General features: G+C 39.6%; 4 protein-coding genes and 1 pseudogene across 14 annotated transcripts; 2 read left to right on the forward strand and 3 right to left on the reverse strand.

The window, feature by feature from the left end:
• Positions 1-4,334: 4,334 nt before the first annotated feature.
• Positions 4,335-20,616, forward strand: LOC115684541 (probable RNA-dependent RNA polymerase 5). Of its 2 annotated transcripts, none has more exons than XM_030609287.2 (18): positions 4,335-4,947; positions 5,632-5,794; positions 5,875-6,004; positions 7,728-7,802; positions 8,621-8,813; positions 9,969-10,143; positions 10,225-10,312; positions 10,418-10,561; positions 11,581-11,652; positions 12,399-12,505; positions 13,504-13,652; positions 13,922-14,144; positions 15,323-15,548; positions 16,997-17,142; positions 18,546-18,708; positions 19,143-19,281; positions 19,703-19,869; positions 20,060-20,616. In XM_030609287.2, the coding sequence occupies exons 1-18, from the start codon at positions 4,584-4,586 to the stop codon at positions 20,294-20,296; spliced, it is 2,961 nt and encodes a 986-aa protein (XP_030465147.1). In that variant the 5' UTR covers positions 4,335-4,583; the 3' UTR covers positions 20,297-20,616. The 2 variants fall into 2 exon arrangements, with proteins under 2 accessions (XP_030465147.1, XP_056166679.1); XM_056310704.1 differs by having other exon boundaries at positions 4,335-4,908.
• A 385-nt stretch (positions 20,617-21,001) lies between these two features.
• LOC115684524 (NADP-dependent malic enzyme-like) lies at positions 21,002-25,079 on the forward strand (annotated as a pseudogene).
• Positions 25,080-28,514: 3,435 nt separating this feature from the next.
• On the reverse strand, positions 28,515-33,888 carry LOC130138024 (2-oxoglutarate-Fe(II) type oxidoreductase hxnY-like). 4 transcript variants are annotated; one of them, XM_056310915.1, is made up of 11 exons: positions 33,720-33,880; positions 33,401-33,596; positions 32,964-33,062; positions 32,821-32,872; positions 32,111-32,232; positions 31,929-32,029; positions 31,789-31,847; positions 30,959-31,015; positions 29,792-29,837; positions 29,217-29,296; positions 28,515-28,722 (listed from the first exon to the last, which is right to left on the reverse strand). In XM_056310915.1, exons 1-11 carry the CDS (start codon positions 33,828-33,830, stop codon positions 28,632-28,634), a joined length of 1,014 nt encoding a protein of 337 aa, XP_056166890.1. In that variant the 5' UTR covers positions 33,831-33,880; the 3' UTR covers positions 28,515-28,631. The 4 variants fall into 4 exon arrangements, with proteins under 4 accessions (XP_056166890.1, XP_056166892.1, XP_056166889.1 ...); XM_056310914.1 differs by lacking the exon at positions 28,515-28,722 and adding an exon at positions 28,729-29,079 and having other exon boundaries at positions 33,720-33,886; XM_056310917.1 differs by lacking the exon at positions 29,792-29,837 and having other exon boundaries at positions 33,720-33,883.
• Positions 33,889-37,707: 3,819 nt separating this feature from the next.
• On the reverse strand, positions 37,708-63,807 carry LOC130134669 (2-oxoglutarate-Fe(II) type oxidoreductase hxnY-like). Of its 7 annotated transcripts, none has more exons than XM_056310602.1 (11): positions 42,842-43,116; positions 42,524-42,719; positions 42,070-42,168; positions 41,927-41,978; positions 41,253-41,374; positions 41,071-41,171; positions 40,931-40,989; positions 40,119-40,175; positions 39,558-39,603; positions 38,991-39,070; positions 37,708-38,412 (listed from the first exon to the last, which is right to left on the reverse strand). In XM_056310602.1, the coding sequence occupies exons 1-11, from the start codon at positions 42,953-42,955 to the stop codon at positions 38,322-38,324; spliced, it is 1,017 nt and encodes a 338-aa protein (XP_056166577.1). In that variant the 5' UTR covers positions 42,956-43,116; the 3' UTR covers positions 37,708-38,321. The 7 variants fall into 7 exon arrangements, 6 of the variants coding, with proteins under 6 accessions (XP_056166577.1, XP_056166580.1, XP_056166582.1 ...); XM_056310604.1 differs by lacking the exons at positions 42,070-42,168; positions 42,524-42,719; positions 42,842-43,116 and adding exons at positions 62,835-62,933; positions 63,227-63,422; positions 63,524-63,807 and having other exon boundaries at positions 37,914-38,412; XM_056310603.1 differs by lacking the exons at positions 37,708-38,412; positions 38,991-39,070; positions 39,558-39,603; ... (6 more) ...; positions 42,524-42,719; positions 42,842-43,116 and adding exons at positions 58,986-59,388; positions 59,914-59,993; positions 60,449-60,494; ... (6 more) ...; positions 63,227-63,422; positions 63,524-63,783.
• LOC115684545 (2-oxoglutarate-Fe(II) type oxidoreductase hxnY-like) lies at positions 49,801-54,898 on the reverse strand. The gene is made up of 11 exons (XM_056310608.1): positions 54,681-54,898; positions 54,372-54,567; positions 53,963-54,061; positions 53,818-53,869; positions 53,128-53,249; positions 52,950-53,050; positions 52,811-52,869; positions 52,003-52,059; positions 51,334-51,379; positions 50,753-50,832; positions 49,801-50,223 (listed from the first exon to the last, which is right to left on the reverse strand). The coding sequence occupies exons 1-11, from the start codon at positions 54,789-54,791 to the stop codon at positions 50,133-50,135; spliced, it is 1,014 nt and encodes a 337-aa protein (XP_056166583.1). The 5' UTR covers positions 54,792-54,898; the 3' UTR covers positions 49,801-50,132.
• Positions 63,808-70,635: the final 6,828 nt, after the last annotated feature.

Below are 70,635 nucleotides of genomic sequence, written 5' to 3' on the forward strand. Positions count from 1 at the left end.
ATGTATCAAAAGTTCAGAGATTATATTGAATAAATTTAAAAAATTGAGGGACGATATTGCACATTGACTAAAATTCATGGATCACATTAAATAAATTAAGAGTTCAATGATCATATTACATGTTTAGTCAAAATTCAAATATCATTTACGCCTTTTTCCCCATAAAAACTTCTCTTGGAAGCATGCATACTTCTCGGAGAAGTTATCTTTGTTTTGTCCGGTATTGATTAGTGCCGTTCCTAGCTTTTTGCCTCTTTTTTTTCGAGCCCTTCTATAATATCATTATACTTCGGTCCTAGGTAAGTCCTCAAAAGGCTTTATCTAAGACTTTGTCCGAGTTTCGAAATTCCCTAGATGTAAAGTAATCTGAGGATATTGCCACCTCCAAGGGAAGAAAAAGATACGTGGGAAAGTGAGAGATATAAGACGCGTGAGTCTCGACACGTTAAAATAAAGTGTACATATGTGGAGCCCTTCTATAACATTATTGTACCATATAATCCCTTTTTCCGAGATCTACGGTTGAGGACTCTCATTAGAGAATCTTAGATTTTCGCTTTTATTAAGTTGCACATTTTGGTTTTTGTTTAATTCAACGTACTCAGAATTTCTTCAAAAATTGCATGTAATCTTCTTTACTAGTTTTTTTTTTTTTTGGTAAAGATCTTCTTTACTAGTTTTTGTAACATGAAATTGACAAAAAGTATTAATGGAAGTTAAAGTAAAGCCAATCGTGCTCATGTGATACAGTACAAACAACTATATCTCTTCTTCATAGAGATTTTTATGACATATCGTAATCGTACTTATAAATTGTTTTCGTGCTAGCACGAGACGTCATAATTTCGCTTCCATTCGTGTGAGATATGTGGAGTGGGTTGAACCGGCCATGGCATGCTCATCGAGAGAGAGAGAGAGAGCGCTTCTCTTTCTCGTGAAAATTTCATGCATGATTGGTTATGAATCGGTGAAAAAATAATTGACAATGATACTGCCAAATTTTAAGAAGAGACGGAGGCAAGATTATAATTAAGAACACAATTGAATTCGACACTTTAGTGGGATTTTTAGTGTGATTTTTATTTTAAATCTATTTTGAGTTTGTAGCTTGTCCACTTTAATTTTTGTTAAATACATTTAATAGTCTTTGAGAATAAGATGACCGCAGCTATATAAATTAAAAGCATATGCTACTAACTTATCTAGTGGCTGGATGATATTTACACTTTCGAAAAGCGAGAGAAGAAGGGGTTATAAATAAATAGTTGGGTCGCTGCTCAATAAATAGATAATGTAAATTGCAAGATTAATTTTCCAAAGCAAAACCAACTTTTGCATATTACGATTTGTTCGGATAGATTTTTTTTAATTGTTTTATTTAATTTTAAATCTCACCGTAAATGCAGTTTGATTTCTTCATAAATCAAAACATTTGTAACTTTCATAATATATAAATTTCGACACATAAATTCATATTTAATTTTTCATAATTTTTAAAATTGTAAATAAATTTTCAAATTTTGAAGGATGTTTTCAACTTTTGAAATGAAAAAGGGATAATGAACTTTTGCCAAATGTGTAATTTGATCCCCGAAACATTAAAAATTCAGGGACCATATTAAATAAATTAAAAACTCATGGACCACATTGAACATTAGGTTAAATTTTAAATCTCACCATAAAACTGCCAATTATTCAGAAAAGGCCACATGTCTCCGTAACATTTCTAAAATTAATTTCGACAGTCCCGTCTAATGTGTGACCGTCCGGCACTACAAACTACAAAGGAGACATAGCATTCCTATGTGGGTATGGCAAAGACCAAACCCCGGAACTCCAAACAATCGGTACCGACCGTCGTCATTTTCTATCCGGAAGGCTATGTCATTTACAACCCCGTCGTATTTGGAGTCTTGATCATCTGAGGAAGATTACGACATTATGGATAATTACTAGTGACAATATTTAGAAGTCGAGAAATGTAAGGTAATTGACGATTATTGACCGTCAGTTAGTAATGATAAGTTTCGTCTCTTGCAATAATCTAAGATAAATTACTATTTCAAGGCGATTGACTCGTGCTATGAACTCTAATAACTAAATTACTACATGAAAAGGGAAATTAATTATTGTCCGTGCAATCTAGATAATGACAAGATTGGTTAAATTACAATTGTTCGGGTTATATCCACTAAGTACATGAACTACAAAGTATGACTTTTAATGCAAAATTACAATATTGTTAGAAGGAGTAAACATCTCTTATGACGAAGTTATTTACCTTATAGGAAGTAATATGATGTACTTTGAAGGGAGTAATTTAGCCTGAAATTAAGGTTCACATATTAGCTTGTCGGATCGTAGATGTAAAATAAAGTCCATGGATTATGTTTTATATTAGCAAAGTAAGTTTCGGTGTTGTAAATCACCTTCCAATCCATAAACTTCTGTAAATATAACAATTATCTTATAAGTCCCAAATCACCGTTTTCAATAAATTGCCTTCGTACATCGTAATATTCCATAATTTGTTGTGCCATAACATGTCATTGTGACTTTAAAAACTTTGGATGATTACATAAATGGTCCTTTCAACTTTAGCCCAATGTGCAATGTCGTATCTGAACTTTTAATTTGTTCAATGAGGTCCATGAACTTATGTGCAATATTGTCCCTATACTTTTAAATTATTTAATATGGCTCCTAAACTTTGGATAAACATTCAATTTAGTCCTTAAATTATATGAAAATATCCAATATAATTTTTCCATTAAATCAAGTCCAGGGACAACATCAAGGACTAAATCGAACATGTACTAAAAGTTCAGAGATCACATTGAATAAATTACAAGTTCAGAAATGACGTTACATATTAGATAAAAGTTCAAGAATCACATCATATTACACATTTAAATTAAATTAGGGACCATTTACGCCGTTTTAACTTCTCTCGGAAGCATGCAAACTTCTCGGAGAAGTAAGCTTTGTTTTGTCTTTTGTTTCTTTTCCAAGGGAAAGTACTTAATTGATTATTGGCCAGAAAATAGTGTAGCAGGTAATTGATTAACGCAATAGTGCTTGGTTAAGGTAGAGGATTCCCTTTTGAACAAAAAAAGAAAGTAGAGGATTCCCTGCGCTTTTCCTTTTAGCCCCCGTTTCTTTTGTCCTCTGTCCGTTCCTAGCTTTTTGCCCCTTTTGCGATTCCTTCTGTGATATATACTTCGATCCTAAGTAAGATATCTTCATCCGGATCTCGTCCAAACCTCGGAATTTTCTTGATGTAAAATAGTCATAGGATATTCCCTCCTCTTAGGGAAAAAAAAAAAATATAGAGAAATGAGGGATGCGAGGTGTGCGGCCCTTGATATATTAAAATAAGGCGTACATCCGTAAAGTCTTTATATAACATTATTGTACCTTAGAATTTCCTTTTTCGAGATCTACAGTTCATGACTTTCATTAGAAAATCTTTAGATTTTCGCTTTTATTATCCTTTGTAGTTTTCACATTTTAGTTTATTATTTAATTTAGAGTACTCAGAATTTCTTGGAAAATCGCATGTAATCTTTTTTACTAGTTTTTGTAATGTGAAATTGACAAAAAAGTATTAATGAAAGTTAAAGTTAAGCCAACGGTGCTCATGTGAAACCGTACAAACAACTATCTCTCTTCTTCATAGAGACTTTTAGGATTGTTTGCTTATATCAAATGTCGTATTCGTGCTTATAAATTGTTTTGGTGCTAACATGAGACATCATAATTTCAATTCCATTCGTGTGGGGTATGTGGAGTGGGTTAAACTGGCCATATTACACTCACCGAGAGAGAGAGAGCTTCTTTTTCTCGTGAAAATTTCATGCATGGTTGGATCTGATTCGGTGAAAAAAACAAGTGAGAATGATACTACCAAAATTTAACAAGAGACGGATGCAAGATTATTATAATTAAGAACACAATCGGTTTTTAACTCTTACATATTGTAAATTGCAAGATCAGTTCTCCAATGTAAGAAGAATTATTGCATAATTTGGTTTGTCCAGAAAGATTTCATTTTTTTAACTTTTCGTTTAATTTAAATCTTGCTATACATACAGTTTGATTTCTCCACGAATCGAATCACTCGTAACTTTTATGATATATAAATTTCGACGCGAAGAATTCATATTTAATTTTTTCGTAATTTTTTAAATTGTAAATAAAATTTGAATTTTAAAGGATGTTTTCAACTTTTGGAATGAAAAAAAATCTGTACAAAGTTTTCGCTTTTCGAGCGAAATTAGACAAGTGCAACTTATATATCTGCTCCTGGTTCGGACAGGACACCCTGGACATGACCAAACCCAACCGGCAAACGCTGCAGCATTCCCAGTTTCGCGCTCTTCTCTGCACGTTTCTCTTCCCGTGCCGAGAAAACCCGAGAAAATAAAAGAAGAGGGAGTCGTCATTTTCTATTTCGATTTCAGATTTTCCCGGAAAATCCAAGTACCGCCAAAACAAACAGTGCAGTACAGCACACAGCCGCTCCGCTCGTTCGCCTTCCTCTCCGCCGTACTTCTTCAGCCTCTCCGTCGTGGTCGATCGCCATGAACGTTCATCCTTCTCCTCCTCCTTCTTCTTCTTGCTCTTCTTCCCCTTCGGCTTCGCAGTCCGTGCCGCTTCCCCGCTCCGTCGAGGACGCGATCCGCGGAATCTGCATTGATCAGAGCCAGCCTCCCCCGAACGAGTCGACCCGGAGGAAGCTCGCGTCGCTTGGCGAAGAGGCGGCGCTTCGGGTCCTGAGGTCGACCGCCGCGACGAAAATCAAGTGGTCCATCGACGGTTTCATCTCCTGCATCATCGAAAAGGGCACCGGCGCCGGCTCTTGTCCCTCGCCGTCTCCGACGAAGATCGCTCGCACGTCGTTGGATGGTAAAAGTCCGGCCCGTTCGCCTGTGAAGAATTCGCGCGGTCAGTGATGTTCTTTCACGTGAAGTTTTCATTTTTTTTTTGTGGGGTGGAGGTCGTGCTTGTGACTTCTGTGCTTGTAATTCGGAGAAATTAGAGCAAAAGGGGACGGTCCATCATCGCAAATTTGGAACTTGCGTAGTCATCACCGTTTGCGGTGTCAACATCTTGTTTAGATTATCCGATTCGATTTGTTTTGGAGGAGTGAGATGTTTGGAGAGACGATAGTGACTGGTGAGCATAGACATAAGTGTTGCATGAGGTGACGCAGCCTCTTGTTTTTATATGATAGTTTTTCCATTTTTGTAATGAGAGCGACTGAACTATATATATTTATTGTGCTTTTTTTTTTGGGGGGGGTCAAATTTTATTGTACTTTGTTTGCTAGTGTTTATTGTTACGAAATGTGAAACTTGCTTCCTACATGTCCTGTTTTGTCTTCCTGTGTATAATGATGAACGTGGATTTTGTTCAAAGTATGCTCAATGTAAGCGTAAAAGAATCTGCCGATACGGTGGTTTTCCTTGTTTTGTGTTCATTGTCCTGTTTTTTGTGGTGAGGGTGACTGAATCGTGTAAAATAATGCTCAAAACTGTATCTTCTTTTCATCTTCTGGTGCTATTTGTCTGGCAAGATAGTTTGTTCAAAGTTTGTACAGAAAATTTGAGCTGGGTATTTTTTGGCTAGACAATGGATTTGCAAGCTCTCTTGTGCGAGATCAGCAGATTGGAAGTCTGAGACTTCTTCCCAGTTTGCAAAATGGGAATGGACAGGCAGTTAGCCCCCACCTGAAGGCGCTGAGCGAATTGGAGTTTAGAAAAGCATTTCTCATTCTAAACTACACTGGGGAGTAAGTTCTCTTTTCGGTTGCTTTGTCTGAATGTTGTCAGCTCTGCATATTTAGAGTATTTGGGCTGCTATTTTATGCAGAGGAAATCTTGAAGATGCCATAGACAGCGATAGGATTCGACTGCTGAAAGATCTCAGTATGATAGAATTTGAGGAAGCGGTCTGGAATGCCATTGGACAGTTTCGTGTCAAGAAAGATGACCGATGTAAGGTAACCTTTAGGAAGCGATTCATTTGTGCATAGTTTCCAAAACTAGTCCCTTCTTATCATATTTTAAATACGCGCGAACGCACAAATTGCAAATTTAAAATATGTTAATATGGAGAGAGAGAGAGAGAGAGAGAGAGAGAGAGAGAGAGAGAGAGAGAGAGAGAGAGAGCATAATATGTAGTATGCCATTGTATTGTCTCTTACGTCTTGTGATGGACGATGGGATGTAAAAACCGGTGTTCTGATGTGCCTAGATGCAAATAATCTCTTAATGCGATAATCTTGGAATTTTTTTTTTACCATCTGATCTGTGAACATGATGGCAATGCTGCTTGGTTGGGATGATTGTACCTTGTATATTGGAGAAAATTGTATCAATAGAGCTTAAGGTTTGTTGGATTTTGTAGTTTGTTCCCTCAATATTAAATTAAGCAATTCTATTCATAATGTTTGTACATCACACTGCTCACAACACCATTCCTTGGAAATTTTTGCATTAAGGACAAAAGAATGACTTGATATTAGCATCTCCATGTCGCTAGGGTTTTCTTTTATCGAAAAGTTCTTAAATGCAATGTTATCCATTATTAATTTCCCCTGAAAATTCACATAATTGACAAAAATGATTGCATCTTTCTGTATTGCGATTTAAGTCACAATGCGTGTTTGGCAAAGACGAAGCTTTTTCGTGAGATTTGTGGCTGTTGAACTTAGCATTAATGTGTAATTGGTTGCCTAGCATGTGGCATTTAACAACTAGAATAATCACTTTCATCACTACTCAAAGGTTCTTTTGCTCGCACCACCCGCCTGGGAAGCGCTGCTGGAGCGCGCACTCTTCCTCTCGCAAAAGGTTGAGTGTTCGAATCCCGAGCGCCGCAGGGTGACTTAACCGGTGGCATGTGTGTGGTGGCTAGCACGTGTCGCCCCTAGGGTTTACTCCCCGGCTGTCGGCCGTGCGGGGGTTCCCTGGGTTATCAAAAAAAAAAAAAAAAAAGGTTCTTTTGCTCGCATGCATGGATGTGGTGTGGACCCTTTAAAGCTGCGTATTGTCTCTCTTTGTCAGCTCTCATGGTGGTGTCTCCACTCTTCTCGTAATGGAGTCCGTCTTTTGTTGTCTCCACAAACTCTTCATGTTTATTATCTTAGTATGGTGAAGAAGTCAGCCATTTTCTTCATCTTTTTTCACATTTTGGATTTCTTTGTTTGACTAAACAAGTGAAATCTTTCCAGAAATTTTTAAAGAGAATGAAAGACCTAACCTCTTTTCACTTTACAATGCCAATATCAAAACAAATAATAAAAAAAATTCATTAAATCCATCACATCTCTCATGTTAGGTGCCAGTAGAATAAACATGATGACGTTTTGGTAGAAACTGATCTCATGAATTAATTAGCGTGAAATTTTATATCTCATGTAAACTTAATTCTGAACTTTTTATCAAGCAAATGTCAGGAATTAACTGCGGTAGTTCCTTTAATTCTAGAGATGCTTGAGCTTAGGAATACATAGTTCTGGATCAAATTATTTATGTTTATTTATATATATTTTTATTATGTCGTTTTTTTTTGGTCAGAAATTTTTTTATTATGACGTTGAAAGGGATAAAATGTGTAAACTTTTTAAAGATTATTTTAGGTTTTTATCCTAATATTCTTTATAATTAAGATCTATATGTCACCTGAAACTTTTTATTCGTTTATGTTGTTTCTGCTTTCAGCATGTTGACTGGGATTCTAGAGAGACACATGTCTACCATTGCAACATTTCACCTCAAGGGTGTTATCGTTTCAAAGTAAGTTTCTTGGCTTTATCATGTATGTATACAATAAGACTTGATTCTGATTTTAGCTTATATCAGCAATGGCTCTTTTTTCCCAAATAAGTTGTGGAAATGATTTTTCCACAGTGGAGGAATAGGGCATCACTTAAGTCATTTTTCCCCGTTTCGAATTCACACCGTATATTGCAGTTGTCAGCATGCATCCTGTACATGGAATAATTTGAGTCCAATTCAAGAGATATAGCAAATGGGTGATCTGTTAATTGAAAATATTGTAACTGACATCGGTTGGTGCACCTTGGCAGAATGCCGACCTGCATCTTTATCACTGTAATATCGCTGCTTGGCTCTTGCTGCATTGGACTTGTCTAACATCGCCTTGGTTATCTGATTTATTAATCCTGATATGATCGAGTCATTTAGAGGGGAAAAATGGAAAAAGAAATTTGTGCTTTGAGTGGTTGGCTGTTGGATAGGAGCCGGATACTCCCATTAATATTTCTGCATATCTGATGCTTTTACTACCATAAAGAATGTGTCTTCCGTGCCATCTATTTATTTCACGGTACAGCTTCGTTCTGGTGCCAACAAGAAGTGTTGTTTAGCTTTTTGAATTATGTTATCAATTGCCCAAGAGCATTTGTTAAGCGTACTTAATAAAGAAGGTTTTGATTTTCTTAGTGATTGCACGTATTACAAGTAAGGCAATGCATTTGGATATTACAAGTTTCCTTTTTCGCTGTTAAGAAAGTTCCTTACGGACCCTTTTGAACAAAATCCTTATGATTTTAGGTTCTCACTATGATGCTTGAGACTCTGTGTGCATTCAGGGTCCTTACCTTGATAAGAAGAAAACACTTTTACAAAAGGCACTAGGAGACGAGAATGTTCTCCTTGTCAAGTTGGCAGAAGAGACGACGGATAAAAGCAGCAGACCGATTGGTTCTGCTGATACTTTTACTATATATAAAAAGATTGCAAAGGAAGGGATTCCTGTTGGTTTCCGTCGATACAAGTTCTTTGGTAAGTTTCATTGCTTGTGCTCTTTGTGTGCAGTTTTGTTTGTTGTGTTGACATTCTTAAACTTTGTTATGATCTTTATCAGAACATGTGAATTCGTGAGCAAATAAGGCAACCATGATAATAATAATAGTTAGAAGAATCAGTCATGACATTCTATTTTGGCTTGTATCTGGGTAATTTGTTTTCTTTGACAGCTCTCCACTATCATTTAATATTTAGATGGAAAACATAGCTTCCTACAAGCATGAGTTTGGAGTTTGCTTGTAGTCGTATATTCTCTGCACTCACTTTGCCTTTTCTTTTGCTAGGAAATGTAGAATTTGTTTGGGATGATATTTACTATTAACTCTTACTTTTATAAAAAGTATTGTCGATCTTACAATTTGATTTGATTTAATGCAAAATACTTGAAACTTTACAGAACATATGAATGTTGACATTTATAGCCATCACAATTTTCACGAAGTTTTTCCAAAACTTAAAACATTTTTTTTGCCATTTTCAAATTTACGGATTGAATTTAAAAGCAAGAAAAAGCAGTTTTTTTTTTTTAAAGTGTTGATGTCTACTTGATGTGCATTATATTCATTTCCTAACTGCTTGAACTCTTGGGACAAGCAACTTCCCAGCATTCAAACTTATTGTTGTTTTGCCAAAATTTCTGTATTCTCTTAAATTTGTTGGGAAAACTCGTATCCTAAGTAGATGAATCTTGGTTGTAAGCATGTTTCTTGTTTTCCATTTGACAATGATTTTACTCGTTAATGTTCCTAAGTAAAGCATGGGAGCGGGAATTCCATGCCTGTGCTAGCTTTTATCTTTTGAAACTATGAAATACGCAATACTCTCTCCTCTCGCCCCTGGGGATTGTTTTGGTCTGCATAAGTTTACTGGACATGTTTGGTGCTCAACTTGCTTCTAGACTGTGCAGTCATGATAATTGCATCAGCACATACTAGTGTTGGTATGTTAGTTATTTCAGTTTCTATTTCACAAAGTATTTTCCCCTTTTTCCTTTGTTATTAAGTGTATGGCATGCATGACAGGGATCCATTCACCTTAATTTTTGGAGCCTTGTTTACTGCAATGAGAGCTTAAATACACGTGTCAACTGCCAATAAGCTATTCACCTTTGCTGATATGGTAATTCATCAGTGTTTAAGGATGGAGGCAAAGAAGAGAAAAAAAGAGACCCTACTACATCCTCTGTAAAGTGTTACTTTGTTTGCATGGAGTGCGAGGCACTTAAGGAAAAGAAAACAGTTCATGAAGCAAGATGCTTCTTCATGCATGCACATACAGAGTCCAGCGTATCCCGCTATATGATACGGTTTGTTGCTGTAGAAGTTTTTCATCTGAACTTTGTGTGAACTATATTCTATCCTAATGATGTGCATCTGCTAATAAACAGGATGTCTCTCATTTTGTCCAAAACTGAAAGCTTGGAAGTTGACTGGGATCGTGTGACGATTGAGACAATTAAGGATGAGGAGTGCAAGGTGTTATCTTTTAAGTATATCGTGAAGGAAAATTTGGTGTCATCTAAACATATTCTTTTAGTTCGCTCTTACGCTTAGTATGGTCAATTTCCTATCTAATTGCAGGATAAAGAGGGAAATTCCATCTATGATAAGAAGGGAAAGCCACTTATACATACTGATGGAACTGGCTTTGTATCTGAGGACATAGCTTTGAGGTGTCCTGGAAATACATTCAAGGGAAGCTGCGCGATTATTCCTGCTTTTGAGGTTTGTGACCTGTGGATATAGTGTCTCATCTTAATGGTATCTTCCTCCTGTTGTGCAAGAGAGACTGACCCACAAAACATAATAATAGCAATAGAAAAGGAAAACTGGTAGTGCGTAGTGATGGTTGGTTGTGGGTTGTGTCGTTAGATGATATAGTCACGATGACACTGAATTGGCTATCTACGTTTGGCAATAGGATGATGCTGCCTGGGTACGATGAATTACTGGACTGTCTGGTAGACGTAGTAATCGGACAAAAGGGCTCAGGGATGCAAACCATGCAGTAAATTTGAACAAATGCAGATCTAAGCAATATGCAATGTGAATTTGCAGCTTAGGTGTTGCAGGTCACAGTTTGGCGAGTTGTTTGTGCTGCAATAAAGCATTGTTAGGCTATTCTTCTTGTGATCAATTTCGTTTATACACGTAATAGTGAAGATATTTTTTTCACAAGCCTTGAACAGTCTCTTTGAGTTTCATGCCTTTTTGTATATCAGTAGTGACCAATGTTCTCAAATTACAGTAGTGATGGGGTTATGGGTTTATTGCCTCTATTTTAATATTATGAATTTTGTGTCTAGCTGTCGGCCTTTCTTTCCCTAGTTTAAATTGACATGTTCCAAAAAGTAGTCACGAATGGAAGAATAGAATTAAACTAAGGCCATCCTCTCCTGGGAAGCTCTTTGAGATATTTTCAGTGCCACAAGGCCCACAAGAATGCATTGCTTTCTTCTTCCTTCTATTGTGGATTTTGTAGGGAAAAATTGTTAAGAAGGCATATGACTGAATAAATATTGTCTCTTATTTCTCTAGGATAAGTTAAATTCCTAGAAGTTTCTATTTATAGTTGTTCTAGGTGCTATTTACCTATGATTTGGCATTTTTCTGTTATCCTAGAGATTTGCTGGTTGCAGCGACAATAAACCTGTAGTTGATGGAGATTTTCTTTTTTGTGCTGATGCTTGATTTTTATACAGTACATACAGGTTGAACTTTTACACTTTAAACTTTTATTGCAGCCTTTGCTGATTCAGTTCCGTCTATTCAATGATGGTAGAGCTGTCAAGGGTACTCTTCTGCGTAATAAGCAAGTAAGCATTTTGCGTTATTATGCTATTTTCTGTATCTGAATATTGGAGTGTTCATGTCCTGTCATGTACTTCTGCTTTCAATTTATTTAATATTTCAAAAACTGGAATTTTCTCTTGCTATATCCTCTTTACTTAAAAACGTCGTGTAAATTGGTGGAATTGAAATTGATTTTTGATGTTCCCTTTTTGATTTTTGAAACATGTTAGTCTTGCAATATATTAGCAAAATAAGATAAATATTTTTATGTGATACTTAGTAGGTTGTTCATTCTATTACATTATGCTCCAGACTGGTTTCATGAGCCTGAATCAATTTTTTTTTGGTGGCTGACATGAATGAAATTTGCTCTCCAACTGCAGTTCTGTTGCTTATAGTTATAATGTATCAGTATGAGGGTGCAATAGAAGTCGCATGTGTTCTGGTGGAATTTCCCCCATCCATCATTGCTAACAAGAGGAAGTAGAAAAGAAAAACTGTTTATCAAGCAGGTCATGTTATCTGCAGAAATTGTTGAGATTCTAGGCTAAATCATTTATGTTGTTAAGAGTGTTTTGGTTGCATAGGAAAATCCACATTGCACTATTAAGGATCACTTCAGCTTATGAGCTGTAAGATGACTAGTTATTAGCTTTTAAACTGTAAGAATTCTCTATAGAGCGATTTATTCTATTGGTTCATTTTGATCTGTAAGTCCACATTGCACTATCTTCGATTCTAATTGTTTTGGCCAAATTTTGATCTGTAGCTCCCCCCTCATACAATTCATATTCGACCATCCATGATCAAGGTTGAAAAGGATCCTAAGCTTTCAGATATCAGGACAGTTGATTCACTGGAAATAGTAGCAACAAGGTACAACCAACATATTCTGTCAGTAAGCTGTTATTGATTTTATAAACTCTCTGTGGGTTTGTTGCCCTGCTATGCTTTTGATTCGTTGATCATCGTGTTAAGATTTTCCTTTGCGGTAAGCTCGTTAAAAGACCCCAATACAGACTGAATAGCAGCTTTCCTGTTCTTTTAGTAATTTAATTGGAACATGGGACATGTTTCTCGTGTGAACTAGTTTAGCAGAGTTGGTAGCTTGTGTATTTGCCCTAGTGCCTCTTAATGTAACATGAAGCAATACCTTAAAAGTGACAACTCGGGAAAGGAGAGCCCCGGAAAGGCCCATTGGCAGTTCTAAGCTACATAAAACTTGATGTGACCATTGTGGCCTACCTAGTAATGCTGATGCTGTGACTCCTTGAGAATAAATTTTTTAATTGTATCAAAAGAAATGCATGGAACAATCTATTTACGATAACTAACAGTATAGAGATCCGTTGCACCCCTAAAACTGAAATTTTGAGACTTCTACTCATTTAATTTTAGAAATATTAGGGAGACATGAGGCCTTTTCTGAATAATTGGCCACAGCATAAGCCATTTTTGCAGTTTACCCCTGAATATTGCCAATGCCTTTATAGTTTGGAGTTAATGTGTATTTAACACACTGAGTCCGACTATCTGGTTAGAGGCCCCATGGACTTTGTGAAGCCAATCTATCTACTATATCCTAATTTTGTCGTTGGTTTTTTTAAGATGATATTAGCGGATTGAAAAATGTGATGCTTTCGATGGCTGACTTTTAAAATGACAATTGTATATTCAACAATATATTGTTAATCGTAATTAAGTTTTTATCAAATCTTATGCATTTGAAACTGGCTGGAATTCTTAACGGGTGAAATCAAGATTGCATTATGGTGAATCACTCAATCCCATTGCTTTTTGTTTGGAGCTTATTCTGCCATTAAAATTTTACCTTTTCGGAGGAACTTATCAGACCCTGGTCCTCATTTATGCAGCAATAAACCAAGAACTGCATATCTTTCTAAGATTTTGATTGCACTCTTAAGCTATGGAGGGGTCCCGAATGAATTTTTTTTGGACATTCTGAAGAATGCTTTGGGAGATGCAAAGAGTGTGTTCTCTGGAAAACGAGCAGCTTTAAAAGGTAGTATTCTTCTGAACATTTGGACTGTTGAAATATTCTCTGTTCTCAAAACAGTCCACAGAGATTTTCTCCAATTTTTTTCTTTTTTTCTTTTACTTGGTTTTGCTTCTTTTGTTTTTCTGGACTTTAAATATGCAAAAGTATAAAAGCGCATCTTTATTTATCTTTGCTCCTTTTACTTCCTTTGGTTGCATATTTCATTTAATTGCCATTTGATGTTAAAACATTTTGCCTTTTGTTTTCCTTTTGTTCCTTTACTGTATGTGCAGTTTCGGTGAACCATGGTGATATGGATGGTTTCAATGCGGCTAGAATGATCTTATCTGGGATTCCTCTGGACGAATCATACCTACAGGATCATCTATCCACACTGATGAAGATGGAAAAGAAGAATTTGAAAGGAGGAAGGATTCCTATTTCAGATTCTTACTATCTAATGGGGACAGCCGATCCCACAGGAATTCTTAAAAGTGAAGAAGTTTGTATCATCCTGTATGTACTCGGTATCTAATCTTTCTATGCGTGATTAGTATTTAGCACGAGTGTGATAAAGAAAACTCAAGAGAGACAGTTACTTTAGTAATTTTAATTTTAGAGTGCGTCCCTTGGTTATGTAGTGGCTTGGTTTGGATATGGATTGACTTCTAACCGTGCCATAGGGGAAATGACTAAACCAAAATTTAGGTTTGCATATGATTGGGCTTATTTGACTGAGCTAGCGTTTTACTTTTATCCAACTTCACGGAATTTCATAAATATAGTATGAATTCTGTGAGGACCCCATACAAGTGATTTCTCCTTTTCAACGATCATAAAAGAATTGTATTTTCTATTTAGGAAATAGATGCCTTTTGGCAAAGCTTTGTTAGTGATCATCCGTATTTGAGATAGATGTACTATAACTTTATAAGGGTAGTGTTGGCTGGCAGTTGACATCAAACAATCGGTTTAACCCTCTCCCAGGGGCATGTCCAAGCTAGAAATCCTTTACATCTGGCAGAATCTACTTCCACATTGATTGGTAGCTTCATTACCATCCATTACGGTATTCTGTTTTGTAGGGTAACCAATAATAGTGTTAGGTCTTAAAAGCCTATCGATTAAAAGGTTTGCTATTGTTAATGTTTCCAAGTAAAATCATGTTCCACGGTTGCTAATAGAGCGGGAAGTATAAGGTCAATCTTCACGAGTATTTGATATGCATAGGTTTTCATTTTAGTTGAAATTATCGTCATCCTGCCCTATCCTTCTAATACCATTTGTAAGTGCTTTTGCATATTCTTTCATTAGTTTGCCAATTAATATCTGTAGCTATGCTTTTCTGGGGCTTAGATGTTTGTTTTAGTTACATGCCTCCATTGGATTTAAACATCAATCAAGTTATATTGCTTTTGTGACATCCCATCTCTGGTAACCATTCTTGTGAACCCATATTTGAGTTTGATACTTACAATTTCAGGGAAAAGGTGTGTGTTGAAGTATTGTCCCATATCGCTTGACAATGGGAATTAAATTCTCTTTATATTCATGTGGTCTTCCTCCACCTATTAGCTTAAGTTTTTGGGTTGGACTTTCTAATATGGTATCAGAGCCAATGTTATCTCTTTTGCAAATGTGCATAATCAAAATTCTTCCACTATTTAAATGTTTGCCTTGAATCATCAATGCAGTGACAGTGGACAAATTTCAGGGACGGTATTAGTATACCGGAATCCGGGTCTGCATTTCGGAGACATTCATGTTTTGAATGCTACATATGTGGAAGCTCTGGAAACAAAAGTTGGAAATTCCAAGTATGCCATATTTTTCCCTACTAGCAGACCACGCTCCTTGACCGATGAAATAGCTGGTGGGGATTTGGATGGGGATATGTATTGGGTTTCACGGAACCCTCAGGTTGGTGTTTACATGAGATTCACTCATTCTTGTTAGATGTCTTGTATTACATTTGGTTGATGTCTTTTGTCGATCAGCTTATGATGACACAACTCTGGACCCCCTTCCCCTGACCCCCACAACAGAAAGACATTTTTTTTTATTCGTTTCTGCAATTCCATCTTCCTTTCATGATTTTCCTCTTTTAGGTGAGGTTTTGGTAGTTGCATGGTGTTTTTCACCATCCTTTTTTCTCATTAGACAATTTTTTGCAGTTTCAATCATTCTCTCCATGTAAATGTGCCATGTAGCATAGCATCGAAATTGTGTGCCAAGCCTCCCTTGCTTTTCAGTTGATGCATACTGGTCTTCAGACTCATACCTAGATTAGTTTTATGTCATCAACTAACTGTGTTCCAACTTGGCTAAGCAGTTGGTATGGAACCTTACCTGGACAATGGAAAAGGGATGAATACGGTTTATGGCTTGAGTTATTGAAGTGCAGCAAATAGTTTTCTGAAAATTCACGTGTGTTATTCACTAAAACGACAGACCTTTAGAAGATGAGCCCGGACTTAATTCCTGAACGACGAAGGAAATGGTTCATGCTCATGTTTGCTTTTATTGGGTTAATCAATGAATAATTGCTTTTTCCAGCCACTCTTGATGCATGTTCCTCTTTTGTCTCTCCTTTGGTTTACAGGCCTAGTGAAGTGAATTTAAGAAGAGTTGAAAAACATGAATGACCAACTGGGGCCATTTTCTGGAAGAGGATTGCCATCCTTAATGTCCATGGATAGTTTCCACATTTAAGATGTTTCTACTGTTGCTTTTTCTGGAATCTCTCCCGTAACATTGATTTGGCCAAATGCAGTCTTCTACTTCTGTTGTTAGCCTGCTGGTCATTAGTCAGTGAAATGTTGTGTAGCACAACAAACCTAAGTTAGCAGGGATATGTCCATTCACATGCTAGCTGTCCAAGCCAGGCATCTTAAGAAAGATTGGAGCACTTATCAAACAGCCAATAAAAGAAAGTTTGTTATTTGATGTCATATGCATGGTCTCTCTCGTGTTACATGTAATCAGTGCATTGGAAATGAAAACAGTTCCTTATGAAGTACAGTTAACCAGTGCCCAAGGGGCACTCGTTAACAAGACCTTTTTGAGAATATCTTTGTTGTTCTATCTTGCAGTTGTAGATACCTGGATCAATTTCAATTTTTATTTTTTATTTTGCATCATTGGTGAATTGTGATTCGATGGCTATGTTACTGACAATGAACTCATGGGTGCATCATGTACTGTTCTTGTTCGGTCATTTTATGAGGCTTACCTTGCAGTGGTTGTCTAGGTAATTGTTTGGTAGTGATCAGTGAACTATCTATAAAAGTTGTTGATTCAAAATTGCTGATTTATGTCTGTTAAACTCTTTCCAACAACTACTGATTGAGTAGCAATTAATGTGTCAGCTGTTGAAGTATTTTAAACCGAGCCAGCCATGGGTATCAGCTTCTGCAGCACAAGACGTGAACTGCAAGAAGCCAAGCGACATGTCTATTGAGAATTTGGAGGATGAGTTAATTGATTTATGGTTGAACAAGAGATTTAACCCAAGGTAGGAGATTGAATATGTACTTATTTTTAGTTCAGTGCTGTAAATCTGAGACTCCATATGCTGAAACTGTTTGTGATTGAAGAAAATGATCTAAGAACTCGGGGGAAAAAAAGTTCTGACATATTATTCCCACATAAAATACCTCACAGAAATATGGATTTTCCCACCTTTGGCTGCAGTTTTAAGATTGATCTGCAAAATATTTATGGTTTCTTCAGATGATAATTTGTTCCTGCCTCTGCAAGAGCATAATTATCATCATCTGTTGCCCCTGTTATACCTGGGAAACAAAAAAATGTCAAACCTAGCTGCATAGACTTGCAAATAATTGTTTGTTGCTCTAGCCAAATCTACTTCAGAATGGTTGTCCACTGTTCGATGCTCATTTTCTTTTTTAACCATTGCTGCCAAAAGGAACCTCACACGTGTATTACACACGCGCGCGGAGACACACACACAGAAGCAAAGTACCGAGATTAACGGATATATTCAATGTTGATTCTTTTCTGCATATTTGTTTGGTCGGCTAATCTATTAAATTTGGAATTTGTTGATTGAAGTTGGTGAGTAACATAGATGAGTATAATAGTGAAAAAGTATCATGCTCCCTTTGTGTTAGACAGCGTCTCCCTTTAATGGGAGAGTATATCTTCCCTTTCTTTTCTTTTCTTTTTTTTTTTTGGGCAAATATCTTCCCTTTCTTACAACTTGCATTTTTGGAGCATTCATCTTCCCTTACTAACACTTATTTTCCATCGCCAAAAATTACTTTTAGTATTTTTTTTAGTTCTTAGAATCTGCTTTAGTTTGCTTCTTTTCTTTTAGACTTGGAAGAAGTCAGTGAAAGGATTCTTCATGAAATTACTTTTCCTTTGGACACTTGGAATTCAGCTTTCTCTGGTTTTAACCACTCTTTCATTTTATAATAGAGGTTGGTCATTTCAGCTTTCACAACTTCCACTTATTCTATCAAATAGGTTAAGAAGCTCAAAGTCTGCTGCTGCATCACCATGCTGACTTTGCTGTCAATGAAGCGTTATTTATAAATGATGCAATTACGATATTTCTTCCAAGTATATTTCATCTGCTTTATGTAGTATTTATCTTTTCCTGGACCTAATTAACATCTTTCTCAGAAGCTTGTGCCAGTAAGTGGAGGCATAATTTGGTTGTTATATTATTTTGATGAGGAAAAGATTTATAGCCTTTTTAGCATCATTGAGCTGGCTTTAGGATTTTTCGTTTAAAATATGTCTGAGATGAGTAACATGATCCGTTGTCTGATGGTTAATTTGATGAAATTGTAATATGATCATGAAGATAATGTGATCTACTTTAGTGCTTGATTGTGCTGCATATATGGCTTTTCTTGGGAAAATTGACATTTTCTATGCTGTTTTCAGTTACACAGTGGGTGCCGCTGCTGATAGTTGGCAGGCACTGATGGATCGTCTTCTAACGCTTGGTTGTGATGAAGATGCTGAAAAACGCCGCGTGGAGAGAAATCTTTCTCAGTTGGTTGACATATACTATGATGCCTTGGATGCTCCTAAGAATGGTGGAAAGGTCAGCTTCTTATTTCACCTTCCTTGTTATTTACGTACAGGAGCAGATAAGATTTTGGGTCTCTCGACACTCTTGCATTTGCTTCTATTCTTTACAAGGCCAAAGACCTAGTTGGTAACTTTATTTAGAGCTTAAATTTTCAATTTCTTGAGCATGCAATAGAAATTGAAGCTCTCCAAGGCATGCTTCGTTAGATGTACATATTTTCATAGTGCTTACTTTGAGTTGGATCTGGAATCAGCTTAGCACTAGCAAATATTAAAACCTCTGCGCGATTCGTCTGTATTGCTTGGCATACAAACATATGATCTACCCTATTTACTCCCTTTTCCTTTAAAATCTTTTTTTAACTGGGTCATGCCATATGCTATTTGATGGTAGTTTTTCTTGGAAGTTATTAGTGACTCTTTCTTTTGTATTGTACTGGAGAACAGATTGAACTTCCCAAATTTTTGAAGGCAGAAAGTTTCCCACATTACATGGAAAAGGATGAAGCCTTTCGCTCCAATTCTATCCTCGGATTGATTTTTGATACAGTAGAATCATACCTGGCAGAAAATCAAACCGGCAAAGGTGAGACTTTGCCTTGTTCAGTTTCTTCTTGCTATCAAGACCTTTGTGAGGTTGCATGGTAATTTAACTATAGGAATGGGACAACGCTTCATAAAACTGGTGTAGTTTTATTGTAGTGCTCTTACTTAGCTCTCCATTCAATATCAAGCCTGGTGATATTTGGATTATGATAAATAGAAAGTTGATTCGAGATCACGACCTCTTGGCCTGAAAAGAATTTAATCTTTCTCGATGGAGTCGGTTGATAAGGATTTCATCCTTTCACCAAGTCTCACCGAGTTGAACAGATTCTGTGTGTAGTCAAATATCCTCTTCTGCTGCTACTTATTGCTTCTTAATATCAATCAGCTCCAATTTTTGTTTTTCTTCATCTTAGCTGTTGAAATTCGTGGGAACTGACTTCTTCTCGCGATAAATTTAGAGATTTGGAAGATTCCCTGTTTCGACGTGGAAATCCCGAGAGACTGCCTAATGGAGTGGGAAAGACGCTACACAGAATATAGAAGCGAGATGGCAGCTGCTTTAGGGGGGGGAGGTGCAGAAGTCAAGAAGTACTCCGCAGATGATGTTATAAATAAATATAAACAGGTTTGTTCATCGAGTCTCTTCTCATTCATGATTTCCAGTCATAGTCAGAACAGGGTTCCGGAAAACAAAGTTATAGAGGACACAGAGACATTCTGTATACTTGCTGTGAGACCTAGTTTGAAGAGAGGGAGAGGGAGAGGGAGAGACCTGATTCTAGGAAATTCATTTTTGCACAATTCTTCTGGTGCAGTTGCTGTATGGTGCGCCAGAGTTTGAAGAGAGCCCGAGGAAGGAGGAAGATATTTTTAACGAGGCTCTCGCGATCTACCACACTACATACAACTATGCAATGCGATGGAATGACGTCAGAAAATGCAGATTCGCTTGGAAAGTGGCAGGTCCTGCGCTCTGCCGGCTTTATGCCATGAAGCAGGAGGAGAAGTCGATCGTCTGCCTGCCCTCAGTTCTAAAGGAAATCTTCGGTTGAAACTTGACATCCGCGCTGTCCGGATGTTTAATCAGGTTTGTCAGTCGCCGCGTCGATGGAGAAAAAGTTCCGGGAGAACCGTGGATTGCATGGTATGTGCAAAGTAAGTTATGGAATTGGAATTGTTCCATGCATCATGTGATTAGCGCCTTAAAGGTGCTCGAGGCATGTACGTATGTTTGTATGTGTTACGATATTAGATGTACTGCAGTTAATCCGGGGGTCGAGTCCATGTTCAATGTCATGCGACAGAACTCGGTTTGGCTTTAGCTTAAATACAATTGTTTATATCTTTGTTATTTTTCTTATCCTTTGGAATCTCTTGTTTCTACATAAGAAAAGTTGCCTTTTAGGCTCTATTTGTTTCGCGAAAAAATAAATAATTTAGAAAATATTTTATTAAAAATGATCGCTTGTATCGCTTGAAATAATTAGTTAATTGGAAATTTTTTAATTATCAACAACAATTTATATCTATATATTTCTGTGAACAATGAATTTTTTTTTTAAATGTCTTCGGGCCGGGCTTGGGTGGGTTCACAGGCCGTCGGGCCTATAACATTCCTCGTTCGTGTCCATTCCTGCTCGATTTGTTAAAAGGGCTTGGGACTTTCGCCGTCGCCCGTTGCAAAATCGCTGGTTAAAAATTTTCCCGTCGCTAGTGTGTGATCGGTCCCCTGTTTCGCTCGTCGTAAAAAGTGCTCGATGCGTGCAGCTACGAAGTTCGCCGTTGCATTCGCCTGCATGCATGCGCTCCACATCTACTTTAACCTCCGAAGCACACATCGCATCGACTACCATGGCCACTGCTCGACACCTGTACTAGCAACTCTCTCTCTCTCTCTCTCTCTCTCTCTCTCTCCGAAGCACACATCGCATCGAGCTACTAGATCGTCGGCCCGCGATGATCGCACTGAGAAGGGCCAGTTCGTCGCTGGTGATGCTCGCAGCAAAACAAGGTCGATCTCTCTTCATCTTCATCTTCATCTTCATCTTCACTACGGTGTTCACATATCTATCGTTCTACTCTTCCTTTTTCGGTTTGATCGTCGAGGAAGCTTCGGACTCTGCTTCGCGGTAGATTTCATATCATTATGCCAATGGAGTTCGGTTGTGTCGAAGTTTTAAGTGAACGGGAGAGGGATAATGAGAGCAGCATTCATTAGATGGAGTTCGGGTTTTGACACGTTGCTTGTGTTGAAGCAGAGGACTGGTGGTGGTGTCCTTTGGTCTCTGTTTCTACGCGAGGGTTTTGTCTCCGCCGTTGATTGTGGCGGCACTGAGGCTGAAAGGCAGCTTGATCGGAGGAGAGAGGAAGACTGCCGTGAATAAGGAGAGCACGATGAAGGAGCTGAGGGAAGGCACGCCTGTGCTTGAGCCGAAATCAGACGTGGGCGGTGGGTTCGCGGACGTTTACGGCGAGGATCGTGCCACTGAGGACCAGTTCGTCACTCCTTGGGCTCTCTCTGTTGCGAGGTTTGCTTTCTTTAGATCATTTGATGCGTTGCATGTTTGAATGTTGAGTGTTTTGGTTTGGAGTTAGCTTGTTAACGAGGAAATGATTATAGGAGGGAGATAGAGAGATTTGTCTTTGAAATAATTCAGAGGTAATGTTAACAAGTTTTACTCGGTGCAGTGGGTTATCTCTGTTGAGAGATCCTCGCTACAACAAGGGACTTGCTTTTACAGAGAGAGAGAGAGGGACGCCCATTATTTGCGTGGTCTTCTGCCTCCAACAGTTGCTTCTCAACATCTTCAGGTTGCTTCATCACAATCAACCTATTATTTTTTAGTTTATCTATATCTTAGGTCATTAACATTCTTGTGTTGATCTGTGTCGATCGCTATCGATTTCGCCGACCAGGAGAAGAAGTTGTTGCATAATCTACGGCAATACCAGCTTCCGCTGCAAAAGGACCTTTGGGTACCCGCCACCACCATGTCTAATCTAGTTCTAGTTTCTCAGTGTTTGTTGAATGCACACACTGACGCATCCATGTTTGCATGTATGTTGGCATAGGGTGATTGTAATGCGTAAGGGAATAAACTTGAATTTTCTTATTTGAACAAGTTGGACTTGAATCGGATATGATCGTTTTGGAATTTCAGATTGCATGACAGGTTCTTGTCAGTATTATGTTATAGCCCTTTACTGTGATTTAGAAGTATTCCCATAAATTTATGAGGCACATGAGCTTTCAATACTTCTATTATAGTAATTGGCTTACTTCCTCTTGTTTTTTGGATGTGGCAGTTGACCCAACATATTTCGGTTTGCAGGAGAGGAATGAAAGGGTCTTCTATAAGCTTCTAATTGACAATGTCGAGGAGTTGCTTCCTGTCGTCTATACTCCAACTGTTGGTGAGGCTTGCCAGAAATATGGGAGCATCTTCAGGCGCCCTGAGGGTCTTTTCATAAGTCTTAAAGAAAGGTGTTATTCTTGCCTACTTTGCAGGTTGTCCAACTAAAATGCAGTTTTGATACTGATAAACATGTAACAGAGGTAAAGTTCTCAAGGCACTAAAAAACTGGCCTAAAAGGAGCATTCAGGTTGTTGTCGTCACTGATGGTGAGAGGATCTTGGGACTTGGTGATCTTGGTTGCCAGGTGCTGCTACTGTTTCAACTTTACGCCACAACCTATACTGATGGATTATGATGATTAATATTCAAGCCTTCTTGCAAAAAAATTTCATTAGGGGATGGGCATTCCTGTTGGGAAATTGGCTTTGCACACAGCCCTTGGAGGAGTCCGTCCTTCAGCAGTAAGTGTTTATTGGATACAGTTCTCGCCGCAACCTTCCGAGTCCACCTATACAATTTCTGTAATATAAAACTTCTTTGTCAATTTTGTTTTGACCTTTTATCTTTGTGGAAAGAAGTCCAAACTCAAAGTTGAAGTTAACCTAACAAGCCTCATTGCTTCCTAGCCAAAATTTGACCTAAGAATGTTCTCTTTGTAACTGAGAATTCACATATTGGACTCTCTTTGTAGTGTTTACCAGTGACAATTGACGTGGGAACGAACAATGAGGATTTGTTGAAGGATGAGTTTTACATTGGCCTCAGACAAAGGAGGGCAACTGGGCGGACAGAGTTGGCAGTCATGTAAGTTTTACAATGAATGTCAAGGCAGATTACATCATCTTTGCAAGAGTACGCAGGTCTTCTGCACGAGTTCATGAATGCTGTCAAGCAGAATTATGGAGAAAAAGTTCTCATACAGGTAAGGATCTTTTCAAAGTTAGGCCATTAAGAAGTTTCTAAAAAATTGTGATTTCTGATGTCATCAGATACTAATATTTCATTAAGCTATGCAGTTTGAGGATTTTGCAAACCACAATGCTTTTGAACTGCTTGCAAAGTATGGTACAACTCATCTTGTGTTCAATGATGACATACAGGTATAATGCATTGCTATATATGGATTTCGTTTTCATTTTGCGGTCCCGAGTAGTAAATGACACACATTCTGTTCAGGGGACAGCGGCAGTAGTACATGCAGGACTGCTCGCAGCACTCAAAGTTGTTGGTGGCTCTTTGGCAGACCACACTTTCTTGTTCTTTGGCGCTGGAGAAGTGGGTTTTCGTTCTACTCATGCTTTCCTTCTTAATGAAGCTTAATTGGAAGAATTAGTAGTACATGATGTCCATCTCTTCAAGATCGCAGTTTAATTTCCCTTGTCTCGGTATTAAGTTAAGATCCTTAATAGATTCATCCCCAGATGAGATCAACTTGATCTAACATTGATGATATGCTCAAAGCAGGCGGGCACTGGCATAGCAGAACTCATAGCTCTCGAGATGTCAAAGCAGATACTCATCTATTGTTCTGGTTTGGAGACTTCTCGTGGTTAGGTAATCATATTGTCTATAACGAGTCAGCGACCATCTTCTTATTTCATTAATTGTAGTGTGGATTTATGGTCATTGCAGGCAGAAACTCCAGTGGAGGAGACTCGGAAAAACATTTGGCTAGTAGATTCAAAGGTTATAGATGTTTTAATAAATACAAGCTGCTTTAGTTGCAAAAGAAATCCAAAAGATGTCTCGATATATCATAGTGCAGGTTGTGATTTTTCCTCATTTTTTATGGCAGGGGCTGATCCTTAATTCTCCGAAGGATTCACTTCAACACTTCAAGAAGCCTTGGGCTCATGAACATGAACCTGTTGAGGATCTTCTGGGTGCTGTCAAGGTGGGAAAACTATTCCTTGCTAGTTCTTTACATTCCTTTCAGAGTGAGTGTTTGTGTCTTTATTTTCCTTCACTCGTCGTGCATTTACTGTCCTTCTCAGGCACTCAAAACCACGATTTTGATTGGATCAGCTGGAGTAGGAAGAGCTTTCACAAAGGAGGTTATTGAGGCCATGACCTCTTATACCAAGGTATGTTCATCCCTTAAGCCTATGGACAAGTTATCCGGGAAATAATATTACTACTTTGCCTCTTTTCTACACCATTTAACGAAATGAACCGTAATTTTTGTTGGTTTGTAACGTAGAGACCTCTTATTATGGCCTTGTCCAATCCAACGTCCAAATCAGAGTGCACAGCGGAAGAAACTTACACCTGGAGCAAGGTAAATGTAAAGCTCATCTTTTAACATGCAGTACCTTATCCTGCACCCTCTGATAACGATATCATAATACCCCAATCGCAGGGTCTTGCTGTTTTTTCTAGTGGAAGCCCGTTTGACTCCGTTGCCGTTGTACTCAACGGCAGACTTTTTGTGCCAGGCCAGGTAAACCTCTTCTTCGGGGCTCATCCCTTGTCTCCATCTCTTGCTATTTATTTCTTTTTGGATTTGAATGATGCTCTGGACTTTGCCTTTTCTTATACTCCAGGCCAACAATGCTTACATCTTCCCTGGGTTCGGTCTGGGTTCGGTCATCTCAGGGTCACTTCATGTACATGATCAAGTGCTTTTAGCCGCTTGTAAGTAATCTGCTAATTCATGTTCCGCCATTACTTGCATGTTCACTAATTAGTGAGGCTCAAGTGAAATAAGCAGACTATTATCATTCTAAAGCTTCTTTCTTGGTTTCAACATAGCGGAGGCGTTAGCTGGTCAAGTGTCACAGGAAGACTTTGAGAAGGGGCTGATCTATCCACCTTTGAGAAACATCAGAAAGATTTCTGCACAAGTAGCAGCCAACGTAGCTAAAGTGGCTTACGATCTCGGTTAGTGCACTTTGGCAATGCTACTTATAGTTCCATCCACATGGAAATATCTTTTCTCTCCTGCTTAGCCCATTGTATTTTCAATCCATTTTAGGCTTAGCGACACTCCTACCTCGTCCGGGATATCTTGTCGAGTATGCAGAAAGTTGCATGTACAGTCCGTTCTACCGAAACTATCGATGAATAGCGACTGTCCGCCCATTGAATCGCAGGAGAGTTTGGTGATTTGGGATGTGTGGGCCATTTTCCTTTCTGTTCCTTTCTTAAAAGAAGTCCCATATACAGTTTTTCCCTTCTCTTTTGGTCCCAAAAGTAGCCTGCTCTGGAGCAACTACAGTAGTGAAATAATGTCTCGGAGAACTTAATGAAAGGTTTTTTGGCAGGTATTCCACGGATGACACTCTTCCGCTTCTCACTGGCAATCTTTAAGCTCCTTCCTTTGCGTATACACTTAAATCAGCAAGAGTATCGAGGTATCTTTGGGACAAGTAGTTCTGACATAAGATGGGTGCACATGATGCAATTTTGGACAATTTAGGATCCGATGCTGGTATGACTTTGCTGAAGGAAACTTATCCAGTCAATTTAAAACCCATTGTATGGAATTTAATTCAGTCGTAATTTTTTTTAATTTTGTCAATTTAGCCCTAAAATCTTTGCGCAAAACTTCAATGTAATCCTTCCGGTTAATTGTCGTCGGAAGTTACCAACATAGCCGTGAATCACGTAGGACAGCGTTGATGACCGGACCGTTAACGGTCGGCGTTGATGACCGGACCATCAATACGCAATTTTTCGGCAAAGATTGATCGGGTAAATTACATCAGAATTTCTCGCAATGACACTAGTATAGTAGGTCCAAAATTGGTTGGATAATTTCCACAATTTGCTAACAAAAAGAAGCAAAAAAGCAGCAAGTTTGATAAAAAAGAATAAATAGAGAATGACCTTGCTAAATATGGAGAACTGCAGGACACTTATTAGAATCATGTGAAAAACTCAGTCTATACATCACTAAACGTGTTCTCATGCATGATGACAATGTACGTTAAGCCTTATCTGTGGTCAGAAGTCCCAAAACACATACAGAGATTAGTATCTCCAATAATAGCTGAGTAGCACTAGAATACCAATTTCATAGTCTATCATTCATAAAGTATAGAAATTAATGTAGGTCATCAACATATCATACCCGTCTTCAACAACTGTGTTTCACTTGGATCGGAAAAGCATCTCTTCCTTGAGTTACCGTGCTGACTTTGAATAGTGAAGAACGACAAATTTGATTATATGCAGGAATATACAGACATGAATAAGTTACTATGAGCCAATAAAAACTTAACCTACCCTATGATGTTTCATTTTTGAAGAGCTGAGAAAAATATATATGTTCTTGGAGAGTTATTCCATCTTTTGTTATTATTTTGCATGCATTTACGGGCTAGCAAGGGCTTATCTAAAATAAAGAGATATTTGAATGATATGAACTCGATGGACCATACCAATCACAATCCCACGAATCGTATAAATTACTTCTATGCTCGTCAGAAGTGCAACCATTGGATGGACTCCAACACTTTAATTGAAGCTCTACGTTACATAACATAAGTAGTGATAAAACGAGTCAATACAAGCATGTCACGATTTTAAATGTAATGGGTGGAACAACAGATACCATAGCATTTGTTTCCACTATATATGTCCATTTCAATCTCTTGTATAATCAATGAACTGTTTCAAATAGAAGAAAGCTAAAACAGTTTAATTAATCAGCCCGAAGCTAAAACAGAGAGAGAGAGAGAGAGAGAGAGAGAGAGAGAGAGAGAGAGAGAGAGAGAGAGAGAGAGAGAGAGCCAAGTCAAGTCTTTCCGTGTCTAAAGCTTGTTTCTGTGTTTTTAACGTAGCGGAAGCTGTTAGATGGTCCAGCGTCACAGGAGGACTTCGAGAAGGGACTAATCTAATCCACCTTTGACAAACATCAGAAAGATTTATGCGCAATTAGCAGCCGCCGTAGCTAAAAGGGCTTACGATCCCGATTAGTGTGCATTTGCCAATGTTACTCATAGTCCCCATCCACAAGGAATTTTTTGTTTCCTCCTCCTTTGCCCGTCATGTTTTTGATCATTTTTAGGCTTAGCGACATGCCTACGTCGTCCAGAGAATCTTGTCGAGTACATAGAAAGTCGCATGTACAGTCCAATCTATCGAAACTATCCTTGAAAAGTGGACGGACCCATCCATCGAATCGCACAAGAGCTGGCGCTTAGACGTGTGGGGCATTCCCTTCTCTTCTCCTTTCTTAAAGAGTCGCACATAACAAAAATTTCCCTTTCGTTTGGGGCCAAAAAGTCGTCTGCTTTATAGCTCAGGCAACTCCAGTTATGAAGTTCTGTTTTGGCGTTTTCAGAAGGCTTTTTGGCAGGTATTCAATGGATGTATGCTCCTACTTTCAACCTTGTTGCTTCTGGTTCTATCCGTCTAACTGTTTGAACAGACAAGATCATGTAGACACCCATCTTGGTCGAATGATAGCATGAGTATCGTCGTATCAGATAAAATTAAAAGAAGCGCTAGAACCCTGCTAAGAGCCAGCAAGCATATAATATCCACGTCAATGACCTTACTAATTCCGTGCAGAAGGTACAGTATATAATATGGTCCCCAAGTGGCAATGGCATTGATTCAACTACACACCGACCCGCCGAATGCTTCAAAGTTTTCGAATCACACCCGGAATACATCGTATAGTTGGAAAAGTTACCACAACATGCGAATATTGACAGTTCCTTTTGCCTTTTAGATGGTCTTCTGAGGGTAGCCTCCAGGTCAAAAACTTAAATCGATACTTTGTCAAGTGTCGAAGTTCGTCACTTTTTTTGTTTGCCATTTCATACGAAGAATCTCTTCACACAAACAGCGATCAAACGAATCAATGCATATGCCGGTGGTCATGCTGTATGTAAAGGCCAAACAAGTAGCTAATTTAGGAGGCAAGTAACTAAAATAAGGCCGAGGCCGCTGAACGATGGGCAATTGTACCCATTTGATGTTCTTCTCTAAGATCATCATGCCCATCTGTACGAGTTCTCAAACCACAACCCTACATTGGGCAAGTGCGGATTGATAGGCTGCCGCTTTTCACTGGCAAACTCTAAGCTCCTTCCCTTCTGTATACATTTAAATCAGCATGAGTATCGGCATATCTTTGGGACAAGTAGGTCTGACATTGGACGGGCGGAAACCTGCACATTGATGCAATTTTGAACAAATTTAGGATCCCATGCTGGTATAAATTTGCTAGAATGCACCATGTCTAATTACTATTGGAGAAGCTATGCTAAACGCAGCGCCCAAATCCCCACACAAAAAGGATCCAAGCCTGCAAAGAAAGCGTGCGAGCATGCAGTTGATCGTGTCAATTCGTCAAATCCAGGACAAGTCAATGCCTAATCAATGCCTAATTCATGAGTAAACATTTTCTTTTCTCATGAATTATGGAGTTAAACTTATATACAGCCCTCTTAACCGTGCTTGGATCCTTGGAGGCTTGGACATGCAATATCCACTTCGGCACGCAGGTTCGAAGCAGAGCAGTGGCACTGAAGCACAATACATAAAGACACTTATTCGAATCGGGGAGGAGAGCTAGGTCTTAGGACTGAGAACTGATAAGAGAGGAAGTAGAATTGCACCATCTTGTTGATATATCGGAAAAAATGTGCAGAAGACAACTCACTTGGGATGATTTTCCTCTGACATACATGTTGGCAAGCACTCGATGAGACAATCATGGTTAGGCTCCAGGAAGCATGCAATCTGCATTTCGTGAGAACATGAGCTAACTAGGGAAGAAAGAAATGCAATCTGACAATAGGATCACTTTTAACAGAAATATTAGCAAAAGAAATCATCAAGAACGGAGAAGGTAACAAATGAAAGATGCTAACTAGGGAAGGAAAAACAATTAGGCTTCTTTTGCGAAAACTAATGTGGATCATCCCTGAAGATAATCTCAAGTTGCGAGGAATTTATTAAGAGTTTGATCACAAGTTCAACTGACTTGCCACTAGATCGTGATCTCAAAACTAGAACCCTTTTTTGAATCAGCTTACAACCATCCAAGATTGGCTTCAACTGCCCTTTTTCCGGTTGAAGAAGTCACAACTTTGGTCGCCAATAAATTAGACTTTTTTCGATAGATTCGACAATGCTTGAAAATTCTCTTGGAGGCTTTTGCCGAATTTTTCAAAAGATGAGGAGAAATGTGTGTTTGTGAGTGCGTGAGAGAGAGAGAGAGAGAGAAGGCCTTACCGAATACCGTTCTTGACCATTCCCTACAACTCGATGGAGTGTGGACCTGATTGCAAAAGCAAAAGTATAGATTTGACAAAATGAAGCAAAAAGGCATCAAGTCAAATTTGAAAAAGAAAAAATAGAGAATGACTTGCCAAAAATAGCGAATTGCAGGACACTAATTAGATTCATGTCAAAAACTCATTTCATATATCACCAAAGCATGTTCTCATGCATGATGACAATGCATATTAAGCCTTATCTGTGGTCAGCAATCCCAAAACACATACAAAGATTAGTATCCACAAGTCGACCAATAAAAGCTGAGTGATAATAAAGGCACTAGAATAGCAAATTTATTGTTGGGAAAATACTACCAAAAACCTCAAACTATGCCACTTGTGACAAATTTACCCTGAACTTTTTTTTGTGATACGAAAAACCCCAAATTATGCCACCTATGACACATTTACCCCACAATACTTTGGCCCAAGGGCATTTTTATCTTTTTCCTTTTTCTGTTTTTTTTTCTTTTCTTCTCTCTTTCCTCCACCGGGTGGCCCTCGCCGGCGTTGGGGTTGGGCGAGGGCTGCCCTCACCTGATCCGATCGCCTGGGCAGCCCTCGCCCAACCCCAACATTGGCGAGGGCGGCCCTCACCGACTTCCCTCCGCCAAGGCCGGCAGAGGGAAGAGAGAAGAAAGCAAAAAAAAAAAACAGAAAAAGGAAAAAGACGAAAATGCCATTGAACCAAAGTATTGTGGGGTAAATGTGTCACGAGTGGCATAGTTTGGAGTTTTTTGTGTTACAAAAAAAAGTTCGGAGTAAATATGTCACAAGTGGCATAGTTTGAGGTTTTTTGTGGTATTTTCCCTTTATTGTTTGATATTCATAAATTGAATTCTGTGTAGAAATTAATGTAGGTCACCAACATATCATACCGTCTTCAATAACTGCGTTTAACTTGGATTTTTTTCCTGAGCAATGTCAAGAGTAGATGCTCTTTCACTACTAATGGGTAACTGATATCAGCAAGAGCCAGGAGGGTGCAACAGATGAAATTCTGGTGGAGTTTGGGACAGGTTAACAATCTATAGTAGCCTGCCATAAGATAATCTCCAACTTTCATGTTCAAAGCTTTTCTCATGCTAATTTATCTATATAGATTATTATTAAATCATATTACCTGAAAATACAATTGCTCCATCGTTCTAGCATATCACCAAGATTCACTATGAATGCTCTGTCCAAAATAGTCATAGAAAGAATGTTACTTTTCAGGATTACTGGGAGATTCTTTTGTCTATGTATAACTGAATCTAAGCAATAAACTAAACAACTAAATGAGGGTAGTTACAGAAATAATTGTAGAATGTGTATGATGCATGGTAATTCTATGACCGTTGACCTGCACAATATAAACCAGGAAAGAATGGTGGAGTACCATTGTGTGCATGTGTGTAAGAGTGTTTGAGAGTGAGAGAGATTGTGAGGGAGGGAGGTTCGTCAGCAAGGCACTAGAAGGATTAAACTGATAAGTTAATATGGACACTTATATAGATGCAAATTGCAAAAAGGAAGGAGAAGTGGATGAGGGCACCTCTCTAATTTTCTAATGGACATCCATCTTTATCACCCATCTGACAATAATACTTTCTCTCTAACTGGCATATAGCTGCCTTTGTACGAATAAGAACTATAGTAGCAGATCAAGAGAGAAGGAAGGATTTTTGTCAAAAAGTTGTTACTGGTACAAGGGTAGTATTTTACACGTTGGCATGAAGCAATCTTCCAATCGTGCATACAAGGAGAAACACATTATTGTGCACATTCCCCAATAAACCAGAAGTACAAGATTAATAATAAAGTTATTGCAAGTTATATTTGTAGGCCATGGATCACTAGTATATAAATCCTATCACGATTATCTTCTGCCAAAGCATCCAAAATACTCTAAATATGAGGAGTCTAATGTAATCATCTCAAATTCGCAATTGTAATGCACTTGGCCTTTACCCTCTCAAAGGTAGCACATATTCCCATGTCTGAGGTTTAGCATCCTTGTTCTTGCAAATCTGAAATAGTTTGAAAAGTTCCATCCATCATAACTATGACTAAAGTCTGCACCGACAGTTTCATTGGAGAAAATATCATACTTGGAGACCTGGGACATCCTCTGTTGCCAACAAGGTAATAAACCCAAAGTCAGAATGTGCCCCAGCTCCATATATTCCTTTGGAGGGATCAGAGACTAAACCTAATCAAAGAAAGGAATATCAACTGGATGAGAAGAAAGAATTGTTGGGTTTACTATGTAGTTGAGTGAAGTAAAATCTACCTTCATAGTGCAACAAGCGCAAGGTCGCAATAGGCTCGCCGAGAATTTCTGGCTTATCAAAAAATTCAGCCTCCAGATCAAGTGCTAGAGCAATGATCCTTGAAACTACTTTTGCCACATTTCTGAGTTTGCATATTTACAAATAAAAAAATTACCGAATTGACTACTGTCACTTGTTTATACCAACAAATTAGACTTAATCTTGCCACATAGATCATCTAGGCATTACTCTTGGATACAAAAGTCAAATGATATAGAGTTAGAGAACCTATGCAACAAAAATCATGACTGTAATATCAGCCTTGAGTTGAGGCACTTGTAAGCAATTAGACACTTGAGTTGAGGCTCTTGGTCAATGTGATTAATAGTAAATCTCGACAGCTAATAATAACTTTACCATATTGCAGCATAGTAGCTTTGGAACATTACAAATAACTAGAAGAGATTTACACTTTGGCCAACATAGGATAAGAGCCCAAGAGAGCATATACTATTCAGACGTGAGAGGCAATTTAACTCCCATTAGGCCACCTACAAAAACTTGACAATATCTTATGCATATGGAGGGGGAAGATGGTGAACATTGGGTACTGAAAATGCCTAAAATACCCCATCATAGAAACAGAAGATCTCTGAATTATCTTTTACTTGGATGGAAAAAAAATTTATATCCAGAAACTCGTGCTCTTATCATCTATAGGAAAACTTACAATGCCTGACTATGAAATTTTTCCATCGTCTGCCTCCATCTTGGCAATATCTCTATGGAAAATACAACAATGAAACCAAAATAAGCATTCATTATCAGCAACTATATTAAGTTGGACAGAAATTATATTAAACAACTGGTTACCCTCAGAAGGCCAGAGGTTTGGTCCAAAATGAGGCTTCTGTGCACCTGGATCATCCTCCGGTACTTCCACTCCTATGTAGTATCCTTCCTTATAATCTCCTATAAAACATCAATGGAATCATTACTACTCCAACAATCTTCAGAAGATGATAAGCAGATAGGTCACAACAAGCTTAACAAGCTTCAGCCAAATCTTTGTCTTAGAGCTCATGGTTTGGGTTAGCTCCTATTTCTGTGTCAGTTCTCTCCAAGGATACAATCACAAACAGGAAAAATAACTAATTGATCTTCCTTTTCTAGGAACTGCTACTCAACCACCACCTGATTACAGGAAGCTATCAACATCACCAGCTATTCATCTATGTCCGCTTTAAGCAGTAAAATCTTTCAGCAAACCAACACCCAAAAGGGAACAAATAGGATCATTGGACACAAACCGTTTATCTGATTTGCAGGATCGAGGACCTGATCGAACAGAGGAGTATAGCCTCGGTGCTTCTCGTTCCTCAACAGCTTCATCTTCTCGCTCAAAGGCAAACCGAAAAACCGCCTGCTCTGAACGAAGACCTCCTCCATTAAATCCTGGCTGATTCCATGATTGATGACGTAGAAAAAGCCAGAATCCAAGCACGCCTGAGGCCCAATGGATCGGATTCATCCGTCAGTATCCCCTCAACTCAAAAACCTTGGTTTCCTAGGATTTACGCGCCGGAAAATCGAATCAAAATAACGGACAAACTCGAGAGTATCGAGGACCTGTTTGAGCAGAGACACCGACCGTTGAACATCGGAGCTCGAGAGGTCGATAAGGTTGAGAGCTGAAGTCGGAACTCCGGCGGCGACTTCGATGGCGTTCGCATCATTCATGCTCGCTGATGCTTCTCCGCCTAGCAGATCGTTGCTCACTTCCTGAGATCGCCGTTTTGAGCTGCAGCCGATGGAGTACAAGAGACCGAAGGAAGAAAAAGAACGGGAAAATGACGGTCCCTGAACTTTGACTCAAGGTGCAATTTGATCCCTGAATTTTTAATTTGTTCAATATAGTCCCTGAATTTTAACATAATATTCAATATGGTCTCTGAACTTTTAATTTGTTCAATATGATCCCTGAACTTTCGATACATGTTCAATATAGTCCCTGAACTTTATAAAAATATTCAATATAGTCCTTAAACTTGAATCAATGGAAGGACTACATTGAATATTTTTATAAAGTTCAGGGACTATATTGAACATGTACCGAAAGTTCAGGGACCACATTGAACAAATTGAAAGTTTAGGGACCATATTGAACATTAAATTAAAGTTCAGGGACTACATTGAACAAATTAAAAGTTCAGGGACCAAATTGCACATTGAGTCAAAGTTTAGGGACTATTTATGTCATTATCCCAAAAAGAATAGGGAAACACCACCAAAAACCTCCAATTATCCGACAAATTTACCTAGAATTTTTCTTTTACATTTGTGGTATATTTACCCACAGTACTTTTATCCAAAGATATTTTCGTCTTTTTTCCTTTTCTTTCTTTTTTTTTTTCCTTTCTTCTCTCTTCCCTCCGCCGGCCACGGCGGAGGGAAGCTGGCGAGGGCTGCCCTTGCCGGCGTTGGGGTTGGGCGAGGGCGACCCTCGTCCGACGCCGACGAGGGCAACCCTCGTCTGAGTTGGGCGAGGGCGGCCCTCACCGGCTTCCCTCCGTCGTGATCGGCGGAGGGAAAGAGAAAAGAAAGAAAAAAATTAAAAAAGGAAAAAGATGAAAATGCCCTTAAGCAAAAGTGTTGTGGAGTAAATGTGTCACAAGTGACATAATTTAAAATTTTTTCATATCACAATAAAAAATTCAAGGTAAATTTATTTGTAAGTGACGTTGTTTGGAATTTTTTGTTGTATTTTTTCCAAAGAAAATGAAGCCGTTGGACTGATAAAGAATCAGCAAGCAAAGATATACGGTGCCGCATCATCCTTTTTGAAAACAAGTCGGGTGACGTGTCGCCCATGCTATGACGTGATGTTTAGATGTTATCCTAATGTATATATATATATGTACGCCCACTGTCAATATTCGAAAATCGCATCTTTTGCCGCAAAATGTCTAACTCAAACAAATGAACAGGGTTTTTCAACTACCTCCGACATTCGTTGGACATAATTTATTCGGGAACCCACCGCCAACTGACTTTTTTTCATACATTCTCACTATTAAAGTCAGTTCTTATCACCTCTAACGTATTTGCTCAGCCATACATTCTTATCACTTTTAAAGTCATTCTCACAATTAGCATTTATCTTTAATTGCAAATCTGCCCATTGAAAATCTCACTCGAATTGTTCTCAATGGCACCACATTTTCACTCAACCTTTATGAAGGCCCTACAGAAGTGCTATGGCCCTTGCCTCATGAAATCTTTATAGGCATTAACAGACTCCCCCTTTATTCCTTCAATTGCTATGTTGAATTCAATCTCGTATATGGCATACGCAACTGAAGTTATTTCGAAATGTTTCTCCCCTACATAGGTTTTTCCGGTTTGCGTAAATGTACCTAGAACAATTCCTATGTTCTACACAAGGAACCAATGAAGAAATTGCATTGATAAGGCCCAGCAAGACATAATTGAAATGCATTAATAAAGCCTTACAAGACATAATTCAACCACTATTATAAAAAAAACTAATGATTGGAGACTCATCATACCTTTCGTTGATTACTTATGAAGGTCCAATCATCACCTCTGCCTATTTGAAGGTCTATAAATAGCAACATGAGGAATCAAGTTCAACTGTCTTGTGTCTCCGCTTCAACAACAGTCCATGCAATTAGAAACATCTTATTGTTTCCATCTCTTCCAACAGTACAAAGTAGCATTTGCTTTACTAAGGTCTCAATAAAATAACCATCTAGTCCAATTATTTTCCTACAACCTTCTAGACGACCCTTTTTCAACCCTTCGAATCCCACATAAAATCTCTTGAACATGTTTTATGACTATCTAAGTACAATATCAAATGTGTTGTTCTTACTAGATTGCTTTGATTGAGCTTTTATAAGATGTAATTAACTTATACGGCTTGGCAAATGGACCCCTAATAGTCTTAAGAGCTTTGACAATTGCTTTGTAACAAGCTCTTCTGTTAAGCCTAAGTCCCCACATCTCTATTGCTTCTGCCTGTAATTGTGATGCAGTATATTTCAAATTAGCTCTAATTTAGGCAAGAACTCTTTTGCAAGCCATACGTAAGATGCACTTTAATTTCTCATGCTTCTAGGGCAAGTGTGTTCTTCTCCAACCGTCTTGATAATAAACGTTTCTCTTTTTTCAACCAACTGCCATAAAGGGACCTTTCACATCCGATCACACACTTCGCATGCATCTTTTTTAATTCACTTATATGCCAACCAATGTTGTAGCCATTTGTGATTGCATATTTCTGCACTGCCCTCTTAAACTGAATATGAGACAAATCTCATGCTTGACTGAAACTACTACTCTGTGATCGTAGCTCGGGTCATATCTAATTGTCAAAGCTCTTTTCTTTTTTTTGGTCTGAGTCAAAGCTCTTGTTCGGTCGCATTCTTTCTGATCTCTAGAGTTAAGAGGACTAAGATCTTCATGTGCTTCAATGTACTCATCATTTTCATCCTCATTCATGTCTCCTTATCCTGTATCAATAGTAAATATTATCTCCATCCCCACCTTATGTATCCCTTCCTCATCTCTAGATAGGATGTGTTCATCAGATGTCCAAGTTAATAAATCAATCTCAGCATCATCACTCTCACTATCATCACTCTCAAAATAAAAGTCATCATCACTCTTACTATTTTCACTCTGGCTAGCACCCCCATATTCAAGCCCTGCCCCAACCCTATCCACAAGTTCAATCCTAACTTCATCGCTTAACTCAACTTCAACATCAATTTCACCCTGCCTAGCACCCCCAGCTCCACCCCGAATTTTAACCTCAAAGTCATCTATTATTTCAATATCAACTGCATTTTTCATTCCCCCCATACGACGTTCCATCTACAAAAAAAATAGAGAAAAACCCATGTTTAGATTACTATATGATAGTAGAACATGTTTAAGTAATAACAAGAGCAAGCTCAAGTGAAATGGTGACCAAAAAAGAAAGAAGCTCAAGTGACGTTACTTTCTTTGCCTTCAAATGTCAACACACAATGCTCTACTAAAAACGAGAAACCACTATTAACTTTCATAAGCAAACAACAGTTAGAATCTTTGAGGGGTTCATTCAAATTCAGAGAATTATCGAGCTAGAATCGAGCTTCTTCGAGCAAGTCCCGAATCGAGTAAATACAACTTCAGCAATGAGCAGACAAGCGAATAGAGCTTCAAACAGACAGAGGGGGAGCAATGACCCTAGAGAACGTGGAGGAACTGATCGAGAGAGCAAATAAGATTTTATGAGAGAGATAACATGAACAAACCCTAGAAATGAACTCTTCAAATCAGAGAGAGAGAGAGAGAGAGCTTGTCTTTTGTGGTTTAAATGGCCATCAAAAGGGCGTTGTTTTGGCTATGCAGGCAGCCACATTGGATTTGAACGGCCTTAATTAACAAAATTGTAACGGAAGGTAGATTTGTCTTAAGAGTATAAGTTTGGAATTTTTGTGTAATTAAAAAGAATTGGAGTAAATGTGTTACAATGAATATAGTTTGGGGTTTTTCATGATTTTTTCCCCAAAATAGAGAGAGAGAGAGAGAGAGAGAGAGAGCCAAGTCAAGTCTTCCTGTGTGTAAAGCTTGTTTGTGTTTTAACATGGCGGAAGCGTCAGTTAGTCAAGTGTCACAGGGGGACTTTGAGAAGGGATTGACCTATCCACCTTTGAGAAACATCAGAAAGATTTCTGCGAAAGTAGCAGCCAAAGTGGCTAAAGTGCTTACGATATCTGTAAGTGCACTTGCCAATGCTACCCGCAGTCCCACCCACATGAAAATGCTTGCTCACTCCTCCTTAGCCCGTCATATTTTCAATCCTTTGTAGGCTTAGCGACACGCCCACCCAGTCCAGAAAAATCTTGTCAAGTACGCCGAAAGTTGCATGTACAGTCCAATCTACCGAAACTATTGTTGAAAAGCGGACCCATCCGTTGAATCACAGGAGAGTCGGTGCTTCGACATGTGCACGTACAAACAGTTAATTTAGGAGCAAAATAAGGTGGAAACTGCTGAACATAAACAGATCATTGGTTGTATGTGCATATGTATGTACATGAAGGTACTCTGTTGGACGCTCTTCTCTAAGCTCATTATGCACATCTGTACAAGTTCTAAAATTATAACCCTACTTCGGGCAAGTGCGGGTTGACAGGCTTCCGCTCTCACTGGCAAACTCTAAGCTCCTTCCGTTCTGTATACATTTAAATCAGCATGAGTATCTTTGAATCTTTGGGACAAGTAGGTCTGACATTGGACAGGCGGAAACCTGCACATTGATGCAATTTTGAACAAACTTAAGATCCCATGCTGGTATAAATTTGCTAATTTGCACCATGTCTAATCAATATTGGAGTTTCGACCAGATAAAAAAAATCACTATTGGAGTAGCCTTACCAAAAAAAAAAAAAATCACTATTGGAGTAGCTATGTTAAACGCAGCACCCAAATCCCCACGCAAAAAGGATCCAACCCCGTAAAGAGAGCGTATGAGCATGTAATTGATCGTATCAATTCATCAAATCCAGGACAGGTCAATGCCTAATACACGAGTAAACATTTTTCCCTCATGATCATGGAGTTAAACTTGATGCAGTCCTCTTAACAGTGCTTGGATGATCCTTATACGTGCAATATTCACTTCAACATGCACGTTCCTAGCAGAGCACCAGCAATCAAGCACAATGCGTAAAGACACTCATTCAAATCGGGGAGGAAAACTAGATCTGAGGACTGAGAACTGATAAGAGAGGAAGTACAGCACCATCTTGTTTTTTTTTTGGTTAAAGAAGTACAGCACCATCTTGTTAATATAGGAAAGTGACTGATGTGCGGAAGATAACTTACTTGGGAGGATTTTCCTCTGACATACATGTTGGCAAGCACTCAATGAGACAATCATGGTTAGGCTTCAGGAAGTACGCAATCTGTATTTCGTGAGAACATGAGCATAAATAGAATCTTTTTTAACAAAAATATTAGCAAAAGAAGTCAATAAGAATGGAGAAGGTAATGAATGAAAGATGCTAATTAGGGAAGGCAAAACAATTAGGCTTCTTTTGCGAAAACTAATGTGGATCATCCCTGAAGATAATCTCGTGTTGAGAAGAATTTCCTAAGAGTTTGATCACAAGTTCAACTGACTTTCCACTAGATCTTTGATCTTAAAACTAGGATCTTGTTTTGAATCAGCTTACAACTATCCAAGATTGGCTTTAACTGCCCTTTTTCCGGTTGAAGTAGTCACGACTTTGTTCACCAATCAATCAGACTTCTTTCAATAGATTCGACAATGCTTAAAAGTTCTCTTAAAGGCTTTTGAAAAAATTTTCAAAAAATGAGGAGAAATGCGTGTTTGTGTGTGCGTGGGTGGGGAGTGAGAGAGAGAGAGAGAGAGAGAGAGAGAAGCCTTACAGAATACCGTTCTTGACCATTCCCTATAACTCGATGGAGCGTGGACCTGATTGCAAAAGCAAAGCAAAAGTATAGATTTGACAAACTGAAGCAAAAAAGCAGCAAGTCAAATTCAAAAAAGAAAGAATAGAGAATGATTTGCTAAATATAGAGAATTGCAGGACATCAATTAGATTCAAGCAAAAAGCTCATTTCATACATCATTTAAACATTTTCTCATGCAAGGATTAGGATCCAAAAGTTGACCAATAAAAGCTGAGTGATAATAAAAGCACTAGAATAGCAATTTTATTAATTGATATTCATAAATTGGTCTCTGTGTAGAAATTAACGTAGGTCACCAACATATCGTACCGTCTTTAACAACTGTTTTTAACTTGGATTCTTTTCGTGACCAATGTCAAGAGTAGATGCTCTTTCACTATTAATGGGAGAATTCTGGTGGAGTTTGGGACAGGTTAACAATATATAGTAGCCTGCCATAAGATACTCTCCAACCTTCATGTTCAAAGCTTTCCTCATGCCAATTTATCTATATAGATTGTTACCAAAGCATATTACCTGAAAATACAATTGCTCCATCGTTCTAGCATAACACCAAGATTCACTATGAATGCTCTGTACAAAATAGTCACAGAAAAAATGTTACTTTTTAGGATGACTGTGGGATTCTTCTGTCCCGTATTTATGATGATTATGTATATTTGAATCTAAGCAATAAACTATATAACTAAAAGAGGGTAATTACATTTTTTTTTAGAGTGTGTATGATGCGTGGCAGTTCTATGAACGTTGACCGGTACAAAATTAACCAGGAAAGAATGGTTGGGTACCATTGTGTGCATGTGTGTAAGAGTGTTTGTGAGGGAGGGAGGTTCATCAGCAAGGCACCAGAAGAATTAAACTGATCGAAGTTAATATGTACCCTTATATAGATGCAAATTGCAGAAAGGAAAGGATCTGTGAATGAGGGCACCTCTCTAAATTAATAAATGGAAATCCATCTTTATCACCCCTCTGACAATAATACTTTCTCTCTAGCATGGCTTATCACTGCCTTTGTACAAATAAGAACTATAGTAGCAGATCAGGGTCAGACAAAGAAGGAGCAATTATTGCGGTAGTATTCCACCCAACATTGGCATCTAGCGCTCTTCTAATCATGCGTACAACGGGAAACAGTTTATATTCCCCAATAAACCAGGAGTGCAAGATTAAAAAAAAAGTTATTGCAAGTTATATTTGTGAGCCATGAATCATTAGAATAGAAATCCATAATGATGATCTTCCACCAAAAGCGTCCAAAATACTCTAAATATGAGACTCTAATGTAATCATCTCAAATTCACAATTATAATGCAGTTGGGCTTTACCCTCTCATAGGTTGCACAAATTCCCACATCGGAGATTTAGCATCCTTCTTCTTGCAAATCTAAATAAGTTCAAAAATTTCCATGCATCATAACTATGAATAAAGTCTGCACCAACAGTTCTAAAGGAGAAAATTTCATACTTGGAGACCTGGGACATCATCTGTTGCCAACAAGGTAATAAAATTAAAGTCCGAATGTGCCCCAGCTCCATATATTCCTTTAGAGGGATCAGAGACTAGACCTAAACAAAGAAAGGATTATCAACCTGATGAGAAGAAAGAATTGCAGGGTTTATTATGAAGTTTATTGAAGTAAAATCTACCTTCATAGTGCAACAGGCGTAAGGTCGCAATAGGTTCGCCGAGTATTTCTGGCTTATCAAAAAAATCAGCCTCCAGATCAAGTGCTAGAGCAATGATCCTTGCAGCTACTTTTGCCACTTTTCTGAGTGTGCACGTTTACAAATCAAAAAGTTACCAAATTGACTACCATCGCTTTGTCTATACCAACAAATTACACTTAATCTTGCCACATATATCATCTAGGCATAACTCTTGATCCAAAAGTCGAATGATTTAGAGTTGGAGACCTTATTGACTGTAACATCAGCCCTACCACAATAAGCAATTAGACACTTGAGTTGAGGCTCTTGGTCGGGGTGATTAATGGTAAATCTCAACAGGTAAAAATAACTTGTTCATATTGCAGCATAGTAGCTTTAGAACAATAACCCAGAAAATTGTTTAATCAGCCGCTACAAATAACTAGAGGAGTTTTACTTTGGCCAACATACGATAAGAGCCCAAGAGAGCATATTCAGTTCAGACGTCAGAGGCAATTCAACTCCCATGGGATATTGACAATGCCCAAATACCCCGTCAGAGAAATAGAAGATGTCTGTATTATCTTTTACTTGGATGGAATAAAATTTACATCCCGGAATTAGCAAGAAAAATTAATGTCTATGGCTCTATGTCATCTATAGTAAAAACTCACAATGCTTGACTACCAAATTTTTCCATCGCCTGCCTCCATCTTGGCAATATATCTAGTTAAAATACAACAGTGAAACCAAAATAAGCTTACATCATCAGCAACTATTTCAAGTTGAACAGAAATTATATCAAACAATTGCTTACCCTCAGAAAGCCAGAGGTTTGGTCCAAAATGAGGCTTCCGCGCACCAGGATCGTCCTCTGGTAATTCCACTCCTATGTAATATCCCTCCTTATAATCTCCTATAAAACGTCAATGGAATCATTACTACTCCAACAATCTTCAGAAGATCTTCAGAAGATGATAAGCATATAGGTAATAACAAGCTTCAGCCAAATCTTTGCCTTAGAACTCATGGTTTTGAGTTAGCGCATCTAACAACTAGCTCCTATTTCTGTGTCAGTTCTCTCCAATGATACAATCACAAACACGAATAATAACTAATTGATCTTCCTTTTCTAGGAACTGCTACTCAACCACCACCTGATTACAGGAAGCTATCAAAATCACCAGCTATTCATCTATGTCCGCTATAAGCAGTAAAATCTTCAGCAACCTGACACCCAAAAGGAATAGATAGGATCATCGGACACAAACCGTCTATCTGATTTGCAGGATCGAGGATCTGATCAAACATAGGAGTATACCCTCGGTGCTTCTCGTTCCTCAACAGCTTCATTTTCTCGCTCAAAGGCAAACCGAAGAACCGCCTGCTCTGGACGAACACCTCCTCCATTAAATCCTGGCTAATCCCATGATTGATCACGTAGAAGAAGCCAGAATCCAAGCACGCCTGAGGCCAGTAGATTGGATTCATCCGTCAGTGTCCTCTCAACTCAAAAACCTCGGTTTCCTCGTTTTTACGTATCGGAAATCAGAATCGAAATAGCGGACAAAGTCGGGAGAATCGAAGACCTGTTTGAGCAGAGACACCGAACCAGGAATGTCGGAGCTCGAGAGGTCGATACGGTTGAGAGTCGAAGTCGGAACTCCGGCGGCGACTTCGATCGCCGCGTTCGCGTCAGTCATGCTCGCTGGTGCTTCCCCGCCGAGCAGGTCGTTTGCTCCGTTTGCTGAGATCGCCGTCCGTTCACCTGTCTGAATTCACAGTGGCGATGACGACTGACGATGATCGAGCACGGACTGGCATTTTGAGTTGCAACTGATGGAGGAGGAGGACAAGGGGATGAAAAAGAGAAGGAAAAACGACGCCGTTGCACACAGAAAGAATCAGCAAAGATATATTATAAATATGTACGGTGCGACATCATCCCTGTGAAAACAAGTCCAGTGTTCTAGAAGAGAAAAAAAAAAATTCGTCCGGTGATGTGATGTGATGTGATGTGATGTTTAGATGTTATTGTAATAGATGTTATCCTATTATATGTTATTATATATAAGGGAAAAAACCACCAAAAACTCCAAATTTTGCCCCATGTGACACATTTACCCCGAACTTTTTTTTATGACATTAAAAACCCCAAATTTTGCTATTTGTGACATATTTACCCCAATATACTGTAGCCTAGGGTATTTTAGTCTTTTTCCCTTTTTCTATTTTTTTTTTTTCTTTTTTTTCCGTGAGGTCACGCCCTTCGCACGGCGAGGTCTCCGACTGACCTCGCCTCGCCGGGCGTCGGGCGAAGGACCCTCGCCCGCCCGGGCGAGGGCGCCTCGCCGGCATTGGGCGAGGCGCCCTCGCCTCGCCCGGCGTCCGGGCGAGGGACCCTCGCCACGCCCGGGCGAGGTGAAGGTGCGCCTCGCACAGGGCGGGGGGCGGCGGTCGCCGCCGACGTCGAGCGAGTCTTCCTCGCCCGCCCGGGCGAGGCGGCCCTTGCCGGATCCGGCGAGGGAGACCCTCGCTCGGGACGCCCGAGGTCGCCCTCGCTCGGGCGAGCGAGGGTAGCCCTCGCCGGCCAGCCGGCGAGGGCGACCTCGCTGCCGACGCCGACGAGGGCCGCCCTCGCCGGATCCGGCGAGGGGGCCCTCGCGGCATCGAGCGAGGGTCGCCCTCATCGGATCTCGGCGAGGGCCGCCTCGCCTGGGCGGGGCGAGGAAGCCCTCGCCCGGCGCCGGCGGGCGGCCCTCGCCCCGCCCGTGGCGGCGCCCCTTCACCTCGCCCGGGCGAGGCGAGGGTCCCTCGCCTGGGCGGGGCGAGGGTCCTTCGCCCGACGCCGGCGAGGCAAGGGCTGCCCTGGCCCAACGCCGGCGAGAGGCGCCCTCGCCCGGGCGGGGCGAGAGTCCTCGCCCTCGCCGGCGAGGTCGCCGGGAGACTCTCGCCTGCGAGGGCAAACTTTTTGCCTCTAAAAAAGAAAAAAAAGAAAAAAAAAAATAGAAAAAGGGAAAAAAAAAAAAAAACTAAAATACCCTAGGCTACAGTATATTGGGGTAAATGTGTCACAAATAGCAAAGTTTGGGATTTTTGGTGTCACAAAAAAAAATTCAGGGTAAATGTGTCACAGGGGGTAAAGTTTGGGGTTTTTTGTGGTTTTTTCCCTATATATAATATATGTATATGATACGCGGCGATATTCGAAAATTATATTTTTCGCCACTAAAAACTATGTAAGAATATTTGAACATGAATAAATAACTTTGATGTGAATTAAAATAGTCACAATCAAGAATATTCATCAGTAGATCCTCAATAGAAAATGCACACAAAGTATATTCTTTTGTACCATTGGCGAAAGACAACAATCGTGAACCAACTAAGGGCCCATTAGTTTTGCAGAAAATTCATGCTTTGGAAAAAAAAATTAAAAAAATGATCGCTGGATGAACTAAAAATATTTTCATCGTTCACAAAAAATGATCAAGCATAATTTGTTGTCGTTAATAGAAACGTTTTTTGCTGACTAATTACTCCAAGCAATATAATCAATTATTTTTAGGAAGATATTTTTCAACTTGTTCGTTTTCTGTAAAGCAAACGGACTCTAAAATTCGAAAACCTAAAAAATATTACATGCATGATTATCCTTTTTAGTTTACCCCTATGATATTTCATTTTTTTATAGCTAAAAATATAGGTTCTTGGAGAGCTATTCCATTTTCCGTTTACACTTGCGGACTAGAAAGATAAAGAGATATTTGAACAATATGAACTTCATGAACCGTATCAATGACGTTTCACGAATAATATGAATTACTTGCATGCTCATCAAAAGTACAAAAACTACATGAATCTTTATGTTGCGGAAGCCAAGCAATCGAATAACAAAATTGACAGAACAAAAAAATAAATCGGACACCAGATTTACGTGGTTCGGTCGTAATGACCTAATTACAACCACACTCGAGTTACTCAAACACTTTAAGTGTTTCCCAAGCCCCAATTACATCTAATAACTTACACAGTATTTAGCCCACGATTCCTCGCGAAATAATCTCTCAATCTCACAAAGGAATTATAAACAAATTATTACCACAAGAATTTAATCGCTACAAACACTCGGATATCTTCGGAGTGTAATTCACTAGCAGAAACTCCTCTTTGATGATCTTCACAAATAACATCATCTTTTTATTTATAGGCAAGAATTGGATCCAAAATAGGAAACACCTTTTTATGAAACCTTCTCCAATTAGGAAATCTTTTTCAACTAGAAAACCATTCAAGTAGGAAACCTATTCAAAATATGAAACCTAATTGAATTAGGAAACTTTCCTTTTCGGGCTCAAAATCGAAGCATAATTTTAACAATCTCCACATTTGCTCAACGTTTAAGCCAAGTCACAATCGCTTCGTCAGAACTTCACTACTATCCTCCCACAGCTCCAATGGGCTCAACCACCACAGACATCTTTCAAATCCAAGCTGCGCTTGAACTTCGCTATAACCGTGAGTCTCATCAGAACACTAACTCCACATGAACCTTTAACTGCTTCACAGGAATTTTTCGACACAACATCCTCAATCGCAGATAAAACAAAACTATCATTGCATCCATATCTGCTGGGAGATTGAATACACACCTTGTCAATATCAACAGTTACAACAAACGTTGACTCTATGGGCTCCACCTCACTACAAGCACCATCTGTGTCAATTACTTCACCAGTACCTGCTACCTCAGGAGTTTCCAGTTGCCCTCAAGCTGAACGCCGTTCAGATCCATATGAACACTGTCACAAACACTCCTAGTCAGAAGTACTGGAAACTCGTCAAATGTAACTTCTCTGCTGATAACAAGTGAATTTAATTCCGAGCACCACAACTTATATCCCTGCTCACCTTGTGCATAACCTAAGAACATGCACTTTCTTACCATTCTATCGAGCTTACCATCACTAACTCAAACATAACACAAGCAACCAAACATTCTAATAATATAATAATTAGTAACGTTACCTGACCACACTTCTTCGGGAGTCCGACATCCAATCGCAGTCGATAGGGATATATTTTTTAGGTAGTTATCCGCCAGGAATCTCCTAGCCATACCAGCACTAGAGAGCATTTTGTGGCCTGTCTCTAGTAATGTTTTGCTCATCAATTCCGCAACATGTTGTGGTTCACTAGCACTAGCGCGGTATTTCACTATGCCTTCCTTTATGCCGAATTCTTTTAACAGCTCCAAGCAAAACTCTATACTATTGTCAGTCTGCACCTGCTTGATCGTCTTACCAGTCTCTTTTTCGATCAAAGCTCTTAGCTGTCTGATTATTACAATAGCATCAAACTTGTGCCTAAGCACAAACACCCAAGTCTTCATCGAGTAGTCATCCATAACTGTTAGCATAAATCTAACACTCTTCCTCAAAGAAAACCGCGACAACCTGCAAACATCTAAGTGAATCAATTTTGCAATTTCCGTGGTTTCTCTGACAACCACAGTGAACTGTACTTTCCGCTGTTCATCTAAATCACAACACCTGCATACATTCAGTTTGTTATCTTAGAACCTTTCACTTAGAACCTTCGGGCTTTTTCTCACTTATGTACCCCAAACGCATATGCCACGATTCAGACTCTCGAACAGATGCCTCCGACATCTCCGCACCGAATTTCGTCACTGTCTCACCTTGAAGCTCATACATGTCATTATGATTGATTCCTTTCATTATCACCAAGGTACCTCAAACAACCTTCAGAATTCCACATTCTGAAGAATACCGACACCCAACTGATTCCAGGGCACTCAAAGAAAAAAGATTTTTCTTCAACTCTGGAACATGCCTCACTCCAGTCAATGTCCTCACAATACCATCATGCATTCTGATTTTAACATCACCAACACCTATAACATCGCATTCAGAATTGTTCCCCAACTGCACTTTACTATTATTTGTGCACTAATCAGTTCCTATTTGGTGTAGCATGAAATGAACAAGCAGAATCCATAATCCATCCGCCAAACGACGAATAATTAGCGACAAGACATAATTAGCATTATCCGAATTACTGTCAGCTATAACAACAACATCATCCGCAGACTCAACTCTAATTCCCTTACCTTTGTCGTTTTTCAACTTTAAGCAATCTCTTCTAAGATGCCACTACCAGTCCAAGACTAACTTCGTCTATTCTACTACTTCTACCAACACGAGTACCAGTTCTTCCTCTATTTTTACCTACTAAAACAGCATATACATGTTCACCAGATTCTCTTATGCAGATGTCATCACTCAAAATTAAATCTTGAACACCATCAATCATCAAGCTTGTTGGCCTAGAGAAATTATTAACAGCAGTAACAGTAATGTTCCAACTATCAGGCAGTGAGGATAATAGAATCAAAGCACGTACCTCATTTTCAAAGTCAATATCAACTGAACTCAATTGACTAACGATCACATTGAATTCATTGATATGATCAGCAACTGACGCACCTTCGCTCATCTTCAAGTTAAACAAACGTCGCATCAAATAGACCTTATTGATCGCAGAGAGCTTTTCGTACATATCTGACAAGGCTTCCATCAAACCCGCAGTGGTCTTCTCTTTCACGATGGTAAACACGACATTACGAGCCAATATCAGCCGAATAACACCTAAAGCTCGTCTATCCAGCAATTCCCAGTCAGCTTGCTTCATAGTCTCTAGCTTCTCCCTAAATAGGGGCAAGTGCAGTTTCATCTGATATAGATTATCCTCAATCTGCATCTTCCAAAAACCAAAGTTCTTCCCATCAAATTTGTCGATTTTCACTTTTCCTTCTCCTATCGCCATCGATTCGCTTCAACTCAACCAAGTCTAACTTTGATATCAATTGTTGCGGAAACCAAGCGATCGAACAATAAAATTGACAGAATAAGAAAATAAATCGTACACCAAATTTACGTGGTTCGGTCGTAGTGACCTATGTCCACAGGGAGAGCAGCAAAGAGTTCAATTATAAATCAAGCAATACAACGGATACAACGGAGATTACAACCACACTCGAGTCACTCAAACACTCTAAGTGTTTCCCAAACCCCAATTACATCCAATAACTCACGCAGCATTTAGCCCCACAATTCCTCGCGAAATAATCTCTCAATCTCACAAAAGAATTATAAACAAATTCTTACCACAAGAATTTAATCGCTACAAACACTCGGATATCTTCAGAGTGTAATTCACTAGCAGAAGCTCCTCTTTGATGATCTTCACAAATAACATCCACTCCTTATTTATAGGCAAGAATTTAATCCAAAATAGGAATCCTCTTTTCAGAAAACCTTCTCCAATTAAGAAATCTTTTTCAACTAAGAAACCATTCGATTAGGAAACCTATTCAAAATAGGAAACCTAATTGAAATTAGGAAACTTTCCCTTTCGAGCTCAAAAGTGAGAAATAATTTTAACACCCTACACATTAACTGAGGCTCTATGTTGCGTAATGCAAGCAATAGTAAAATGAGTCAATACAAGTAGGGGTGAGCACCGAGACCGATTCAATCCAGGAACCGGATTGAACAAGTCTAGACCGATCGGTTTATGGCCAATGTTAGGAAGAATCAATATGGTTTTAGTTCGGCAAACTTAGAACCCGCCTAGGATCCGCTCGGTTTCCAGTTCCAAGGCCAAAACCACCGGTTCTAACCAAGAACCGATCTGACCAAGTTCCACCGGCTCAGTTCTCGGGTTGAACTGAGAATTGAATCATGGTCTTCATCATGAATAAACAACATCAAAACTGTTTCACCAAATATGTTATAAAGTGAAAAGATGGAACTCTTATATTTTATTATAAGAATTTGATTTTCTACACAAAATATGAAAAGAGGACTAATTTCCAAGTTCAACCGAGAACCGATAGGATCAAGAAATAGTGATTCCAAAACTGGCCGATTCGGTTCCCGGTCTGGAACCACAAGGTGTATACCCAGTTCTAACACCCCTAGATGCAAGATTGTCGCGATTTTGAATGTAATGGGCGAAACAATAATGTCATATCATCTGTTTCCACTATATATTTCCATTACATTCTCTTGCATAATCAATTAACTGTTTAAACTACAAGAAAGCTAGAAGAGTATATGATTAACTAGTTAACCTGCTAATTTAACTCACTATCACTGTTCTCGGGTCTAGGGAGATTTTGCACCTACATTGCGGATAAGAGCTAAAGAGATGGCCAACTCTTTGTCTAAAGATTTGTTCCAACGCTTGTTTCTGTGTTTTAACGTAGCGGAAGCGTTAGCTAGTCAACCGTCACAGGAGGACTTCGAGAAGGGACTGATCTCAGTAAGTGCACTTGGGAATGCTACTCCTAGTCGCAACCACATGGAAATGCTTGCTCTCTCCATCTCAGCCTGTCATGTTTTCAATCCCTCGTAGGTTTAGCGACACCCCTACCTAATCCAGAAAAATCTTGTGCAGTATCCCGAAAGTTGCGGGTAAAGTCCAATCTACCGAAACTTCTTTAAAAAGCAACTGTTCGTCATTGAATCGCAGGAAAGTTGGTGCCAAGAAATGTCCCTGGCATCTCCTTTTTATTTCCTTTCTTAAAGAGTTGCGTGCACAAACAGCTAATTTAGGAACCAAATCATGGAGACAAGAAGACCACAGCAAGGCTGAAGCCGCTGAACTATTACTTCCATGCATAAACATAAGCAGCTTATTAGTTGTATATGCATATTTTATCATGTAAGTAGATGCATGTAACCCATCTGATGCTCCTCTAGGCTCATCGTCCACATCTTTACGAGTTCTCAAAGCATACCCCTACTTCAAGCAAGTGCTGGTTAACAGGCTCCAGCTCCTCACAGGCAAACTCTAAGCTCCTTCCTTTTTGTACACATCTAAATCAGCATGAGTATCGTAGTATCTTTGGGCCAAGTAGGTCTGACATAAGATGGGAGGAAACCTGCACGTAATGCAATTTTGAACAAATTCAGGATCCGATGCCGGTGTAAATTTGCTAGTTTGCACCAAATCTAATAATTATTGGAGTCTCGATCCCAAAAAAAAAATTAATAACTATTGGAGTAGCTATGATATATACAACACCCAGATCCCCACACAAAAAGGTTCCAACCCTGTGCAAGCATGCGAACGATCTTATCAATTGATCGAATCCGGGACAAGTCAATGCCTAGTTCCAGAATAAACATTTTTCTTCATGAAACATGGAGTTATAACTTAAATGCAGTCTTCTACCAGAAACAAAAAATCCAAGCATATGAATTTAGATGATCCTTGGACATGCAATATCCACTTCGACATTCACGTCCAAAGCCAAGCATCGGCACTCAAACAAAACGCATAAAGTCTGTCATTTGAATCAGGGACGAGAAGAACTAGATCTTACGACCGAGATTTGACAACAAAGGAAATATAATAGCGCCATCTTGATGATATATAGGAAAGAAACTAATCTACGGAAGACAGCTTACTTGGGAGGATTTTCCTCTGACATACATGTTGGCAAGCACTCGATGAGACAATCATGGTTAGGCTTCACGAAGAAAGCAATCTGCACTTCGTGAGAACATGAGCATAAATAGGACTTTTAACAGAGATATAGCTAAAAAAATTTATCAAGAATGGAAAAAGTAATGGATTAAAAATGCTAACTAGGGAAGGAAAAACAATTAGGCTTCTTTTGCAAAAATTAATGTGGATCATCCCTGAAGATAATCTTGAGTTGAGAAGAATTTCCTAAGAGTTTAATCACATGCTCCACTGACTAGCCACTAAAACGTGATCTCAAACCTAGGACCACTTTCCGAATCAGCTTACAACTATCCTAGATTGGCTTCAATTATACTCTACTCTTCCAAGTACACCAACCAATTGGACTTTTTTCAACAGACTCGACAAGCTTCAAGATTCTCTTAATGGCTATTGCTGAATTTTCCAAACGATGACGAGAAATGTGCGTGCACGAGCGCTTGAGAGAGAGAGAGAGAGAGAGAGAGAGAGAGAGAGAGAGAGAGAGAGAGAGAGAGAGAGAGAGAGAGCGAAAAGGCCATACAGAATACCGTTCTTGACCATTCCATATAACTCGATGGAGCGTGGACCTGATTGCAAAAACAAATTAAAAGTAAAGATTTGACAAAAAGAAGCACAAAAGCAGAAGGTCAAATTCTAAAAAAAGAATAGAGAATGAGCTTGCTACATATGGAGAACTGCAGGACACCTGTAAGATTAATGTGAAAAGCTAATTTCCTATATTACTAAACATGTTCTCATGCATGATGATAGTGCATTTTAAGCCTTATCTGTGGTTAGAAATCGCAAAACATATACAAAGACTAGTATCAAAAAGTTGACCAATAAGAGCAGTTATAACAAAAACACTAGAATAATTATTTTATGATTTATCATTCATAAAGTGGACTCTGCATAGAAAGTAATGTAGGTCATCAACATTTCATACCATTTCAACATCTGTGTTTAACTTGGACTTTTGTCCCAAGGCAACTCGGCAAGTAATTAGCCAATGTCAAGAGTAGATGCTCTTGCACTACGAATGGGCTACTAATATCAACAATAGCCAAGAGGGTACAACAGAGGAAATTTTGGTATAGTTTGGAACAGGTTACCAATCTACAGTAGCCTGCTTTAGAAAATCACCGACCTCCATGTTCAAAGCTTTCCTCATGCCAATTTATTTATAAAGACTTCTATAAAATCATATTACCTGAAAATGCAATTGCTCCATCGTTCTAGCATATCACCAAGATTCACTATGAATGCTCTGCACAAAATAGTTATGGAAAGAAAGTTATTTTTCAGGATTATTGTCAGATTCTCTTGTTCTGTCGAAAAGTCATGCAGAAGGAAAAAAAACAAAGATCGCCCAAAAAGGATGCTTGCGCGACGAGATATTTTGTCCCGAAATTTTGCACTCTTAAACTTCTTGCAACGGGACGTATAACGTGAGACATGTTCTAATAATTGTAGAATGCGTATGACCGTGGAATTGCACATGATTAACCAGGAAAGACTGGTGGAAAATCATTGTGTGCGCGTGTAAGAGTGTTTGAGAGAGAGAGAGAGAGAGAGAGAGAGAGAGAGAGAGAGAGGGAGGGAGGGAGGGAGGGAGGGAGGTAGGTTCATCAGCAAGGCATCAGAAGGATTAAACTGATCAAAGTTAATAGGTATACTTATATAGATGAAAATCGCATAAAGGAAAGGAGAAGTGGTACAAGAACTATAGTAGCAGGTCAATTTTTGTCAGAAAGTTGTCACTACTGCGGGTGTAGTATTTCACTCACCCTCAGCATGAAGCAATCTTCCAATCATGCATATAAGGGGAAACACTATACGTGTACATGCTTCAATAAATCAAAAGTACAAGATTGAAAGCAAAGTTATTCCAAGTTAAATTTGTAAGCCGCAAATCACTAGAATGTAAATCCTATCACAATGGCTTCCACCAAAAGTGTCCGAGTTACTCTAAATATGAGATATCTAAAATAATCATCTCAAGTTCTGTCGGGCTTTACCCTTTCAAAGGTTGCACATCTTCCCAAGCCCGAGGTTTAGCATCCTTGTTCTTGCAAATCTGAATAAGTTATAAAGTTCCCTGCGTCATAATTATGGATAGAGTCTGCACCAACAGTTTTATAGGAGAATATTTCTTACTTGGAGACCCGGGACATCATCTGTTGCCAACAAGGTAATAAACCCAAAGTCCGAATGTGCCCCAGCCCCATATATTCCTTTAGAGGGATCAGAGAGTAGACCTAAATAAAGGAATATCAACCGCATGAGAAAAAGGAATTACGGGGTTTGTTTTGTAGTTCATTGAAGTAAAATCTACCTTCATAGTGCAACAAGCGCAACATCGCAATAGGCTTGCTGAATATTTCCGGCTTGTCAAAAAAATCAGCCTCCAGATCAAGTGCTAGAGCAATGATCCTTGCAACTACTTTCGCCACATTTCTGATGAGCATATTTACAAATCAAAAAATTATCAAAATTAACTACCATCACCTTAATATACCAACAATTTGCACTTAATCTTGCCACATAGATCATCTGGGCATTACTCTTGAGATATAACCGGACCTAAAATCAACTGCTATTGCAATGGAAATTGTGACCGCAATATCAGCCCAACCACTACTATAAGCAAGTAGACACTTGAGTTGAGGCTCTAGGTCAGTGCGATTAATAGTAAATCTCGACAACTAAGAATATTTTATTCATATTGCAGCATAGTAGCAGTGGAACGATTTCCTAGAAATTGTTGAATCGGCAGATACAAATGACTAGAAGAGATTTACACTATGGCCAACACGGATAAGAGCCCGAGAGAGCATAAGAAGTTCGGCGGTCAGAGGTAATTTTACTCCCCTTGGGCATTAAAAGAACTTGGCACAATTTGATGCAAGTAGAAGGGGAAGATGGTGACCATTGGGTACTTGGAAAAGCCCCAAATTTCCCGTCAAGGAAACAGAAGATATCTATATTATCTTTTACTTGGATGGAATCTATAGCAAAAACTTACAATGCCTGACTATGAAATTTCTCCATCGTCTGCCTCCATCTTGGCAATATATCTAGTGAAAACAAAACAGTGAAACCAAAATAAGTAAATATATCACCACCAATAACTCGAAGTTGCACAGATATCATATTAAGCAACCGGTTACCCTCGGAAGGCCAGAGGTTTGGTCCAGAATAAGGCTTCTGCGCATCGGGATCATCCTCTGGTACTTCCACTCCTATGTAATATCCCTCCTTATAATCTCCTATAAAACATCAATGGAATCATTACTACTTGACCAATCTTCAAAAAATGAGAACCATATAGATCTGGGTCAGCTCTGATGAAGTGTCCTCACTCCTCATAGAATAAAATTACAAACAGGCATGATAACTAATTGACACAAAGAAACTCTGAGTTATTGCATCTTCCTTTTCTAAGAGCTGCTACTCAACCACTAGCTCATTACAGGATGCTATCAAAATCAACAGCTATTCATCTAAATCTGCTTTACGCAGAAAAATATTCAGCAATCTGACACCGAAAAGGAACAAATGAATTCATCGGACACAAACCCTGAATCTGATTCTCAGCATCGAGGATCTCATCGAACATGGGAGTATAGCCTCGGTTTTTCTCGTTCCTCAACAGCTTCATCTTCTCGCTCAAAGGTAAACTGAAGAAACGCCTGCTCTGGACGAAGACATCCTCCATCAAATCCTGGCTGATTCCGTGATTGATCACGTAGAAAAAGCCAGAATCCAAGCACGCCTGAGGCCAATAGATCGGATTCATCCGTCAGCGTCGTCACAAATGTCGAAAACGTCTCAGTACCGGAAATCGAATCGACAAGGCCGAAGGAAAAACTCGAGAGGATCGAAGACCTGTTTGAGCAGAGACACTGACTGTTGAATATCGGAGCACGAGAGATCGATGCGATTGAGAGTCGAAGCCGGAACTCCTCCGGCGACTTCGATCGCGTTCGCGTCAGTCATGCTCGCTGATGCTTCTCCGGCTAGCGGGTCGTTGCTCGGTTGCTGCGATCGCCGTCCGTTCACCTGTCTGATTTCACAGCGATGGCGAGGACGACTGACGATGATGGAACACGACGACGACGACGACGACGACGAGTCTGTGAATAAAGAAAAGTTAGCGGGACGGATTCTGAGCGGCCTGAAAAAGAAGGAGAAGAAGAAAACGACGACGTCTGTGAATAAAGAAAAGTTAGCAAAAAGATTTGGTGCGGCATTATATTACTTGGGGAAAATTCCAATTAATGACCAAAAGTGGGTCTCTTTTCTAAAAAAAGGACTTCAAGTGAATAATATCTCAATTAAAAGCCCAAGGTACTCAAATCAGTCTCAAATAAGGATCTTAACTCGCCGGCCGGCCAAATGTTTGCCAGCCGGCGAGCGTGAGACATTTTCCGGCGCCGGAATAGGGACAATTTTATCTTTTTCTTTTCTTTTCCTTTCTTTTTTTTCTTTTTCCTTTTTTTCTTTTTCTCTCTTCCCTCTTGTGGCCATCACCGGTGACGTCCGCCAACCTCACCCTTGCTGGCGTCGGACGAGGGTCGCCGTCGCCTGGGCGAGCGGGGGCAAGCAAGAGCCGCCCTCGCCCTCGCCGGATCAGGCGAGGAATGCCCTCGCCAGCCCAGGCGAGGGCAACCCTCGCCCGACGCCGGCGAGGCTGAGAGCGTCCCTCATCGCAACCTTCGCCAGCCCAAGCGAGGGCGGCTCTCGCCCGCCCAAATCCGGCGAGGGCCGCCCTTGGCCTCGCCAGCCCAAGCGAGGGTTGCCCTCGCCGACATCAAGCGAGGCACCCTCGCCTGGGCTAGCGAGGGCCGCCCTTGCCCTACGCCGGCGAAGGTGGCCCTCGCCTGAGGTCGGCGATGGCCACAAGAGGGAAGAGAGAAAAATAAAAGAAAAGGACAAAATTGCCCCTATTCCGGCACCGGAAATGTCTCACGCTTGTCGACTAGTGAACATTTGGCTGGCCGCCGAGCTAGGGTCCTTATTTGAGACTGGTTTGGGCACTTCGGGTCCTTAATTGAGACATTATCCACTTTTGATCCTTTTTTAAGAAAAGAAATCCACTTTGGGTCTTTAATTGAAATTTTCCCTATTATTTGGCAACAAGTCACTTGACTACCGACCACCCGCCTGGGTGGCGCTGTTGGAGCGCGCACTCTTCCTCTCGCAAAAGGTTGAGTGTTCGAATCCCGGACGCCGCAGGGTGACTTAATCGGTGGCACGTGTGTGGTGGCTAGCACGTGTCGCCCCCAGGGTTTACTCCCCGGCTGTCGGCCGTGCGGAGGTTCCCTGGGTTACCAAAAAAAAAAAAAAAGTCACTTGACTACCTCATTCGACAAATTGATGCTTTCTAAGTTTCTATAAATTTTAAAGCATTTTTAGTCTACATCGTCGCTCATGTTATGACGTGATATTTAGATGTTGTCGTATTATATAACATTATACATATATACGTGTGCGCGTGACACGAAAATCGTAGCTTCCGTCACGAAACGCCCGATTCAAACAAATGAACGAAGGGTTTTTAACTACTTACGTCATTCATTCGATTACCATGTTGACTTCCAATGGTGAGGAACGACAATTTCGAATGTATGTAAGAATATTCGGACATGAATTGACGGGAATTAAAATAGGGACGGCTAAGAATATCCACAAATGGATCTTCAATAGAAAATGCACGCAAAGTATCTTCTTTTGTCCCGTTGGCGAAAGACAATAATCATGAAACAATTAAGGGTCCGTTTTTTTTGCGAAAAATTCGTGTTTTGAAAAATATTTTTTTCTGAAAATGATCCTTGAATGATTAAAAAATATTTTCATCGTTCACGAAGATATTTAGGCATAATTTATTGTCGTTAATGAAAACGTATGCTGCTGACAAATTATTCCATGCGATATAACCAATTATTTTTAGGAAAAATATTTTCCAACTTGTTCATTTTACCTGCAACAAACGGTCCCTAAAATTCAAAAACCTAAAAAAACATTCATATGGACATGCACGATTATCCTTTCTAATTTACCCTTATGATATTTCATTTTTGAATGGCTAAGGAAAATATAGGTTCTTGGAGAGCTATTCCATTTTCTATTACTTTTGCGGACTAGCAAGGCCGAAGAGGGGATAAGATCAGCACAAGTGCCATAACTTTCGTGCAGCGCTCACTTGAGTGCTATAACTTTTTTTTCTTACTTAAGTGTTACATCGGAGTAAAATCGATCATTTGAGTGTCATTTCCGGCAAATCATCTTACGTGGCTTTCTAATTAATTTTTCATCAGACGTGGATTTTTATCATTTTTTTTTCTTTTCCATTGTTAATTTTCCCTTTTCTTCAAGGTTGACGAGGGTCACCGGCCACCCTCGCCAACTGCGAAGGCCTCGGCCAAACTGGGCGAAAGCCACCTCGCCCTCGGCCGGTACAGCCGTGAAGGCCCTAGGCGAGGCCATCACGGCCCTACCGGCCGCGGACGAGGTGTGGCGGCCAGATCTGGCGAGGCCACCTCACCCTCCGCCGCAAAGCCCTCGCCCAGGTCCGTCCTGCCCTCCGCCGCAAAGGCCCGGGCAAGGCCATCACGACCGGCGACCCTCGTCAGCACTGAAAAAAAAAACCTAAAAAAAGGAAAAGAAAAAAAAAAGTAATTCAAAAATAAAAAAATTCAAAAAATTCAAAAATATATTTAAAAAACTGTCCACGTCAGTGTTAGCGAAGCAATATAGGACGATCGGTGTCCACGTCGGATTTTCCGGCGAAACAAATCGCCGATGGCACTCAAGTGATCGATTTTTCAAATTTGCAGCACTCAAGTGAGAAAAAAAAGTTATGACAATCAAGTAAGCACTGTACGAAAGTTATGGTACTTGTGCTGTTCTTATCCTGGCCAAGAGATATTTAAACAATATGAACTCCATGAACCATATCAATCACATTCCACAAATCATATGAATTACTTGCATGCTGATCAAAAGTACAAAAACTGCATGAATCCCTACATATTAACTGACGCTCTATGTTACGTAATGCAAGCAATAGTAAAATGAGTCAATACAAGTAGGGGTGAGCACCGAGACCGATGCAACCCAAGAACCGGACTGAACTGGTCTAGACTGATCAGTTTAAGGTCAATTTTAGAAGGAATCGATACGATTCTAGTTCTGCGAACTTAGAACCCACCTAGGACCCACTCGGTTCCCAATTCCAAGGTCGAAACCACTAGTTCTACCCAAGAACCGATTTGACCAAGTTCCACTGGCTCGGTTCTCGGGTTGAACCAAGAATTGAATCATGGTCTTCATCATAAAAAAACAAAAAACATAGATATTTCACAAAATATGTTATAAAGTGAAAAAGTCCAACACTTACCTTCTATTATAAGAATTTGATTTTTTATACAAAATATGAAAAGAGGACTAATTTCCAAGTACAACGGAGAACCGGCAGGATCAGGAAGTAGTGATTCCAAAATTGGCCGATTCAATTTCCGGTCTGGAATCACAAGGTGGATACCCAGTTGTAACTCAAGAACCAACCCGCTCGAGAACTGATCATCTCTAGATACAAGAATGTCACGATTTCGATGTAATGGGCGGAACAATGAATGTCATAGCATCTGTTTCCACTATATATTTCCATTTCCATCTCTTGCATAATCAATTAACTGTTTTTTTTTAAATGCAAGAAAGCTAGAAGAGTATATACTTAACTAGTTAACCTGCTAACTTAACTCACCATCACTGTTCTCGGGTCTCGGGAGATTTTGCACCTACATTGAGGACAAGAGCTAGAGAGATAGCCAAGTCTTTGTCTAAAGCTTTGTTTCCAATGCTTGTTTCTGTGTTTTAACCTAGCCGAAGCGTCAGCTAGTCAAGCGTCACAGGAGGACTTCGAGAAGGGACTGATCTAATCCACCTTTGAGAAAGATCAGAAAGATTTCTGCGAAAGTAGCAGCCAGCGTAGCTAAAGCGGGCTACGGTCTCAGTAAGTGCACTCAAGATCTTAGCCCGTCATATTTTCAATCCTTTGTAGGCTTAGCGACACGCCTACCTCATCCAGAAAAATCTTGTCTAGTATGCTGAAAGTTGCATGTACAGTCCAATCTACCCAAACTATCGTTAAAAAGCAACTGTCCGTCCATTGAATCGCAGGAAAGTTGGTGCCGAGAAATGCGCGTGGCATCTCCTTTTTATTTCCTTTCTTAGAGAGTTGCGTGTACAAACAGCTAATTTAGGAGCCAAATCACGGAGGCAAGAAGACCTGAGTAAGGCTGAAGCCTCTGCACTATTACTTCCATGCATGAACATAAGCAGATTATTAGTTGTATATGCATGTGTTATAATGTACACACATGCAGGTACCCCATTTGATGCTCCTCTAGGCTCATCGTGCACATCTTTACGAGTTCTCAAAGCATACCCCTACTTCAAGCAAGTGCTGGTTGACAGGCTCCTGCTCCTTACAGGCAAACTCTAAGCTCCTTCCTCTCTGTACACATCTAAATTTGCATGAGTATTGCCGTATCTTTGGGCCAAATAGGTCTGACATAAGATGGGAGGAAACCTGCGCGTGATTGAATTTTGAACAAATTTAGGATCCGATGCTGGTGTAAATTTGCTAATTTGCACCAAATCTAATAATTATTGGAGTCTCGATCCCAAAAACAAAAAACAAAAAAAAAACGAAATATTGGAGTAGCTATGATATATACAACACCCAGATCCCCACACGAAAAGGTTCCAACCCTGTGCAAGCATGCAATCGATCTTATCAATTGATCAAATCAGGGACAAGTCAATGAACATTTTTCTTCATGAAACGTGGAGTTAAAACTTAGATGCAGTCTTCTAACATAAACAAAAACTCCAAGCATATGAATCTGGATGATCCTTGGACATGCAATATCCACTTCGACATTCACATTCAAAGCAGAGCATCGGCACTCAAACAAAACGCATAAAGTCTGTCATTGGAATCAGGGAGGAGAAGAACTAGCTCTTGCGACCGAGATTTGACAACACAGGAAATATAATAGACACCATGTGGATGATATATAGGAAAGAAGCTAATCTACGGAAGACAGCTTACTTGGGAGGATTTTCCTCTGACATACATGTTGGCAAGCACTCGACGAGACAATCATGGTTAGGCTCCAGGAAGAAAGCAATCTGTATTTCGTGAGAACATGAGCATAAGGAGGACTTTTAACAGAGATTTAGCTAAAAAAAGTCATCAAGAATGGAGAAGGAAATGGATAAAAAATGCCAACTAGGGAAGGAAAAACGATTAGGCTTCTTTTGCAGAAATTAATGTGGATCGTCCCTGAAGATAATTTCGAGTTGAGAGGAATTTCCTAAGAGTTTAATCACATGCTCAACTGACTTGCCACTAGAACGTGATCTCAAACCTAGGACCACTTTCTGAATCAGCTTACAACTATCCTAGATTGGCTTCAATTATACTCAACTCTTCCTAGTACCCCAACCAATTGGACTTTTTTCCATAGACTCAACAAAGCTTCAAAATTCTCTTATTAATGGCTATTGCTGAATTTTCCAAAAGATGACGAGAAATGTGCGTGCGCGCGCTTGAGAGAGAGAGAGAGAGAGCGAAAAGGCCTTACAGAATACCGTTCTTGACCATTCCCTATAACTCGATGGAGCGTGGACCTGATTGCAAAAACAAAACAAAAGTAAAGATTTGACAAAAAGAAGCAAAAAAGCAGCAAGTCAAATTCTAAAAAAAGAAGAGAGAATGACCTTGCTTTGCTAAATATGGAGAACTGCAGGACACCTATTAGATGAATGTGAAAAGCTCATTTCCTATATTACTAAACATGTTCTCATGCATGATGACAGTGCATGTTAAGCCTTATATGTGGTTAGAAATCACAGAACACATACAAATATTAGTATGGAAAAGTTGACCAATAAGAGCAGTCATAACAAAAACACTAGAATAAATATATTATGGTTTATCATTCATAAAGTGGACTCTGTGTAGAAAGTAATGTAGGTCATCAACATATAATACTGTTTCAACAACTGTGTTTAGCTTGGAATTTTTTCGCGAGGCAACCCGGCTAGTAATTAGTCAATGTAAAGAGTAGATGATCTTGCACTACTAGTGGGCTACAAATATCAACAAGAGCCAAGAGGGTAAATCAGAAGAAATTCTAGTACAGTTTGGGACAAGTTACCAATCTTCAACCTTCATGTTCAAAGCTTTCCTCATGCCAATATATTTATATAAACTTCTATAAAATCATATTACCTGAAAATACAATTGCTCCATCGTTCTAGCATATCTCCAAGATTCACTATGAATGCTCTGTACAAAATAGCCATGGAAAGAATGTTATTTTACAGGATTATTGTGAGATTCTTTTGTTCTGTCAAAAAGCTATGCGGAATAAAATAAAATAAAAGATCACCCATCTGATGTGATACTTTCTCTCTAAAATGGCATATTACTATCTTTGTATGAACAAGAACTATAGTAGCAGATTAGGTCAGACAAAGAAGGATTTTTGTCAAAAAGTAGTCACTAGTATTGGGGTAGCATCCATTCAACATTGGCATGAAGCAATCTTCCAATCATGCGTATAAGGGGAAACACATTATCATGCACATGCTCCAATAAAGCAAAAGTACAAGATTAAAAGCAAAGTTATTCCAAGTTAAATTTGTAAGCCACATATCACCAGAATATAAATCCTAACACGACGGCTTCCACCAAAAGTGTCCAAGTTACTCTAAATATGAGATATCTAACATAATCATCTCAAGTTCTTTTGGGCTTTACCCTTTCAAAGGTTGCACATATTCCCATGCGTGAGGTTTAGCATCCTTGTTCTTGCAAATCTGAATGAGATTAAAAGTTCCATGAGTCATAACTATGCATAGAGTCTACACCAACAGTTTTTAGGATGATATTTCATACTTGGAGACCTGGGACATCATCTGTTGCCAACAAGGTCATAAACCCAAAGTCTGAATGTGCCCCAGCTCCATATATTCCTTTAGAGGGATCAGAGATTAGACCTAAAAAAAGAAAGGAATGTCAACCAGATGAGAAGAAAGAATTGCAGGGTTATTTTGCAGTTTCTTGAAGTAAATCTACCTTCATAGTGCAACAAGCGCAAGATCGGAATAGGCTTGCCGAGTATTTCTGGCTTGTCAAAAAAATCAACCTCCAGATCAAGTGCTAGAGCAATGATTCTTGCCACTACTTTCGCCACATTTCTGATGTGCATATTTACATATCAAAAAATTACCAAATTAACTACCATCACTTTTTGATACTGACAAATTGCACTTAATCTTCCTGCATAGATCATCTAGGCATTACTCTTGAGATATAATTAGATCCAAAAGTTAACTGATATTGAGTGGGAGACCGCATGCAATTGTGACTCTAATATTAGCCCTACCACTACAAAGAAGTAGACACTTGAGTTGAGGCTCTTGGTCAGTGTGATTAATAGTAAATCTCGACAACTAACAATATTTTATTCAAATTGCAGCATCGTAGCTTTGGAATGATTTCCTAGAAATTGTTTACTCAGCAGTTACAAATAACTAGAAGAGATTTACACTTTGACCAACATAGGATAAAAGCCCAAGAGAGCATAAGTAGGCAATTTAACTCCCCCTGGGCATTAAAAGAACTTGGCACAATCTGATGCAAGTGGAAGGGGAAGATGGTGACCATTGGGTACTAAAAAAGCCCCAAATACCCCCTCAGAGAAATAGAAGATCTTTGTATTATCTTTTACTCATATGGAATAAACTTTTTACATCCCGGAACTCGCAACAAAAATTAATGTCTATAGCTAGCTCTTTATCATCTATAGCAAAAACTCACAATGCTTGACTATGAAATTTCATCATCGTCTGCCTCCATCTTGGCAATATATCTAGCGAAAACACAATGGTGAAACCAAAATAAGTATTCACCACTAGGAACAATTTTAAGTTGCACAGATATCATATTAAGCAACTAGTTACCCTCAGAAGGCCAGAGGTTTGGTCCAAAATGAGACCTCTGCGCATCAGGATCATCCTCTGGTACTTCTGCTCCTATGTAGTATCCCTCCTTATAATCTCCTATAAAACGTCAATGGAATCATTACTACTCGACCGCTCTTCAGAAAATGATAGCCACATAGATAATAACAAGTTTCAGCCAAATCTTCGTTCTAGAACTCATGGTTTTGTGTTAGCACTTGAAACAACTAGCTCCTATATCTGTGTCAGCTCTGATGAAGTGTCCTCACCACCAGCTGATTACAGGAAGCCATCAAAATCACCAGCTATTCATCTAAATCTGGTTTAAGCAGCAGCACAATTTTCAGTAATCAGACACCGAAAAGGAACAAGTGAATTCATCAGACACAAACCCTGAATCTGATTCCCAGCATCGAGGACCTCATCGAACAGAGGAGTATAGCCTAGGTGCTTCTCGTTCCTCAACAGCTTCATCTTCTCGCTCAAAGGCAGATCGAAGAACCGCCTGCTCTGGACGAAGACCTCCTCCATTAAATCCTGGCTGATTCCGTGATTGATCACGTAGAAAAAGCCAGAATCCAAGCACGCCTGAGGCCCAATGCATCGGATTCATCCGTCAGCGTCATTACAAATCAAAAACCACCGGAAATCGAATCGATATGGCGGAAAAACTCGAGAGGATCGAAGACCTGTTTGAGCAGGGACACCGACTGTTGAATATCGGAGCACGAGAGATCGATGCGGTTGAGAGTCGAAGCCGGAACAACTCCGGCGACTTCGATGGCGTTCGCGTCATCCATGCTCGCTGCTGCTTCTCCGGCTAGCAGGTGTGATGCTCGCTTGCTGAGATCGCCGTCCGTTCGCCGGTCTGATTTCACAGTGATGACGACGATCGGACGGGGATTCTGAGTTGCAGGCGACGGCAGCGAAAGGGATTGAAAAGAAGAAGAAAACGACGCCGTTGGACAAAACCACTTCAGTGCTTTCGATAAATTTCAAAGCATCTTTAGTCATTATCGCAATTGACGTTATCAAATTAGTAGGAAGAGTTTCCCGGACGCATTGTCCGATTGGTGAAGTTGACCTTTTGGACTTTTCGAACTCCATGCTTTACTTAGCACGACAAAAAAGTAAAAATGTATACCCGTCGACATCTGAAAAGCACATCTTCTGCACGTGCTCGCCAGCAAGTGAAACTTATCTCAAATGAAAAGACATCTGAATGATATGAATTCGATGAACCGTTTCAATTACATTTAACGAATCACATGAATTACTCGCGTCCTCATCAGAAGCACCAAAACAGCATAAATTCCTACACTTCAAGTTTAATCGACATTGCAAGCAACGATGAAATGAGCCGATGCAAGAACGTTGCGATTTCGACTTTAATGGATGAAGCAATAGATGTCATGGCATCTATCAATCTCTTGTATCATCAATCAATCGTTCCAAAAACAAGAAAGCTAGAAGAGTGCATTGAATCAGCTAACTGCTAATCAAACTCAACTTTCACTGTTGTTGGGTCTTGGGGGATTTTGCACCTACATAGAGGATGAGCTATGCAGAGACAGCCAAGCCCCTACGCAAGTCGAATGGTAGACATGGCCACAGCAGCTCACTTGCTTGGCCTCCTCGATGCTCTCGGGATTGCCAAAACGTTCCATGCACACTGTGCAAGCACTGGCTGCCGCCGCCACAGCGACCCCACGAATCGTTTCCATCGCTGAGACCGCCACTTCCAACCTCGGTGGAAGCATTGACGATTCGCCGGAGTTAACACTTCGTTAAGATCGAACATAAGGTCGGTCAGATAGACTATACCCTAACTAAATAGATACAAGACATATTGACTTTATAGGAAAATTCATAAAGTGGAGTTTATATATGATAAAAATTGGGGCGATGGCTTCCGGTAGTCCCCCTTCCCCTCCCTACCCATTCAGTCGGTCGTTGTTTTCATACCTGATTAAAGAAAACTTCTCCCAATCAAGTATCTGATTGATGGGTACATCACCAGCGTAAAAAGTTAACTAACAATAGGTATGTGTAACATCAATGTCTAATCTGCCGATCGAAACATTGTTTGAAAGAAATTTTTCAAGAATATTGAGGAAAATATCACCTTATGATTTATAGGGAAAATTCCAAATAAGAATCCGAAGTACCCTCATTTTCTCAAATAAAGGCCTGAAGTGGACCATGTATCAAATAAGGACATGAAGTACTCTCTTTTTCTCAAATAAGGACTTGATGTGGTTATAACAGTTTCAAATAAAGGTCTCACCCAGCCGGCTCATTGGCCGGCCAAATTTTCCAGCCGATCAAGGGCATTTTCGTCCAAAAATAAATTTAACATAAATTTTAATTAAATTAAATTAAAAAGTTTAAAAATATTTTTTAAAAAAAGAAAAAAAACAGTGGGAGGGCTCGCAGCCCTCCCCTGTTTATGGCCTTCGCCCCATCGCCGGTGGGACGGCGGCTATGGCTAGCAGGGTCACCGGCGACCCTTACTGACCAGAGGTGAAGGCCTAGTGGCCCTCGCCAAAACTGGGAGGGTCGAGCGACCCTATCCCAAACCTGGGCGAGGGTCACCAGCCCTCGCTGAGGTGCCGGCAACCTGGAGCGGCGGCCACAGGCGAGGGAGGGCCGCGAGCTCTCCCCCCGTTTTTTTCTTCTTCTTTTTTTAATTTTAATTTTTTTTGAGTTTGTTTTTTATGGAAAAAAATACAATAGGAAAAAAAGAAAGACAAAAAATTAAAAGATGAAAATACCCTTAACTCCAGTGAGGTTAGGTAGAGGTGGCCATGGTTCGGAACCGGCGGTTCCGGTTCGTGGCCAAGTGTGAACCGGAACCGTCCGGTTCCGGGCCGGTTCCTATTTTTTTCTGTTTTTTTTTCTTTTCCTTTTCCTTTTCTTTTTTTTTTTCTTCCTCCGCCGGGCCATAGCCGGGCCAGTGAGGTCGCCGGCCTCTAGGCGAGGCGGCCTCGCTTGGGCCGGGCGAGGCGGCCTCGCCCGACGCCGGCGAGGTCGAGCCTCGCCGGAGGGTCGGCCTCCCCGACGCCGGCTGAGGTCGAGCCTCGCCCTGGGTTGCGGCGAGGCCGAGCCTTGCCGGCGTCGGGCGAGGCCGGCCTCGCCCGGCCCTAGGCGAGGGCCGGCCTCGCCGGACGCCGGCGAGGTCGAGCCTCGCCGATTGCAGGCGAGCCTCGCCTCGCCGGCGTCGGGCGGCCGGCCTCGCCCGGCCCAGCGAGGGCCGCCCTCGCCCGGCGCCGGCGACCTCCGCGCCGGCCGGCCAACGGCCGCGGAGGAAGAAAAAAAAATTAAAATATAAATTATAATTTTAAAAAACGAAACAAGGAAAAAGACAAAAGAGAAAAAGGAAAAACAGAAAAGGAAAAGGAAAAGAAAAGGAAGAAAAACAGAAAAGGAAAAACAGAAATGAAAATAAAAAAAATTAAAAAAATACTATTCTTATGATAGAACATTATTCAATATAAATTGTGATTAAAATGTAAATTGTACTCAAATTTGGGGACAAAAAGACAAGAGAGAAAGAGAGGGCTTCAACTTAATAAATTATCATTAAGTACATTACAATTCGTTACAACGATCTTAAAAAAAAAGGAGTACAATATATATACCCTAAAATTATCCCAAAACCTAAGCATTCCGTGCGTAGGGGACCAGAGGTCACATATTGTCGGATTATATTTCGGTTTCCCTAAGCTCACGTGGGCGTACCCGGTATGAGAAACAAGAGTTCCCGAAATATTTGCCAACTCCAATAGTTCTTTTACCCTCAATCGTCACTACCCGTTCCAAGCACCGATAGTGGTAGCGGTAGTATCTCCGTCGTTAAAGAATTCGGATTCATTATTCCGATCTATCTCTTGTTGCCGGTATTGAGCCTTCGTCCAATCAGCAACACAAGCTTGCATCTCCACTGATTCTGGATCTAATCTTGAACGACGTTCATTCAAAATATTACCTCCGTAATCGAATGCTTGTTCGACCGCAACCGTAGAACAAGGGGTTGAAAAAATCTGTTTTGCAATAAGAGAAAGGATTGGGTATTGGCTTGCGTGCCTCTTCCACCAATCCAAAATAAAAAAATCCGTACCACCTTCGGCTTCAGTAAACTCAAATAAAATGGTTAGATAACTCTCTAATTCAGAAATATTTCCTATTACTCCCTTTTATTTTTTTTGTCTATGTAATAAAAGTTGGTACCCTCTACTAATTTTACATGTACTGTCATTTTGTATCTCCGTAGATTGAGAAGATCTAATATCACCTAAATTATATTTAGTATAAAATTCATTATATAATTCTATTACTACGTTTTTAACCTCACGTACTATGGTTGTAACATTTGTCACATCATAATGTAAACATTGATAATACGCACGCAAAAAATCATTTAAGCCATTCAATTTGCAACGCGGATCAAAAACACAAGCAACTAAATAAATCATGGGAATTTCACTATAATAATGAAGCCATTTCATTTTCATTGCAACTATAGTATGTTGTAATTCAACATCATTTTCATATTCATCAAAAGTTCCGACAATATTAGTACACTCTACTAAAAATAAATGTGTAGGAGGATAATAAACACCAGACAAAGTATAAGTTGCATCATTAAAAACCTTTAAAAGATCTAAAAAATTTTGGCAAATATGTCACTCTTGTGGGTATAAATTAATCTCAGGTATATTATTAGAAATGAATGCACACAATAAATCTTTATATGCTAAAGATTCACTAAGCAAGTGGAAAGTAGAATTCCAACGAGTTGGAACATCTCTTGGAAATCTTTTTGGCTTTTTGCCATTATCTCTACAAAATCTATCCCATTCTTTCATTTTTTGGGGATGTTTCCATAAAAATTGAATCGCCGTTTTTATTGATTGAAGAAAAATATCAAGAGTTTTCAAACCATCTTGTACACATAAATTTAAAACATGACAAGCACATCTAATGTGAAAAATTTTTCCGCCAAAAGCGGGTTTACAAATATTTTCTAACTCGGCAATTGAAGCGGTATTTGCTGCGGCATTTGCTGCGGCATTATCAAAACCAATTGAAAAAATTTTGTTAAGCAAATAATATTCTTCTAAAACTTGCCTAATTAGTCTATAAATATTATTTGCCGTATGATGATCATCGAAAACTCTAAATGCAATAACTCTTTTTTGAATAGTCCACTCGTCATCTATCCAATGACATGTTATGCCCATGTAAGAATGATTTTGCCAATGATCACTCCAAATATCACTACCTATATGCACGCATCCATTAAATTGCATAAAAAAGTTTTGTAAATCATTTTTTCCATTTTTGTAAAGATCTTTAATTACTCGTTTAGTTGTATTTCTAGAAACACGTTTTGCTTGTGGAGCACATGCTTTTTGTACAAATTCATTAAAACCAAATCTTTCTCCAAAATTAAATGCTAAATGCTCAACGGAAATAAATTTGCCTAATTCTTCCTTATAAGTTTTTTCATTAAAACGAAATAAAGGGGAAGTGTTAGGATTGACGTACCCGGAAATTTGTTGTTGCCCGATATCGATTCCCGTTTCGGTTGGATGTTTGCTCATAAGATGTCGTTTAAATGTTCCATATCCTTGTCCACCTGTATATTTATATATTTTTCCACAATATTTACAAATTATATCATACCTTTTTTGACCGATATCAAACCTTTCCGTTTCGGTTGGATGTTTGCTCATAAGATGTCGTTTAAATGTTCCATATCCTTGTCCACCTGTATATTTATATATTTTTCCACAATATTTACAAATTATATCATACCTTTTTTGACCGATATCAAACCTTTCCATTTTCGTGAAGTGATTCCAAATGTCGGATGTAAATTCCCGTTCCGCTTCCTTTGTTGTAGATATTTCAGCAGGAGGATGAAAACTTTCTTGCGTCGGGACGCGCTCCACATCGTGAAAAATGTTGATTTCATCATCTTGAAAATCTACATATTCACGAGGATCAAAAGAATGATGGGATTCCGTCGCGATATTCTTACCTTTAACAGTTGGCACTCGACTTCCACTTGCCATTTTTCGAATGGATTGAGAGAATTGAGCGGATTAATTGGGAGAATTAAGAAAGAATTGCGTGGATTGAGAAAATTGAGAGAATTTCAGAGAATTTGAGAGAATTTCGAGTATTGAGAAAATTTGAGACTTGAGAGAAGAGAATTGGAGAGAATTGTGTGTGTATTGTGAGAATTTGAGAGAATTTATAGGAAAAAAATAGAAGAAAATTTAGAATTAAAAAAAATAAAACATAACCGTTGCAAAATTGCAACGGTTATGTGTTTTTTTTTTTATTATTATAAAAACGCCCGTTGGGGCGTAGCCGTTGCCCCAACGGGCCGCAAGGTCTTTGCGGCGCAGCAGGCTCGCACGCTCCGCAGCCCCGCTGCGGATAAATATTTTTTTTTTGTTGGGCCGTTGGCCCGTTCTCCCTGCAGTAGCTGCAGTATTGTAGCATGGCATGCCTCGTGACCGCAGTCGTGTTAGCCTGCAGTTTTTTTTTTTTTTTTTAAATTTTTTTCAGCAAAACCGGCCGGGAATCGGTGGTTCCGGCGGTTCAAATTTTTCTGGAACCGGAACCGGGACCGTATGCCACGGGCCGGTTCCGGTTCCGAACCATGGGCCCGGTCAACGGGCCGGGCCCGGGTTTGACCGGTCCGGTTCCGGGCCAAAACCGGCCCGTGGCCACCTCTAAGGTTAGGTCCTTTTTTTAGACTGAGATGGCCACTTCAAGCCCTTATTTGAGACAAGGTTCACTTCATGCCCTCATTTGAGAAAATGATGGCACTTCAGGTCCTTATTTGACATAAAGTTCACTTAAGGCCCTTATTTGAGAAAATGAGAGCACTTCGGATCTTTATTTGAATTTTTTCTTAATTTATATAGTGGATTTTTGGATAATACACAATATGCATAACTCATTTTGTTACACAATGCTATCTTCATCACCGTTGACGTAGGTAGTTCTAACTTGAAATTTTATTCGTCTATCCTAATCAATGGTGATGGACGTGGATTGTATAACGAAAAATTAGTTAGGCTATGGACCAATCGACTATCCTAAGCGCTCCATGCTAGGTTTTCCCTTTATCACGCTATGCGATATCCGAATTTTTCGGCTCTATCAATTCTCAACAACGCACGTAAAACCCTTCCATCCACGTGCCTCAAGCAAGTCATCGCGCTAAAAATACGATGGGCATGACCACCTAACTTGATTAATCTAAGTAAAAAAAACACTCTCATTCCAAGATATTAGTTTCCATCTTATATTCCAATACAATTTTTTTTTTCTTTTTTGATAAGCAAATATCATTTTATTCTCTGATTCATTCAACTGAAAGTGGAAAAAAAATCCACTACTCGTCCTCAAATTTCATATAAAACCAGTTACACAAATCCCCAAATTCCCGGAGAATGACACACAACATTCAGCCAAGCGCCTGCACAGTTCAACATATGCACGATAAAGAAGGAAATTGCCCCGGTGATAAAGACTATCCCGCTTCCAGGAAACGGAAATTTTATGGCAATATGAAGCTCTTTGTAAGTCCATCTCCGGGTAGGGGTGGGGCGCGTAGTTTAAGATGTGGGTTTACGCCCACGCCCTGCAGAGAGATGGGCGCTGAGTGCGAGTGTGTATCGTGAGTGAGAGATAGAGTATGACCGACCAAAAAAAAAAAAAAAGTCCATCTCACGAGTCAAGTCCGCCGCCTTTTTGGACAATCTTTAAGGGGCGCGCT

This window comes from Syzygium oleosum, unplaced genomic scaffold (assembly GCF_021117445.2).
Source record: "Syzygium oleosum isolate NSW1041296 unplaced genomic scaffold, Sole_v2.1 Sole_v2.04, whole genome shotgun sequence".
NCBI classification, from domain to species: Eukaryota; Viridiplantae; Streptophyta; class Magnoliopsida; order Myrtales; family Myrtaceae; genus Syzygium; species Syzygium oleosum.

Excerpts from the sequence above, each read along its gene's own strand:
- LOC115684541 (XM_030609287.2), top strand. The coding sequence starts at position 4,584 with ATGAACGTTCATCCTTCTCCTCCTCCTTCTTCTTCTTGCTCTTCTTCC. Across the intron at positions 4,948-5,631 it reads GCCTGTGAAGAATTCGCGCG|ACAATGGATTTGCAAGCTCT; the intron begins GTCAGTGATGTT and ends TTTTTTGGCTAG. Across the intron at positions 14,145-15,322 it reads GAAGAAGTTTGTATCATCCT|TGACAGTGGACAAATTTCAG; the intron begins GTATGTACTCGG and ends TCATCAATGCAG.
- LOC130138024 (XM_056310914.1), bottom strand. The coding sequence starts at position 33,830 with ATGAATGATGCGAACGCCATCGAAGTCGCCGCCGGAGTTCCGACTTCA. Across the intron at positions 33,063-33,400 it reads TCCTGCAAATCAGATAAACG|GAGATTATAAGGAAGGATAC; the intron begins GTTTGTGTCCAA and ends GATGTTTTATAG. Across the intron at positions 29,297-29,791 it reads ATGGTCAAGAACGGTATTCG|ATTGCATGCTTCCTGGAGCC; the intron begins GTAAGGCCTTCT and ends CACGAAATGCAG.
- LOC130134669 (XM_056310602.1), bottom strand. The coding sequence starts at position 42,955 with ATGACTGACGCGAACGCGGCGATCGAAGTCGCCGCCGGAGTTCCGACT. Across the intron at positions 40,990-41,070 it reads ATGATGTCCCAGGTCTCCAA|ATTTGCAAGAAGAAGGATGC; the intron begins GTATGAAATTTT and ends GAACTTATTTAG. Across the intron at positions 39,604-40,118 it reads TGGAGCAATTGTATTTTCAG|GTCCACGCTCCATCGAGTTA; the intron begins GTAATATGCTTT and ends TTTTGCAATCAG.
- LOC115684545 (XM_056310608.1), bottom strand. The coding sequence starts at position 54,791 with ATGACTGACGCGAACGCGATCGAAGTCGCCGGAGGAGTTCCGGCTTCG. Across the intron at positions 53,051-53,127 it reads GCGCTTGTTGCACTATGAAG|GTCTACTCTCTGATCCCTCT; the intron begins GTAGATTTTACT and ends TCCTTTATTTAG. Across the intron at positions 50,224-50,752 it reads TCAGAGGAAAATCCTCCCAA|GTTTCCTCCCATCTTATGTC; the intron begins GTAAGCTGTCTT and ends CATTACGTGCAG.